Source organism: Magnolia sinica, chromosome 13 (genome assembly GCF_029962835.1).
Source record: "Magnolia sinica isolate HGM2019 chromosome 13, MsV1, whole genome shotgun sequence".
Classification (NCBI taxonomy): domain Eukaryota; kingdom Viridiplantae; phylum Streptophyta; class Magnoliopsida; order Magnoliales; family Magnoliaceae; genus Magnolia; species Magnolia sinica.
In genome coordinates this window covers 17,056,975-17,129,063 of record NC_080585.1, presented here as the reverse complement: position 1 = coordinate 17,129,063, position 72,089 = coordinate 17,056,975, and the positions used below count along the sequence as shown (strand labels likewise).

At 40.4% G+C, this 72,089-nt stretch overlaps 3 protein-coding genes and 1 long non-coding RNA gene across 5 annotated transcripts in view; 3 read left to right on the top strand and 1 right to left on the bottom strand.

Annotated features, from left to right (window-relative positions):
* Nucleotides 1–3,729, bottom strand: part of LOC131223009 (photosynthetic NDH subunit of subcomplex B 3, chloroplastic) — a 4,956-nt gene extending 1,227 nt beyond the window's left edge. The window contains exons 1-5 of one of the 2 annotated variants that reach the window (XM_058218286.1): nucleotides 3,442–3,729; nucleotides 3,233–3,343; nucleotides 3,078–3,134; nucleotides 362–424; nucleotides 203–265 (exon numbers count right to left, since the gene is read on the bottom strand). In XM_058218286.1, the coding sequence (XP_058074269.1) occupies nucleotides 203–265; nucleotides 362–424; nucleotides 3,078–3,134; nucleotides 3,233–3,343; nucleotides 3,442–3,651 (504 nt within the window). In that variant the 5' untranslated portion in view covers nucleotides 3,652–3,729. The remainder of the gene's footprint in view (nucleotides 1–202; nucleotides 266–361; nucleotides 425–3,077; nucleotides 3,135–3,232; nucleotides 3,344–3,441) is intronic. The other variant, XM_058218287.1, reaches the window with a different exon arrangement.
* Nucleotides 3,730–18,336: 14,607 nt separating this feature from the next.
* On the top strand, nucleotides 18,337–34,425 carry LOC131224138 (ankyrin repeat-containing protein NPR4-like). Its single transcript, XM_058219685.1, has 6 exons — nucleotides 18,337–18,925; nucleotides 25,650–26,065; nucleotides 27,546–28,422; nucleotides 32,825–33,196; nucleotides 33,287–33,403; nucleotides 34,259–34,425. Exons 1-6 carry the CDS (start codon nucleotides 18,382–18,384, stop codon nucleotides 34,423–34,425), a joined length of 2,493 nt encoding a protein of 830 aa, XP_058075668.1. The 5' UTR covers nucleotides 18,337–18,381.
* Nucleotides 22,717–24,951, top strand: LOC131223008 (uncharacterized). The gene is made up of 2 exons (XR_009160259.1): nucleotides 22,717–22,832; nucleotides 23,398–24,951. It is a non-coding gene; the product is annotated as an uncharacterized LOC131223008 (long non-coding RNA).
* Nucleotides 34,426–56,905: 22,480 nt separating the features above from the next.
* LOC131223007 (ankyrin repeat-containing protein At5g02620-like) overlaps nucleotides 56,906–72,089 on the top strand; it is a 23,880-nt gene continuing 8,696 nt past the window's right edge. The window contains exon 1 of the mRNA XM_058218285.1: nucleotides 56,906–57,543. Coding sequence (XP_058074268.1) covers nucleotides 57,090–57,543 — 454 coding nt within the window. The 5' untranslated portion in view covers nucleotides 56,906–57,089. The remainder of the gene's footprint in view (nucleotides 57,544–72,089) is intronic.

Genomic DNA, 72,089 nt, shown 5'->3' with positions numbered 1-72,089 from the left:
GTCCGCTTGACAAGAGGACTGGCCTGATTTCTGGGCCAGAGCACAGTCACACAGGTCCCACTTGAACATCCCAGTTCTTGCACAGGTGTGTCACTTCGACACGAACGGGGTGCTTGTGCTTGGCGCTTGCAGAGAAACATTGCTATTTTGTCTACTCAGGCAAACAATGGTTTGCAATCTCTTTTTGAGACAGAGTACAGACCTGGCCTCTAGAGTCCTCTTTCCCAACCATTGTTTGACAAGCGAGTCTCCATGTCTTGGGTTTCTGCATTTCGCACAGAGAAAAGTCCAAAGATACTTTAAGAAAGGAAAACTGGACTTTATATATAAAATAGAGTATAAAGAGACAGAAAATCAATACCTTTTTGAGGATTTCCTTCTCTTTATCTGTACGTGGGTTTAGCAGTTCCTTACCTGCAACAACCTGCAAATGTAGACCATATGAGCTCAAATTCAACATCTTTAAAACAAAATGGAAAACCCCCAATACAGAAGGGTTTTGGAAATGGACTGGAACAGAGCCTTTCCATGCCTAAATCATGATGAGAGTAGTCAGGCCCAGGACCCTCTGGAACATGAGCCTAAAACTCAAGCCTGATGTCATTTTGGGTCTTATTGCATGCTCAAGTGCAGGCATGGCAAGATTAGTTATCGGACCAGAAAACTACCACCTGGGGACTGTGGACCAGGCCCAAAGTAAGCTGATATGGTCAGCCTGGCATTAGTTCAGGGCAGCTCCGGAGCTGTCTAACTAGCCCAGCCCATTTCTTGAATGGTTTGGGCCACATTTAATGGGGCATTGACACGGGATGGGTGTGATGAGGTCGAGCACCGTCTTCCTTAGGGGGAATCCACGAAGAGAGATAGAAAATAGAAATAAATTTTAATAAAATCGGAAATAAATTGATTGATTATAAAAAATGGGTTTACAATCCCTTAAATAGTGATATAAACCCTGGGAAGAAGGTTTGGAATCAAACTACAACTCAAACTCCCTAAAATCGTGACTTACCATAAATAGTAAACTTACTATTTATAGAAACGGTCATGATTTCCACTAGAAATAGTAAGTGTCCTAATTGGCCTAACCACGCTGTTCTCCTGATTTTTCTAAGCACTTTTCTTGTTGGACAACTCCTAAAGCTCAATGGATCAAAAGTTATGATCAAACTAAAACTTACTATAAATAGTAAAAATGAAAATAAAATGGATTTTCGACCATTGATCTGATGGAATATTGCAAATTCAGTGTGGGCAACCCGGTATAGCGGGGTTGGGTGGCTAAAGTAGCTTCTCCTACCCAAAATCATATATGGTACGTCGAATAACTCATTCCAGTTTGCAAGATAGGCCTGTTTTAAAGTTCTGACGGTCCGGATCACTTCCACATCTGATCGGGCCTTCTCTGGTCCATCCTGGACATGAAAGTGTCCACGGCCCGCTCTACATCAGGAATGGATCAGGTTGAGGCCAGAAAGTTAGAGCTGTTATGTAAATGGGCTCAGAACCCTACCCACCGACACGACCTTCTTTTGACATCTTATGTGGTGATAATGGAGCTGAAGCCGTGTCCTGCTCAGTAAACAGGCGAAGTAGAGTGGGGCCTGGTCTTTGTTTTTTGGGTTGGGCAACAAGGCTAAAGTCTAAATCCATTTAGTAACTGCATCGGGTTTGGGTTGCAGTTCATGGGTAGTGGGTCAGGCACAGGCTCAAATTCTTGTACTGTTTAGCACGTGGCTAGTGCTCCGGATTGATTTTTGAGATTGCTTGGAACCAAAAAAATAAAATCCAAATCATGGTCGATGGAGCGTAGCTCAATAATTACTCTAATTAGATGGTCTAACAATTAAAGAAAAAGAAAATCCTCAGTGATCAAGAGTCGTTACAGAGTCCTAATGGTCACCATTCCCACTTACACCACCAAGTACTATGTCCCAAAACTAACTAAAAATGCAAGAGAACGTAAGAGAACAGTAATTAAGAGAGTGAATGGTAAAAACATGCATTAGACTACAAAGCAAAGATTATGACTCTGAACACTATGTCCGGAATGAGGGCATTCCTTGTTTAGGCACAAGAAATATATAAAAACTCACATAAACAGTTTGAATGGTACGATGTGGCATTCAACCAACACTCAAGAATTCTCCAGAAAGTTTTTGGATAATTTGTACAACTCTCATAGGAAATTCCTTTAAAAAATTCAGTCTTCTCTACACAACTCTAAGATTTTAAGCTATTTTAGATACTTACACGTACACACATGATGTGCAAGTTTCACATGTACAATGTAAGTCAAAAATGTCTGAGTCCTTATAATGCAAGGGCATTTTCACACTGGGCTTGAGTGGGATGACCTGTGGAATGCAGGGGTACACTCGAGGTGGGCAGCTCGTGTGAGGCGGGTGACTCATGTAAGGCGGTGTGGGGCGGGTGGCTTGTGTGAGGTGGAACCCATGTGAAGTGAGGCCCACGAGAGGGTTCGTCCAATGTCCTAACCCATGCAATGTGGGACTTGGACTATGAGATAAAGGGATTGATTTGCCTTGCTCTATCAATTCGAGCTTTTAGAGCAAGTGTTAATGGCCCAGCATCACCTTATTAAAGCCTCCACCTCCTGGTGTGCCATAACTATCATTACATAAAGATAACAGTGACAACTGTTATATGTTATGGGTCATAACAGTCATAATGCCCCTGTTGTGGCCCCTGTAAGTGGACAGATGATTCTCGATAACATGTATAAGAAAACTGGTCCAATCGTCAATCTTAAACCATCCATTCAGTGCGTCCTGTTTTGTATTGCTTATGCATCTTAAGAATCAGTTTGATCAAATGAACAATTGGAGTTGAACTCTAATCACTTGGGCTTTTCGAGCCGAGTTTTGTTGAGTCCGAGGTTCCAGAGTCTGATCGAGTTGAATCAACCCGATATCGACCGAGTCGAGTTGGGTCAACATACACATGGACATGGCCCCCCCACCAACACCAATCTGAAATAAATATGACCTAAGACATGATAATGTATTATTACTGAGCTAAGACATGATAATGTATTATTACTGAGAATGAACTACCTCAACTAGACATGTGCCACACGTGCCACCTCCTCCACAGTTTAGTAGAGCTCTTGCCTAAACAACAAACACCCCCACAGATAAATAAGTAGAGAAAAATCAAAGAAATTCGACTCGAAACAAACATATGGAGAGCATATAAAAAAGAGCCTTACATAGGGTCCGTACAGATCGATATCGCCATCCAGCATTATATCTCTCAGCTTCTGTCCACCACACGCAGAACGCGTGTGTATATCCGGTGATCCGTCCGGTAGTAATACAGACTGCAAAAAACCCATTTTATTACCAAAATGCCATTTACCTTGTGCAATGTTGTATACCTAAAAAGGAGGAAATAGAAAGAAAGAAAGAAAGAAATTACATGGACGAATGCAAAATCAATGGAAGGTGGTTCTTCTTGGGGGGTGGCTTCTGATTCAGTTCCTGAGATTGTGGTATCTATGGCTTTGATTCTTCCTCTAGAGTAGTTTAGATGGTTTGGGAATTTGAGGGGTTTCTGGGTTTTATTATAGATGTTAGAAGGAAGTGAAAGAGAAGAGAGACAAGGAGAGTTCAGCTGAAGAATCCCCATTTGAGAGAGAAGCTTGATTATATTGCTGTTTTGATGAATTGGGTTTTTTTTATATCTTGTCTTTCCATGTATGTGGTTCTTCTGTTTTCTCATCAGATATGACAGTAGGGGTATTTTGGTCTGTCTACAAAGAGAAGAAGGGTATGTTGGTCATTCCCCTCCACCGTGTCATTGCTGCGCACGTGGTGTATATGGACAGGGAACGGATTAGGCGTGGCTCTGCCATTAGGGCGCACCTCGATGTATTTATTGTATATCCACACCGTCCATCCGAATTTTCAGATCTTTTTAGTGCATTATACCAAAAATGAATTACATAAAAATCTCAGATGGACCACACCATAAGAATAAGTGGTAATTGAACGCTCACCATAAAAAATTATGGGGCTCACCATAATGTTTATTTTCCATCCAAACTGTTGATAAGGTCACACAGACATGGATGAAAGAAAAAAAATAAATATCAACTTGATCCAAAAGTTTCGTGGCTCACAAGAAGTTTTTATTAGTCGGTCACCACTGTTTTCCGTGGCGTGGTCCACCTGAGATTTCGATCTGCTTCACTTTTTAGCGTACGTCCCTAAAATGACGGGGAAACGGATGGACGGTGTAGATATACAACAAATTATATCAAAGTGAGCCCCACAGTGACGGCATTACCAAACTCGGTATTACCCCGAGGTGACCAAATCCGGTCCCTATTTTGGGCCACTGGGCTTAGTACCGACCCCTCCAATACTCATATCTCGGCACTGGTTGGTGCTACGGGCATCCACTCCCAACGTCCATTTTACCAGCTCATTTTAGGGCATGAGTCCAAAAGGTGATATAGATCTAAATCTCAAGTGGACCACACCACAAGAAACAGTAATGATTGAATACCCACCATTAAAAACTTCATAGGGCCCACCAACCTGTCGATTAGGTCACACGGACCAGGATGAAGGGAAAGCACAAGTCAGATTGGTTGAACAATCCTAGCCTCAACTCATCTTAACCCATCCTGACCCAACTTCACATGTACGTTTGTTATATCCTACAATGCCATTTCAATTCTAGGTTAAGAAACCCATGCATCTTGAATGTAGATGTGCAGCTCACTAGATCAATGGATATTAGATCAGGAACATTCAAGAGGGAGTTTGGAGTCTTAACGAATTTTTGGGTCAGGTTGGTCTGAGCCTGGCCCAGCCATTTTTTTTCAGGCTTGAGCCTTCTGTGCTAGACCCATTCCAGGTTTGAACTGGGCTCAGGCCTTGGGTCTTAAGTATCATTGCAGGCTCCTACTAGCCCCCTAAATCAATGCCATCTATTTATTGAATTTGGGCTGTTGATAACTTTGCCTCCATATGAAGCCACATATGTGATGGTTAGATTTATTATTTATTTATTTGTAAGTTTGATTATAGGGTAGCAATGCATCTTTAGATGAATCTGTTCTATCATTCTACTCTATTAAGGGACATCTCTTCAGCTAAATCATAGGCCATAGTGATGATATATATATATATATATATATATATATATATATATATATATATATATATAAAGAAATCCAAAATAAATAATAATAATGTAACAAACCAAAAATAAATTATTAATGCAAGTAAGAACTCATTGATTTCAATCAACCTATATAATCGACTATTGCATAATGCCCATGGGAGTTACTGTGCACTCACTGCCCATCCCAAGCTCAATAAAGAAGGATTGCAATATTATATTGGCGGCCAACATGCCTTTTACCAAAACATGTTCATCTTAAATCTTGACAATATAACATTCCAAACTTGTAGCATTCTAATTGAAATTATGACCCTTGATAGAATAGAATGGCAGAATAGGATTCATGTAGCTGATACCAATTAATTGGAATAAGGCTTAAGTGATGACGATGATAATACATATACAAAGCGGAACCTAACAATTGAAATGATAGAAAAAAACTATAGCTAGTTTTTCTTTTTCACATAGAAGTTTTGTAATCCAATCACCGACGTATGCATTGACATGGAAAATTTAGAAATTAATAGTGCCCTTATTAGATGCAAGGTGTTGTTCATGGTAACCAAGCATATGATATTCTGCATAGATTATGAATGCTCTCAGGAATCAGTTTTTAGAATTTAAATTGGAAGCCATTAATTTTGCAATAACAGACATCCAATGTTCCGTTACTATATACATCATAGAAAACAAATGTATACATCTGCTGCTAATAAATCATCTTACCAACTTTATGGATTATATATGTTGAACCATCGATCTGATGGCCCCTCCCCAACAGGGAATGGTGATGCCCTGGGAGTCTATCAGCTTGGAAGATCATATTCATCCAACTTTTTGGTCTTTTTTACTATCATTGGCATGCTTCTTTTTCTCAACCATCATCAATTAGCCGAGGGGCTAGATTTTTCCAAATAATGAGTTGTTTGGCAACCTGGAATGTACACAACTAGCTAGAATGAGTAATTCTCTCCAACCAAGATTTTAAAAGTTAATAAATAGATAAGTGCTTTGCTTGTTAAAATTTTGAAACTTCATATTTTGGAGATCAAGAATTCCAAGCCAAACAATGGAAATCGAAACGAGTTTTCTTTCGAGGTCATGAAAACGATATATTTTATTTAGCAATCATTACACTTTTTTTATAATTTGAACTCTTGATACAAAAGGATATGATTTTTCCATCGACTATCCAAACAAGATCTCAAAATTAGAATTTATATTTTTAATAATTATCATGAAAATCATCATTGGATTATTATTATTAATTTTCCTCTCTATTCCTTGAAGCTGGCACAACAATGAATGATCTAAGGGGATGATTTTTTAATAGGGATGAGAAATCAAATTTGAAACCCACACAGGGGATGATATAGATCAATGATCAAATCTTTCCTAATATAATAAACATGGACAATCCATTCTTAGACCGTTAAAATCTTTGAGAGATGCAGCAATCAAAGGTATATGAAGAAATTCTTTCTAGCATGATCAATGATAGAAAAATGGGCAATTAGAGGTCGAACCCACACAACGGAGGATATAGAGCAACGATGGGACCTTCTGTAGTATAATCAACAAAGACCTTCATTTCCGCAACAACAAAGGATTCTCCATGGGGCTTACTGCGAGGTATGTGTTTTATCATGCCATCCATCCATTTTTGTAGCTCACTTTAGCACATGAGCCCAAAATTGATGCATATCTAACGCTCAAGTGGACCACAACACAGAAAATAGTGGGACATTGATGTGTACCATTGAAATCTTCTTAAGGCTCGCCGTCAAGTTTTTTTTGTCATCCAACCTGTTCATAAGGTCACATAGACTTAGACGCAAATATTAGCTTCATCCAAAACTTTCATGCCCAAGTGAGTTTTCAATGGTAAGTGCTCTTTCAAATGTTGTACCATATATGCACGAGTGTAATTACAAGATTATGGTAAAACAATTGGGGCTTAGAAGTTTTTAGGGTCTAGAGAGGAGAAAATAAGAGTTTTCTAAATTGGAAGTTCATGCATCTTTTATATTTTTCATTTTCACAATGATCATAATGGTTTTGTAATATAATCTTCTTATTGTTTGAGTTTTTTTATGTAAAATTTATGTATATTTGTGTAGGCTTTGTTTGTGTTTAGTTATTATTATGTGATCTAAATTCAGAATTTGCTTCCATGGTCCCTTAACACATACATCATAATAAGGCCCGCGAAGAATTCCTGGCAGTCAATAACATAGCAAGGTCCTCACTACACAATCTATAGCCTCGACAGTATTGGTATCTAAGGTAGGACCCACGTAAATGATGGTCTAGGTGAATGATCAGTACTTTATTGTATTATCATGCAGCATGCCCTCTAGAACCAGTGGAATCTCTCATGTACAACATTCTTACCGCATGAAAGGGTTTCACATGAAGTCAACAAGTAATGGTGGGCCCACGGGAGAAGCATTGACGGACTTGGAATTAGAGGTGGGCATCGGTTCGGATCGGATCGAATTGTGGCTAACTCGATCCGATCCGTAATCTCAATGTCTTGAACCGAATTCGATCCGATTCATGACCGGATCTGGGTCACCTAACTCGGGCCGATCCGACGCATGGTTGGCCTGACCCGAACCTAATCCGACTTGGTCAGGAAAACCGAGTCGGATCGGGTTGGGTACGAATCGGATTGTATGATTTAATCCAATTGATTCATGTGGTGTGGTCCACTTCAACCTTTAATATACCTTATTTTTTTGTTCAAAGCCTAAAATGATATTTCAAAATCGATGAACGGCTTAGATAAAACATATACATCAAGGCGGGCCCCGCATGGCTTTGAAATAACATTCCATCTACTGTAACTATATTTTTATCGAGCCATTGACATGCAGTGGCAGTGACTTGCTCCTTACGCAACCAAAGTTTGCACAACATGACATTTGTATCGACGTCAGCGAGTTCTGTGGGTCTGATCATGGGGTATGTGTTATATCCAAACCGTCCATTCATTTCGCGAGCTCGTCTTAAGGCTTGAGACGAAAAATAAGATAGATCTAACTATCAAGTGGACCACACGAATTGTTTAACGGTGAAAATCATTCACTGTTGCTATTTGTGGTGTGGTCCAAATGATCTTTGGATTTTTTTTTTTATTTTTTTTATGGTGCTTTATAATAATTTCTAAAAATATATGAACGGTGTAGATATAATAAATACATCACTGTGGGGCCCAGATAAGTCTGATCTTCTTTGAATCGTTCGCACAACTCGGAGCGCCCGGAGCTTGAGGAGTGCCAGACGCCAGTACTGGAAAGTGGAAACTGGCTACTCCCCTTGCCACTAGTCAATGGCTGGTGGTTGGTGCTTTGTGGGCCCCACCATGATGTATGTGTTTCATCTATGCCCTCCATCTATTTTTATAGATCATTTTATTTTATGCAAAAAAAAAAAATGAGGTATATCAAAATCTCAAGTAGACCATATTTTTGGAAACAATGTTTAATGAATGTTGACCATTAAAAATGTTTTGGAGGCCATAAAAGTTTTTGATCGAGCTGATATTTATTTTTTCCCTTAATCTAGTTCCTTATGACCTAATCAACAGATTAGATGTCAAATAAACAGGACATTGGGCCTTAGGAGGATTATAATGGTGGATATCCAATCATTATTGTTTTCCTGTGGTGTGTTCCTCTTGAGATTTATATCCTTATCATTTTTTATTTTTTTCTAAAGCCCTAAAATGATCTGTAAAATGGATGAAACACATACATCATGGTGGGGCCCACAGAGCACCGACCAGGGGGAGTAGCGAATCCGTCTCCGCCAGTCTTCGCACACGACACATACTTATAGCAGCTATATAGCTGGTGTGTGGTACACCAGCAAATCCGCCTCTGCTTGGTACTGAGTAAACTCTGTTGGGCCCACCGTGAAAATGCATGTGTTTATCCGCTCTGGACCAGGTCGGATCGGATCGAATTCCGGATCGGATCAGTCCGGGTAAGCATGGATCCGAATCAACCTTCGGATCTGAACTATTCTACTTGATCCGCACCGATCCAGACCGACGGATCGGTTCGGATCGGGTCAGATCCGGTCGGATCCACCGGATCGGGTCAAGATTGCCCAACTCTACTTGGAATGCTAATGCATAACAATGAATAGGTGGCAAAACTTTGCGAGCCCCACAATGATGAATTTGTGTTTTATCCACACCGTCCATCCATTTTTTCCAGATGATTTTAGAGCATAAGCTCAAAGCTGAGAGATTCAAAGCTCAGCTGGACCCATCATAGGAAACGGTGGGAATGAACGCCTACCATCCAAAACTTCTTGGGATCACCAAAGTTCCGAATTAAGCTGATATTTGTATTCTCTTCTTCAATGTCGGTCTAGCTTTATGGTCAGGTTGGATACAAATAACGGAAGGTTTCCACGGTTAGCCGTCGTCTACCTCAGTCCAGGGACACGCAAAAATGTACGGATGGCGTGTGACACGTGCATCATGATGAGTCGTAAGGAATTCTGCCCCATATACACGGGAACGGATTGGCTACTCCCCCTGACACCAGCCAATGGCTGGTGGTCGGTGCTATGTGGACCACACAATGATGTATGTGTTTCATACATGCCATCCATCTGTTTTTGCAGATCATTTTAAGGTATAATTCGAAAAATGAGATATATCCAAATCTCAAGTGGCCACATTACAGGAAAAAGTGTTGAGTGAGGGTCGACCATTAAAAACATTTTGGGGGCCATAAAGTTTTAGATCAAGCTGATATTTGTTTTTTCTCTTCATCTGGCCCTGTATGACCTAATCAACAGATTGTATGTCAAATAAACAGTCTAGTGGGCCATAGGAGGATTTTAATGGTTAATATCCAATCTCTATTGTTTTCATGTGGTGTGGTCTACCTGAGATTTATATCCCTCTCATTTTTGGGAATATGTAGTGAAATGATCTTTAAAAATGTATGAACGGAATGGATGAAACACATACATCATGGTGGGGCTCACAGACCACCGAACACCAGCCCCGGAGCTGGTGTCGGGGGTGTAGCCAATCCGTTCCCCATATACACGTTACCGAGGTCAACGTTGTGTACTGCAGCTGCAATTCTAGTCCGACAGTGACTGGAAAGTCACCATGGAGGATAACCCGCTCAAGCTCTCGATGCTTAGCAACAGGGCCGAAAGTTGTTCGGGTTCAACCAGGCCGACGTGATATTGAGTCGGGCTTGGGCAGCATGTATGGGGTTATATTTCAAGTTTAGGTCATACAAACACCAACTCAATAAAACATAGGTGGCGTAAAACTCAACTCAAACCTGATCAATATACAAGTTTTTTATAAATTAATTATAATTGAGTGTAGATTATTTATGTTGAATGCACGTAAGATTCTAATGCCGTTAGGTTTCATTAGTCCACATCATTTCCGATGACTCAAACTAACAAGATACTTTGGATCTCTCCCTCGCAAATAGATTACTTGACATGCAGTACAACTTTTAGAGTAATTGTCTTATAGCTTGCTTGTCATGCAGTACAACTTTTAGAGTAATTGTCTTCGAGCTTGTTTGTTGAGAAAAAAAAAAAAAAACTTCTTTATACAATAACTACATATATGATAAATAAAATCATAAGTAAAAAAATTAAAATATAATAAATTAATGTAATAACGAAAATATTAGCATATATCTACTTGACCAACCTAGTTAACTTGACCGAAGAGGCTTGCATTGAACTTGGGTTGACAATTCCCAACCTGAGGCTGGGTTGAGTTGAGTTAGGGGTGAGGTAACCGTAGTCCAACCCAACCGACTCTCAGCCCTACTTAGCAACCAAAACGTCATTGTTCTCTCAGCCTGGCATTTGTCGTCTAAGTCAACCTCATGACTTTCTCTCCGGACGCAGATGGGTTACTAACCCCGTTAGGACCTGACAGATGGTCCTGTCAGGGGCTACCAATGGCTCTGTGGGCCCATTCTGATGTGTATGTTTTATCCAGGTCATCCATCAGGGCATGGGTCTACGTGGAAGGAAGATTAGTGGCTCAAGTGGACCACACTGAAGGAAGCAACTGGGATTGAAGATTTGGATCAATATGATATTTATGTTTTCCCTTTCATAAAGTTATACGTGACCTTATGAATAGGTTAGATGACAAATAAACATCATGGTGTATGAAGTTTTCAACAGTAGGAATTCAATCCCCACTGCTTCCTGTGGTGTGGTCCACTTGAGCTTTCAATTTACTTTCTTTCAGGATTATGCCTTAAATTGATCTGTCAAAATGGATGGACGGTGTGGATAAAACATATTCTTTATGGTGGCCCCACAGAATCACTCACTGGACCGTCCTCTCTAGCGGGTTCCCCGGTGGGGAGCGGATTAGGTGTTACCCGGATAACACCCTACTCGTTGTACTCTAACCATGTGGGGCCCACTTTGATGAATACTTTTCATATCCAGCCTGCCCATCCTTTTTTTAAGATTATTATAGAAAGTTATACTAAAATTAAAGGACATCAAAACCTCTAGTGGACCACAACGCTGGAAAATGTTGTGAATGACCGTGTGGCCCCCTCGATATATTAGATATCATCGCCGTCCATTTGTTTTTCCTTGCTCTTGCTCTGTTGGTAGACTATTAGTAGTTTCAACAACCAATCAAGGGTTCAAGTATCACAGGTGGTGAAGTTCCACTACAGCGTGAGTACGTTGGGTATGTGTGAAAAAAAAAAGAAAAAGAAAGGCATATGTTTCCAAAAATGAAGCAAATCCAAATAATAGGTAGACCACACCATATAAAATAATTGTGATTGGTCAATAAATACTTCCTATCAGCCATGAAAGTTTTGGATCAATCTAATTTTATTTTATTTTTCCCTTCATCTAGGTTCGTGTGACCTTATCAACAGATTGGATGAAAAAAAATATATTGTGGTGGACATTAAGGTAGGCCTTAAATAGGAAGTTTTTGATGGGGGCCTTCAATCACTGCTGTTTCCTATGGTGTGGTACAAGTGAGTTGGATCCGCTTCATTTCTGTAACATTGCCTTAGAATGAGATAGAAAAATAAATGGACAACATGGATATACAATCAATACATCAAGGTAGGTCACAGGGTCAGGGCCGCACCGTGTTGGGTGAGGCCGGGGCCGAACCTAATCAGCTTGCTTTCTACCATACATGGATAGCTGAGGAGGCTGTGGCTGGCCGTGTCGTTCGAGTCGGTGCCTTTGAAATGTCAAAGGTCTAAACATGAAGATGACCTGTCTAAGGAATCAGGTTCGTCTATTAATCAAGTGGTCCATTCCATTGGAATCAATGGACACATCTTCGTGGCAGGGACTACCTTAATTTGGATCCCAGAGATGAAGATGGTCAAGAACAAAGACATCATGAAAAAATAGATGGGTGAATTAAAAAGTCTTGGGCACGTGTCCCTCTCATATAAACTGATCAGAATCTGACGGCACCGTAGAAACTCTTGGGCCCACCAAGCCTGGCCGTCCTTGTTATTGTCAAAACAGACAGGTCCAACTAAGCCTGGCCAATTGATCCTTTTTTCTTTTTTTTTTGCACAATCTAGGCTGTTCATTTAAGTGAGGCCCAGCATCGTGTACAATGGCCCATAGTTATAAAACTCGGTGACTTGACGTGTAGCTTGGCCGAGACTTGATGAGATTCCACGCCAAGTCAGTGGGAAACTCACTTGTAACATTCACCATTCACCAAGTCCAGATTGGACAGACTCATCAAATCGAGTTACTGACTTGGTCAAATCAAACTGAGTCACTCACTTGCTGGCGCGGCCAGTAGGGAGGTGGCTAGTGGACAGTGCTTTGTAGGGCATGCATACCGACACTGTTAGTAGCCACTAACTACCCAGTAACTGATTGAGAGTGCACCCCTAAATACAATAACTACATCCACCACCCATTTTCCCTATAATAGCCTCATCTCAGCCTTTACTTCTCATGTCGCATCTTTCTCTGCCTTAGTGTGGTTGTCAAACAATCATTTACTCTAAAAGCTTAAGCTGTCCAAGTATGGTGTATCAATGTATATCAAGAGTGGTGTATCAATGCATATCAAGGGACTTCATGACTTCAACACCCTCTACGCACATGCGGGGTGGGAACTTCACACGTGAACATACTGACGAGGGTGAAAGGACACTCACACCATAAATAAATCGGGCTTGATTGCCTAGTCCTTAGGCTGGACTTGATTTATAGGTCCTTGGGCTGGTCCTTGGTTTTGAACTTCATAGAGCTTTTGGGGCACATCTTTTGTACATCTTTTCGACCTTCCTCTTTGATACCATGTTAAACTAACCATTTATGCCAAAAGCAAATGGTTAGTTGATAGTGGTAACACTCAATGTGGGTTGAAAAAGAATGGATGACGTACACTATAAGATCTTTTGGCTGAATTATGGCATGCTAGCAATGAATGGCGAAGCATGCTCACATGGACTGACATACACTATCCACCTAATAAAGAGTGGGTGCTAGAGATCATGTGAAAATAATTCTGAATTCAATCAAATAAGGCAAAATTAAATGTAAACCAAACATGTAAAGAATACATGAATTTTACATGAAAAAACTAAACATAAAGAGAATACATGAATTTTTCATGATAAAATCACCGAGGGCAAAAAAGAATATCAAAAAGTAATAAACAATTTACTATGAAACAATGTTACAAGAAATCATGTACTTGTAATGATGAAAACTCTATTCAAATTTCCCAAAGCTCTTGCCTTTTTTCTTTAGAACTTTTAAAAACGTGCCAGTAAACCTACTTTCATCCCCTAATCTCGATTACAACCTATATACATAGCATCATAATCGGAATATGAAGCAAATCATACACTTATATAATTCTGCATGCACCATTGACAGTGTGTTCAATCGCTGATCCAGCACCATTCGATGGATCAAATATACCAAAGCTCAAGCGACCGAACTAATCCAAAACTATCCAGAGAGTACAAAAGATTTATTCAAATTGCTATCGATCGATTGACTTAAATGTTCAATCAATCAGCATGGACCAGGACCGTCCAACCAATTTGTGTAATTCCAAAGAAATTTGAACGATGGAGCATGGAAACGATGGATGTCCCTTAATTCTACATAGATAAAAGACATCCATTCAACAATGCGCTCCATCATCCATCAATTATATCAAAACATTACATTAATTGGATGATTCTGATTGCTCATAAATGTATATTTGGCCGTTGAATGAAGACAATTGACAACTTCTCTAACCACCCATTTGATGGCTAATGGTTGAACTGTTAGGAGGCTAGCTCTTATCAGTGTGAATTTTGAGTTATATCCCATCCACAGTGGGGCCCCACAATTCCAGACAGTTCTGATTGATTGCGTTTTCGCCGTTTGCACATGAGAAGCAGTGCATGTGCATATATAATCCGCTGCAGTCCCTTCCCTCTCTGTGTCCTCGCCGCTACTTTTCTCTTCAGATGACATATTCCACGTAGACTCGGATTGCTTGATGACCCTAATACTACATAGCTTGGTGATGCTGGGAAGTGGTGGGATTTGATTGGTTTGTTGGACATGAGCCCATGCAAAGTATGATTAGAAATTGTAGACTTGATTGGATCATTTTTTACATCTTTCACGCATGACAGCATGCAATCCAGTCAAATCATATCCTATCTAGCATCAACCACCTACATGGCTGGAGTAGGGGTCATGTCTATTTCTATTCGAGTGTTATGCGTATTGAGGTTCACCTCCAAGACTAAGGCTGCACAGAAAGTGGCCCACCGTGGTGTTTATATGCAATACCATCCATTCATCTGATGTTACTTCTCACGATAAAAAATACCCAAAAAGTAAACTATTTCAAAACTGAAGTGGGCCATACAACACGAATTTAGCAGTTTTACATATAATCTTATGTCGTTCCCTGTGAGGTGGCCCACCTCGATTGTTAAATCAGCCCAAGATTTGCAATTATAATAAATCATGGGTTGGGGTATCAGATAGACGAGGCGGATCTCATGAAAGTTCACTCACATTGGCGATCGATTAGTAGTACTACGTACACACGCCCCGCATGCACACGCGCGGATTAGTTATGACAGGTTGAGTTGACGTCACCAAGTTCCGTAGGCCCCAACATGATGTATGTTTTGTATCCACGCCATCCATCCATTCATCCATTCTGAGAGATCATTTTAGGGCAAAATCCAAAAATTTGAGTTATATCCAAAGCTCCAGTGGATCCTAGCACATAAAGTAGTGGGGACAGTGACACCCACCATTAAAAACTAAGGTTTAGATCAAGCTGCTATTTATGTTTTTCCTTATTTCACGTCTTTTTTAACTTTTTAACAGGTTGGATTTCAAATAAACATTATGGTGGGCTTACGATAGTTTTAACGGTGGGAATCACTCTCCCCACTGTTTTCTGTGGTGGGTCCAGTACAGCTTTTTATTTCGCTCATTCTTTGGCTCATGCCCTAAAATGATATTTCAAAATGGATGGACAGTGTGGATACAACACATACATCATGGTGGGGCCCACATAACTCGGTGACGTCACTACAGTAGCCGATGGCTACTCAACCTGTCAGCATCTAATCCGCGTCCTCCTTTGCATAAAAAGGCTGAAAGGCAGGACGTGGTGTGTGACAATTAGCTGATGTGTGCGGAGAACTTCATGTGGACAAGATCCACCTCGTCCATCAGCTGCGTCGCCCTATATTTGGTTAGAATAACAAAAATCAAGCTCATTCAATGCTCAGATGGGCTGCACCATGGGGAACAGTTGAGATGGCTAGTCCCACCATTAAAACCGTCAAAAGTGTGTGTGGGGTGCATGCCGTGTGTATATAGCGGAAGCGGATTGGTTGATGTACCACACACCAGCTATATAGCTGGTGTATTGACGTCAGCAAGTTATGTGGGTCCCATCATGAGTTATGTATTATATCCAAACCGTCCATTCATTTGTTGAGCTCGTTATAAGGCTTGAGACGAAAAATAAGATCAATCTAAAGATAAAGTGGACCACACTGCAAAAAGCTGTAGGAGATTGAACTTCTACCATTGAAATGCTTTCGAGGGTCACAAAAGTTTTAGATCAACATGAAATTTGTTTTTCCTCTTCATAAAGGTATTTTTGACCTTGCGAACAGATTGAATGGAAAATAAACATTATGGTGGGCCCTGCGAATTTTTTAACAGTGAAAATCATTACCCATCTGCTATTTTTGGTGTGGTCCATTTTATCTTTGCATATGATTATTTTGGCTAATGCTCTAAAATGATCTAAAAAAATGGATGAACGGTGTGGATATAATAAATGCTTCATTGTGGTCCATGTGACTTTGATATCTTTGAACTGTTCGTATAACTTGGAGATCGAGGAGTGTCTTCGCACGACACGTACCTACACCAGCTATATAGCTGGTGTTCCAGCCCATCCGCTTCCGTATAAAACGGGAGTGGATTATCTGTTACCCCGGTCAAGGGGATGTTACCCTTACCGTTACCGTGAGGCCCACCTTAGTGATTGTGTTGTATGCCGACGGCGTCCATCCATTCCTCCATCCCAGTTTAAGGAATTTAAGAAGATTCAGATATTAGGTGGACCACACTGCATGAAATAGCGGTGATTGAACATCCACCATTAAAAACTTCCCTAGGGCCCATCGTAATGCCTACTGTAACGTTTTATTTCCATCCAATCCATTGATAAGGTCAAACAGACCTGGATTAAGTGAAAATAAAAAGATAAACGTGCTCCAAAATTTTTGTGGCTCCTAAAAAGCTTTTAATGGTCATGCACCACTGTTTCTAGTTTTGTGGTCTACTTAAGATTTGGATTTGCTTAATGTTTTGGATCACCCACTAACCCCACTAAAATAATGTGGACGGTGCAGATATACAAAAAAAAATACATCAAGTTGGGCTCCGCATGTTGTTACCCAGGTAATACCTAATCCGCGCCCCTATATAACATCCAACCCATTAACCTGACGTGCCGTATAAGATAGAATAAATTCCCTGAAAATCAAGACGTCGCCTGAAGGCCCACTGCCCAGTCTTTTCCAGTGATGTGGAGAGAAACAAAATGTACAGTGATCCATGGTCCACTTTCAACGTGCTTTAGTAGCAAACCGGATGAACAGTATTTTTGGGCATGAGGCATTTCAACCCATCGTCTGCCTGATGTAGGGCTTGGATCTTGCGCACGCATGCCACGTTGGCATATCTAAGCAAGGAGTCCGCTTCATGTGGAACTTTCCTATCTTCTCCGTAGAGATCTTTTTCCAAGTAACAGGAAGTAGCATGGAAACCACGTCTACGCGCTTTATGAGAAGCATAGAAACTTCTGGGCGGTTTTAAGGTGGAAATCCAGCCTCCGTACCATTGACCTTTTCGTGCTTCCCCACTGGGGAAAGTTTTCCATACGCCCTACACACCACCGACTTCGGTGGTGTGTTGATGTCAACAAGTTCTGTGGGCCTACCATGAAATATGTATTATCCACACCATCCATCCATTTTTAGGATCATCTTAAGGAATGGACCTAAAACTGAGGCAGATCAAAATCTCAAGTGGATCACAGGACGCAAAGCGACGGGGATTGAACGCTTACCATTGAAATCTTTCTTGGGAGCTACATAAATTTTGGGTCAAGCTGATATTTTTATATTCCTTTCATCCAGGTCTGAGTGGCCTTAGGATGACAAATAAACATCTTGGTGGGCCTTAGGAAGGTTTCAACGGTAGTTATCTTAGTCGCCACTACTTTCTTATGGTGTGGTGGACTTGACCTTTGGATGATTGGATCTACCTAATTTTTTGGCCCATACACTGAAATGATCTTGCAAAATGGATGTACAGTGTGGATATAAAACATGCATAATGGTGGGGCCCACAACGTCAACTCGCCGACAAGGTCGGTGGGGGTGTGGCACACCACGCAATCCGTTTCCAAGCAGCACACGTTCCAGCCTACCATCTGAGCCGTTTCAAGACGAACCAAAGAGAGATTATCTATCTGGCGCAGAAAATAGTTTGGTCCACTCATCATACGGTACCAGTGTGATAATAATGGATATTCAAAAGAAAACTTTTCTGCCATGTCGTTATCTTGAGCTGAGGCCCAAGTAATGCATGGTTCAGATCCTCGGTACACATGCGCGGCGAGAAAACATCTATATAAGAATGTCTAAAGCTCAATTTCCAACCATCCAACCATTTTCAAGGACGGACATGGACATGGTCATGCGCTCCTCTCAACCATTTCCAAGCATCGACATGGATCTCCGGCTCTACGAGGCATCTCTGCGTGGCGACGTTCCTGCCTTCATCAATCTCATCCATGAAAACATGACCATCCTCGAACAAACAACACCTCGATCATCAAACACCGGGTTGCACCTTGTATCGAGGTGTGGGCATATCAAATTAGCAGCAGAAATGATCAGATTACGGCCTCAGATGGTGGCAGCAAAGAACGACGCCGGAGAGACTCCACTGCATGTCGCATGTCGTGAAGGGCACGTTGAGATGTTGGTGCTATTGCTGGCTGCTGATCCTCAGGCAGCTTATAAGCTCAACCGTGAGAACCAGAGCATGCTCTATGTGGCTTGTAGTCGTGGGCACTTGGATGTGGTGAAGCACCTCTTGAGAAAGTCACAGCTGCTGCTGATGGAAGAAGACAGTCCGTCTACGTCCCTTCATGCTGCTGCAGCTGGGGGATATACAGGTATTTTTCGTTTTTTAACTCGATTTCTAAGGTCATGAAAACATCTGCACTCGAGCGCCTTGTGTTTGGATGTAACCTGAATCGTGATTTTATACTTGTTGGCAGACAAAAACTAAACCCCACATTTCTTGAAACAAACTCCTACAGAGGATGGATTGAAATTTTGGTGACTCGGCTCGCAACTCAGCTGAGTTAACGGACGCGGTTTGGCTAGTGGTCGGTGCTATGTGGGACCCACTATGATCTATTTGTTTTATCCACACTGTCCATCCATTTTTGGACATTATTTTAATAATTTATCACAGATAAAAATCTCAGTTGGACCACACCAGGGGAAACAGTAGTGATTGAACATCTACCATTAAAAACCTCCTAGGGCCCACTTTAATGTTTATTTCACATCCAGCCTATAGATTAGGTGATACATGCCTGGATGAAGGCAAAAAACAAATATCAGCTTGATCCAAAACTTTTATAGCCCTAAGAAGTTTTTAATGGTGAGAGTTCAATCAACACTGTGTGGCCCACTTGAGATTTTGATCTACCTCAGTTTTGATTTCATTTCATAAAATTATATGGAAAAATGGATGGAAGGTATGGATGAGAAACATACTTCATGTTGGGTTCCACATAGCACCCACCACTGGCCATTGAATCCGTTTCCTAAGTCAACCGGTCCTTTAAAATTGTAATTGAAAGTCTTCAAATGAACATAATTCTCCAATTTGATAACTCAGCTTGAAACTCGGCTGAGTTGACTCATTGGGATTTTGAACTGAGTCACTCGGAAACACGATCTTGCGTGTGACTCAAGCCCAGTTTCTAGCCAAGTTACCTCTGTGAGAGAGACGGAAACTGTAATAGGCACCACACAGATTATATTGCATGCATGACCCAAAAAATGAGGCAGATCTAAGGCTCAAGTGGGCTAGATAACAAAAATAGTGGAGATTGCATGCCCATCAGTTAAACATTTGTGGGCCCGAGAAGCTTTGGATCAGGATAATATTTTTATTTTTTCAGTTCATCCAATGGTAGTGACCTTATGAACGGTTGGTCTAGTTTATGAACGGTTTGGATTGATCATAAACATCATGGTGGAGCCCAGAAAGGTTTGAACGGTAAGTGACCTTTTGTTTCTGTTTCTAATGATGTGGCCCAGTTGAGTTTCAAATCCGTTTGAAATATTTATATCTCATGTCTTAATATAAGCTGCTAAAACAGATGGACGAAGTGGATTTCTCACAAACATAACGGTGGGCTCCATGTGCGGTGGGGTCATTTACATCATGGAAACATCACATGGATTAAGTGCAACCCCTACCTTACCCAATACGGTGTCTCCCTGAATGTGTGGTGATGCAGGATATGAAAATTAAATATGATATGCGAGATTTTAGGCTTAAGATCACTTTAGTTCAGAAACAATTACACAAATTCCATATCCCACATGAAAGTCTAAACATTCAATTAAGAGGAATCTATGCGGGTCCAGGCCTACACATGATAGGCTGGATCAATAAAAATTATGAACCAAACAGTACTCAAAGATAAGAAATAATCATCCACGCATGCATAGTAATCAGTCTTTAATCCAAGGGATTTAGAAATTTCAATTCGGAGAACCTTAGGGTAAGAAAATTGGCAAATAACTTAAGAAAAACGTAATCTAGGGCTAGGATTAATTAAAAACGGCTATGAGAGGATAAAAACCTAAGCCAAAAGACGATCCCGCGTGTGGACAGCAATAATGGCCAGACGGACATGCGTGTGATCCCGGCCGCATGTGTGTGGGGTCTACTATTCAGAAAAAGGCCACCTTGGTCCTAGTCGGCCAGGAATAGTCTCTAAAACCTCTAAATCTTAGCTCGATCCGATGTACGGTTTGTGCGTGGTGCTTCGCCGAAGTTTCAGCTCGCTTGCGTGCCGAAATCTGGAAACCTGTTGTAATAAAGAAATCTGATGCAACAAAAGAACGAATTCGAAGTACGGATGGTGGGGGAAGATGAAAAAAAGATGATGGAGGATGGGGGTGAATCGGGATCGATGTGGCTTCGCACCATGGTAGTTAGCCCTTCGAAAAGGGAGGGCTTCACACCCACTTTTGAATTCTTCCACAACTCACGAAGAGAGAAGAAAAATAAAACAAATTTTTTTTATTAATTTCAATGAATTAAAAGAACTACAAAGGCTGCCTATTTATAGGAAAAATCCTATACCCCAAAACTCGCATCATGTGCGCAACCTATTACTTGGCGATAAAGTAAACTAAAATAAAAACTAAACAGAAAAATCTAAAGCGTCTACAATGTTCTAAATAATAACAATAAACAAAACTTAAAATATGAAATTAATCCGACAAGTGGGCCACGATCATGAGATCCCATGATGGGCTTTTCTTGACTATCGAGCCCAATCTTTTGAACCAAACTTCGTCTTCTAGGTAAGAGACCCTCCCTGGACGTTGTCATCGAGCCAGATTAATGGTGGGGCCCTCCTACTCTGTGCGTACGTGCGTACGTGGGGCGACGTGTGCGTGTGTGTGCGCGAGATGTCCTCATCATGAGGCCAACCTTGATGTACATATTGTACATCCACATCGTCCATCCATTTTTTAAGATTACTTAATGGTAGGTGTTCAAGTGAACGTTAAGATAGAGGACTCGGATTCGGTAGTGACCCTGTGTTTATATATATATATATGTGGGAAAAGGTATTATGTGCTCAACCTCACGATAAGCTCCCGTGAGGTCGAGCTGTGTGGGCCCCACCGTGATGTGTGTCGACCATCAACACTGTGCATTTGATGGGTCCCCTCCAAATTATGGGATATCCCAAAAATCAGCCGTATACGGAACTCAGGTGGGTCATACCATCTAAAATCATGTGATAGATGGGACACACATAATGGATGGGTGGATTTGCAAGCCACATCTCAGTGGGCCCAAAAAATGATTATGAATGTTTTATTAGTGCACGGCCCCTCCCTACTTCTGTATGTGGTGTGGCCCACACAAGTCACAGATTGACTTGATTTTTGAGACCTAGGCCCACGATGGAATGGTGCATCTGACTGATGGGGTAGATGTTCGAAACGCATCACGGTAGGGCCCACGATGGAATGGTGCATCCGTACCCCCCACCCCCACACACACACACACACACACACTTTATCTGTGGTGTCCATCCATTTTCAGCTCATTTTAAACATTATCCTAAAAATGAGGCAGATCCAAATCTGAGATGGACCGTATCACAAGCAATAGTGGTGATTTAATTTCCACCATAAAAAACTTCTTGAGGGCCACATGAATTTTGAATCAGGCTGATATTTGTGTTTAGCCTTCATCCAAGTCTTTTTGATCTAATTAACAAGTTGGATGGCAAATAAAACTTACAGTAGGCCTTAGGAAGTTTTCAATGGTGAGTGTTCAATCCAAACTGTTTTCCTGTGGCGTGGCCCACCTGAGATCAGTATCTCAATAATTTTTGGATTCATATCCTAAAATAATAATCCAAAATGGATGGACCGCATGGATAAAACAAATACATCATTATTCATTATGGGTCCGCAGAGAACCGTCACGTACCCAATCTGCCTAGTGGATTAGGTGAGACCCTGGTCTCACCGAACATGGTGCTGCCCTGACCATGGGGCCCACCTTGATATACATACTCTAAATCCACAAAGTCAATCTATTTTTCCAAATCATTTTGGAACATGCATGGACCCAAAAATTAAGCAGATCCATACCAAAATAAAGGAAATAATGGTGTTTGACCATTAAAAACTTCTCGTCAGCCACAAATTTTTTGGATCAACCTGATAGTTTCTTTTCGACTCATCCACGTTTCCTTGACCTTATCAGAAGGTTGGACGGCATGGATATACAATACAAGCATGAACGTAGTCCCCACTGTTAGGGCCACGCCGTGTTTGCCCAGGGTGCCGCACCTAGGGGTGTACATCGGGCCAAACCGAGTCGAACTGGGCTCAACCCGGCCCGGCCTAGTCACCACCCAAACCAGCCCGGCCCGGTCATCGAGCCAACATGTCTAGCCCGAACCCGGCCCAGTCAGCAATCAAGCGAGTTCGGGCCAGTTTCGAACCCACGATTTGGACGGCCTTGATTTTTTGACTCTGCTCCATCTACTCCATGGGAAGAGCTTAGGCAGATAACTTGAATGGCCTTGATTTTTGGGAAGAGTTTTTGTCATAGATTTTTAGGACTTTGCTCCATCTACAAAGGGACCCACGATTTGGATGGCCTGGATTGTTGTAAATGGTTAGGGTAACTAGGTAAGAATTTAGAAAAAATATATAAAATATATATATTTTTATATATATATATATATATATATATATATATATATAGGCCAGGTATGGGCCATCCCTTCATGGTCTTTCAGTTTTAGATCCGGGCCATTGAGCACGATGTTGGACGGCATGGATATACAATACAAGCATGAAGGTAGCCCCCACTGTTAGGGCCACGCCGTGTTTGGCCAGGCCACAATCGCACCTAATCCGCTTCTCAGACTTGGGTCGGAAGCTAGATAGGGCCACCATGGTGTTTGTGAAAATTCTACGCCATTCATCTATTTATTCAGATCATTTTAGGGCATGACCCCAAAAATGAGGAGGATGCAATGCTTAAGTGGACCACGCATAGCAAATCCATTTTATGGTCCAAAGATTGCCACTCGTTGAAACCTTTCTAGGGCCCATCAGTGATTCAATTTGCCTCATTTATTGGGATCATGGCCTAAAATGAGCATACAAAACAGATGGACGGCGTCGATCAATTGTATATGCAAAGGTGGCCCATAGATTCTTTTGCATGCGCTCTCCCAAAGCAATGGGGTAGATTGACAAAAACGAACGACTTCAGTAGCAAAATAGCCTCTTCTAGGCCTTAAAGCCCTTTCTCATCTGTATTCGTTAGTTAAAGTAAATCGAGGTAAAATACGCAGTTTTCTCCCTGTATTATCAAAATATAGGTGAATTACTTTAAATATTTTAAAAGCAGATGTGTTTTTGAAAATTGACCAAAAGGGAGGTGGATATTTGTAATTAATCCAAAAATCAATTTGATTAGATGAAGCTAGGCATCTTATCAACCACTAGGAAAATGGACGTCCATATTAATTATAAGATTGAAGCCCTGATTAATGATCTCAATCACCCATCATGTGGGTCCACCTTTTTTACAATCGCATTGATCGGACCCCCAGCAGGTGCTAGGAAAATGAACTGTCTAGATTAATAATGATAAAGTTCTGATCATTGATTGCAGTCATCCATCATGTGGGGTCCACTTTGATTGTCTCACCCTCTTAAAGGTCCTTTTGATCAGCTGAATAGATTGGCTATGGTAAATACTCAATATTGATTATATTAGGGAAGCTCAAGTCATTGACCCGCTTGAATAATCTTTACCAATTCATTCAAAGGTTAGGAAAATAGACTATCTATATGGGTTTACTCGAAGAAGGTCCAATAATTGATCTGCACAGTTCATCCATGATGTGCACTTTGATTAGACAATCATAAATATCTCATCTATCACTAAGAAATTGGGTGGTCCAAAATGATTGTGCTATAAACATGTTGTCATCATCAATTTAGACAATCCATCAAGTGGGACTTACCTTTGATTGTCCATAACTCACGATAACCTTGATGAGATTAGACAACTTTATTCATTCGATCAAATTGATAATGGAAAAGGCGTGTAACTACAATTTAGTCTTTCATCAAGTGGCCATGTATTTGATTGCCCAAGCCTCTCAAGAATCACTTTGACCAGACAATTCTAACTATTCTAGTCATCTAATCAGTGGCTAAAAAAACCACAATGGGGAGAAAATGATAAGAAAGGAAGATAACTGATCTTAGATCAATAAACAAGAATACATGGAAGACAACACTTGAGAGTGATATCTTCTGTTCATTAAGGATTATAGAGAATGAGTACACCAAAAGGGGCACCTATTTACAATTACCTTCTCAAATAGATGAAAAAGCTAAAAAGAAAAAACTACTCTATTAAACCAAATAAAATCAATAGAGCTTTTTAAAAGACGACATAAAGATGGGATGTTCTGGTTAAATAGCACACTGACTTTGTAAAACCAAATCCTTTGTTGAAAATCCTTCTTGGGGAATAAAATTTCCCAGTCCTATTTCCTGCAAATGCAACACTGAACAGCAAAAACCAAAGAAGCTACCATGAAGCTTTTTAACTGATGAATGGTGATGAAGAATTTTCAAGATACATAATGTAGTAAAACAAGACATATTGGAACCACCGAAACAAACTTGATCAAGAAACTAATAGTCCATCGAGTTTAGATGGCTAAACCTGTTCTTTTTTAATTTCGACTAGATGCCAGGATTCTCTAATCAGTATGGTTTTCCCGATACGCTCCTTTTAGAATGGGGCTCGCAATTTGGGGGTTCTGGATTGACGTACACGTGCATGCTATGTGTTGGGTGGATGAGTAACGACCATCAACCATCTAAGAAATGGTTGAACAGGCACAAAGGTGTCTAGCCCAATATAGAAAAGGTGACTCTCAAATCTAAGCAACAGATTTACTGGATTTACTACGCTTTCACCCTATGTTTCTAGCACAAGTAAAAACACATGTGATATTTATTTTAATTTTTAATGATTTTGTAATTGATTGCTTAAATTATGGTTACATTGCATGGTTACAGACATTGTTCGAGAACTGTTACAAGAACGCCCGGATTTCGCACGGAAGTTTGATGGGAAAGGATTTACTCCATTACACTTAGCTTCAAACAAAGGGCATGCAGAAGCAACAAAAGAGTTTCTAATGGTTGATCCAGACCTCTGTTTCCTGAGAGATAATGAGGGAAGGATGCCTTCGCATTTGGCGGCAATAGGAGGGAGAGTTTCAGTCCTTAGTGCAATCATCTCAACAGACCTGAGGACAGCATGGATGCTAACTAATGAAAGAGAGACTGTCTTACATTTGAGTGTCAAGAACGACCAGTATGAAGCAGTGAGGTATTTGGTGGAGAAGCTAGATGTGACCAACCTTGTCAACTTCCCTGACAATGACGGGAATACCATCTTGCATCTTGCAACTGCTAGAAAACTAACCATGGTAAGATTCTTTTAGTGCTAGAATTGTTTTTGGTTCACAGAACAAGGGATGGAGTGATGAAGATCCACCAATGGATCTTAACTGATCAACCAATTTTCTCTCAATCCATTTGTTGGATTTCAATAATCACAAAACACCACAAAACAGAAGCCAAATAATAAGATATGGTGTTAATTCACTCACTAGGTAATAACTAGCAATTACACTGACACTAGAATCAAAACCACAAAATCAAAATTTCCAAAGATGACAACCATCACAAACCTCAACAATTCACAAAAATTGAGACCTTTTTTGGAGAGGGAAAAAAAAAACCAGATCTTTCATTATTTCTTATATATACAATATAATGTCATTCAGGAAAAGATATATTCATGAGTCTTTTTCTGATCAATAACAAAAATATTTTACTAGGAGTGAAAAATACAAAGACCTTAGATAGAACATGATAGAAGTGCTATACAAATAGACACCTTTGATAGAACATCAGAAATAGTATAAGCCTTTCTTGGAATATTACTAAAAATGACCCTTGAAGCAGAACATGTGAACATATGTAGAGGCTACAATTGCAAAAGACCCAAAACAACAAAGTTTTAATCTGAGCTCTTGATCTAATCTCAATCTAGCCCTTCCAATTATACACTATGGATTCATAACACCTAAAGAGTTGCCATTAACCTTTTGATAGCCAGCTATTTCCTTCTAAATGGTCAATCATACCCTTTATGCTTTAGTACTACATTTGTTTGAACATTAACCAATCCCTTCAACAAACAAATAAGTAAGACTCTTAACCTACTATAATTACCGTCATCAATATCTGATTTCCTACTAACCTCCACAGTTAACTTATTTATTGTTCGACTGATCTGACCGTTCGAATTTCTATAGCCAACAGGGATAAAGTGGAACCAATATCAAGATGTTTCTAGATCATCTAGCCAGTTTGCTCCATCAATGTCTTACACGAATCCCTTGTTATTCCTAAGTCTAGTATGCATCACACAGCAAGCTAAACTTCATCCTTCTAGTTTTGATCTTTAAAGGAAGCACTCCAAACAACACAAGAATACAAGAAATTTCTTTGTACGCCTATTGCCTAGGCTACTTGGGGTCCCTACTCATGGTCCAGAGGTAGACTCATAAGAGTTTCAACACAGAGGTCATGGGTTCAAGTATCCATTGTGGTGCGTGGGGGTGTGTATGTTAAAAGAAGAAAAAAAAAAAAGAAAGAAAGAAAAGAAAAGCTACTTTGGTCATCATATCTGTAGCTATTATGCCGATTACTAACAAAATATTCCCATGCATCCATGAGAAAAATTAATATAACCATTACCATTGCACCTAAAATTCTACATGAACTTTAATGATCTGTTCATTTGCCCATTTTATACCAATTTCCAATCATTTCTAATATATTTGGCAATTATACAGATTCTTAAGGTTAGTTTCTAATTTGATTTTGGTTTGTGCAAAGATGGTGAGGTACCTAGTCAACAATACCAATGTAGGGATCAATATCTTGAACCGCAACGGATTCACAGCTCTCGACATTGTCAAGGATGACGTTAGCAATTCGGGTGCACTCCTGCTTGCATCAACACTAGTGGGTGCCGGTGGCAAGAGAAGTGCTGAATTGCCACCTAGATCTCCTGAAATACTAAGAACAACCACAAGCTCCCCTTCAAGGCCCTTATCGTCGCCCAAAAAGGTTCCAAACTCCCCAGCCAGTTCGGTACAACGACGGCGTAAAATTCACAAGGAAAAGCAGCTAGAGCTCCACACTGAGGGGCTCCAAAATGCTCGAAACATAATTATAGTGGTTGCTGTTCTAATTGCCACTGTCACCTTCACCGCTGGTATCAGCCCACCTGGTGGCGTTTACCAAGGGGGGCAAGGGGACCAAGGGAAGCCATTAATCGGAAAGTCAACCATGGACAGGGTGACATCTTTCAAGGTCTTCATGGTCTGCAATAACATTGCATTGTTTCTATCACTAGGAATCGTCGTTGTTCTAGTCAGTGTAATACCTTTCCGGCGTAAATCAATGGAGAGACTACTAGCATGCACTCATAAGGTCATGTCAGTTGCTCTGTCTTTCATGGCAATGGCATACATAGCAGCCACATGGGCGATCACTGAACAGTGTAAGGGGACAAGATGGATCTTGGCTAGTCTAGTATCAATTGGAGGGGGGATTCTCATGTCCATTTTTCTGTTTTTGGGGGTTATGCTAGTGAGGCGTTGGCTGAGGGAGTCGGAATGGAGGAAAATGAAGGAGACGATGAAAAAAAATCCAACCAACAGTGACATCATAAAAAAGGAAGAGGGGCTGATTGTGAATGTGAATAAAGGTAACCATGGATTTAGTGATTCCGAAGTGGACAGCTCACTATATACTAGGGATATGAAAGTGTGCCTTGTGTGATGATCTTTTTGGACAAACATGGTGGGTCCCTTTGGTATCTGATATGGGAATAGGTGTGAAGATTGAGACTTTCTCAAATACTTGGTTTGTTAGGGGTAGGATCATGTGGGTTTTTTCAATTTATACTCTAAGAATATGCAATGTAGTTCTACATTCGAATTGATATTGTAATTATAAAGGAAATAATGAATATTATAATTATAGATCCTGAATGCATAGTACTATAATTCTATTCATGCTATTGCAAAAATCAAAATATAAATCTCTACATTTTGTATATAAAATTACATTACAACTTAATCAACACTTGAGAATATAAGATAATACTTTTGTATTGGAGTGATTAGATTGCAAATGACCCATAGTTCGGGTCACGTGATTCGGAACAGAAAATGTAGGGGGGTTGGCAATCTTGGTAACATGGGCACAAGTTTGAAAGAGTTCTCTGCTTTGTAAACTTATTACTTGACGATCAGTCTTTAACTAATAGCTTGTAATATGCTGTTATTGAATCCAGACTTTTGTCAACCCCAGATAGCTGGGACAAGGCTATGATGATGATGATGATGAGAATGATGGTAATGCTCAAACAAAGACATTTAAGAGTCAAGAACAACTACTACTCCCTAGGAAAAAAAGTTCCAATAGGTAAATTCAATATGTAATCAGAAAATAAGACTATTTGCATAAAATTTCTACCTAGCAGGCTATCCCCTAAAAGTAGAATAAATAAAGAAAGTTATTTGTTGTTTATGCAACTTAGATGTTGAATGCCATGATCACCTTTCTTAATCTGCACACACTCATAGGCAAGGTTTGCAAGCATTTCGTAAAGAAGACAAACCAAAAAAGAATCTTTAAGAAGAGCTCCTTTAGATCATCAGAACACAAGCAGAGATATCTAATACTTGAGGTGAGGATATGGTTAGCATTTTCACAAGCTGAATTCTACAAGTGGGTCTCTATGGTTCAGTAATCCAGACTATTAGTCGATTGACCTTCATCATAGATGGGTCTGGCCTCGTCTCAAAAGACTCCCAGATAAAAAGATCATAAGTATATCAAACTTGGGTCTTCTCTCTATTGAGTGGGGATGGTTGCTCTATTTCTCTTCTTGAGTCTATTTACATGCCATAACTGAAAGGTTAGGATTATCCTATATAAGATTTTTGAAGAACAGTCCATGGTATGATGGGATTCAACATGCTAGCAGTCTGGATCAATGAACCATGTGGCCCCACTTGCACACAAGGGAAACTTGGTGATGATCACATAATTCCTCAAAACACAAGAAAGTGGTTTAATAGCAGACCTTGCAAATATCCAACAAATTTTTGAAACAACAAAGAGAAAAAAAAAAAACATATGGCAAGCCAAAATGACATAATACAAGAAATCTACTATAGAATGCAGCATTTGAATTTGAAAGAACAATGTCAAGAACAAAGGACAGATTTAAAGCAAATGAAGATGGGTGTTAGATCTTGATCAAAAGAGATTCAAAATCTATTGCAGGTAAGCCAAACATGGGTTGGACCAGACGAAACACTACTGCTCATTTATATAAGATTAATCAAATTACAGGGGCATCGTCATAGATGGTGAAGGCAACCTCATTTCTCCTTTCAATTCAATAGCATAAAAACAACCTGCATTTATAGTTTGAGCTCAAAGCAATCAGTATATTACTATTCTGATTGATTTTAAATTTCGTTTAGATGATGCACCATACGATTGAAATGCAGCAATTATTTAAAATAAATGGAAACAATGTTTAAAACATTGCATATCATTGTATGAAGTTGTGACGATTTCTTCTTGATACCGATAGAATGTTATCAATGTCAGTATGATATTTAGTTGCATCCAAATTATCAATGTAAAATGTATCGGCTATGCATTTTGACAGAATCGACAATGAAAACCAACACAAATGGTACATATTAATATTGCATTGATATCATCATTTGAACATTTGTATAAGATCACTAGATGGATTTACCACATTAATTTATTTGATAATATAATATATTACGATATTTTTAACCATAAGTATGAGTGACAAAATTGCTTCTTCATCATTGAAGCAGGCTCCAATCAATGTAACAGATACAGTGATATTTCTGCAAGAAATTAATCAAAATTTTGGCATTTCAAATCATCAACTTTAATGAAAAATGATTCGAAATTTCAAATAATTCACTATATACATATATAATTAAGGGTTAATTACAAATACCCACTTGCCTTGTGGTTGATTTTCAAAAACACACCTACTTTTTAACCGTTGAGATTTTACGCCCATTCCTGACTGTGGGGCTTGATCACCTTGATGTACCTATTGTATATCTACACCGTCCATCCATTTTTCCAATCCATTTTGAAATTAAGCAGATTCAAATCTCATATGGACCACAACACATTAAACAATGGTGTTTGACCATTAAAAACTTATTGTGAGCCAATTTTTTTTTTGGATCAAGCTAATATTTGTTTTTCTCTTTATCCACCCTCAACAAAAATATGGATGGCGTGGATATACAATACATGCATTAAGGTGGGCCTCACTGTCAAGGCATCTAATACGCTCCCCAAACATGGTCGAAAGCTAAGTGGGGCCTACCATGGTGTTTACAAAAAATCTATGCCATCCATTTGTTTTTCCAGATCATTTTAGGACAGGACCCCAAGAATAAGGTAGATGCAATGCTCAGGTGGACAACACCAAGGAAATCCATTTGCAGTTCGAAGATTGCCTGTCATTGAAACCTTCTGAAGGCCTACCTGCTATTCAATTTGACTTATTTTTTAGGCTCATGACCTAAAATGAGGTACGAAATGGATGGACGGTGTTGATCAACTGTACATATAAAGGTAGGACTCATAAACTTTCGCACACCCCCAAGCAATGGGATAAATTAATGAAAACTAATGACTTTAGAGGCAAAATATACTTTTCTAATCCTCAAGGACTATTTTCCATCTTCCTTTGTTAGTCAAAGTTAAATAAGCAGTTTTCTCACCTTATTACTTTAAATATTTTAAAAGGAGGCATATTTTTTAAAATCGGCGAAAATGTAGGCGGGCATTTGTAATTAATCTTAAAATTATATATTTTAATTAATTTATAATAAATATTATAAAAATATCTTTGGATTTTCTTACAATAATATTCTGAAAAACCCACAAAATCTGAAGATCTACTGAGAAATTGCCCAACTAAGAAATTAAGGAGAAGGAGAATTGCCACTATGGCTCAAATTGCAACTCAAAAGTTGACCATCGATCCAGATTTAACGCAATGTTGAGGTCCACCTGAATAGCCAGAGGGGACTGGTTTTTTGACTCCAGGTATGGTCAGAGTACAATGTCCCACATGGATGGCCTGGATCAATCCCACGTGTAACACATAACACGCGTGGGGTAGCGGATAAATGGTATGGACTCTGACATATCAGCATTTTGTGTATGAGCGTGGAAGATGAATTACAGTCTGAGAGAGAGAGAGAGAGAGAGAGAGAGAGAGACTCACCAGATTGAAGTACATACTCGGCGTAGCTTTGATTAAGAGATATCGAGCAAAAATCATCCAAATTGCTTTCTCATAGAATTCCACGAGTTCATCCTAAGGGCGTGTTTGGGCGTTGGGATTGGAAGGGATTCGGTGGGATGGGATTCAAAAAACATAATTACCCTTGCCATGGGATAAGAATAATTCCATGCTTTGTTGGTAATCCGGTGGTACATTGAATGGATATACTAACCATCATTCGAAGTTATTGAGAATAACACACATGTGTTATATCTAGACCGTTCATTTGTTTTGGAACCTCATTTTATGGCATGGGCCTAAAAATGAGGTAGATCCAAAACTTGTATAGCTCCATTGAAGTTTTCAACGGTAAGTATTCAATCCCCGTTGCTTTCTATGGTGGGGTCCACTTGAGTTTTAGATTAACCTGATTTTTTGGCCCATGCTCTAAAATAATCTCAAAAAATGGGTGGACGGTGTGGATCTAACCTACACATCATAATGGGACCTACACAACTTGCTAACATGGAGTGAAATTGGCATGGGACCCAATGCAATTCCATCGACAGCTTTTCCATCCTCCCCAAACATGGAGTGGAATTGGCACGGGACCAGAGGCAGTTCCATCCCACCCATTCCCTTCTAATCCCAGTGCCCAAACACGCCCAAGGAAGCCACTTGAAACACCCAATCTCCAAAACCCACTCCGAAAGGATGATTCAACCATTGATTTAAGTCGTTGAATATGAGCCGTTAAATTTGTATTTTTTAATTTTTTTCAAATGTCGGCCACTAGAGCTCCACACTGAGGGGCTCCAAAATGCTCGAAACATAATTATAGTGGTTGCTGTTCTAATTGCCACTGTCACCTTCACTGCTGGTATCAACCCACCTGGTGGCGTTTACCAAGGGGGGCAAGGGGACCAAGGGAAGCCATTAATTGGAAAGTCAACCATGGACAGGGTGACATCTTTCAAGGTCTTCATGGTCTGCAATAACATTGCATTGTTTCTATCACTAGGAATCGTCGTTGTTCTAGTCAGTGTAATACCTTTCCGACGTAAATCAATGGAGAGACTACTAGCATGCACTCATAAGGTCATGTCAGTTGCTCTGTCTTTCATGGCAATGGCATACATAGCAGCCACATGGGCGATCACTGAACAGTGTAAGGATACAAGATGGATCTTGGCTAGTCTAGTATCAATTGGAGGGGGGATTCTCATGTCCATTTTTCTGTTTTTGGGGGTTATGCTAGTGAGGCGTTGGCTGAGGGAGTCGGAATGGAGGAAAATGAAGGAGACGATGAAAAAAAATCCAACCAACAGTGACATCATAAAAAAGGAAGAGGGGCTGATTGTGAATGTGAATAGAGGTAACCATGGATTTAGTGATTCCGAAGTGGACAGCTCACTATATACTAGGGATATGAAAGTGTGCCTTGTGTGATGATCTTTTTGCACAAACATGGTGGGTCCCTTTGGTATCTGATATGGGAATACGTGTGAAGAATGAGACTTTCTCAAATACTTGGTTGTTAGGGGTAGGATCATGTGGGTTTTTTCAATTTATACTCTAAGAATATGCAATGTAGTTCTACATTCGAATTGATATTGTAACTATAAAGGAAATAATGAATATTATAATTATAGATCCTGAATGCATAGTACTATAATTCTATTCATGCTATTGCAAAAATCAAAATATAAATCTCTACATTTTGTATATAAAATTACATTACAACTTAATCAACACTTGAGTGTATTGGAGTGATTAGATTGCAAATGACCCATAGTTCGGGTCGCGTGATTCGGAACAGAAAATGTTGGGGGGTTGGCAATCTTGGTAACAAGTGTGAAAGAGTTCTCTGCTTTGTAAACTTATAACTTGACGATCAGTCTTTAACTAATAGCTTGTAATATGCTGTTATTGAATCCAGACTTTTGTCAACCCCAGATAGCTGGGACAAGGCTATGATGATGATGATGATGAGAATGATGGTAATGCTCAAACAAAGACATTTAGACTCAAGAGCAACAACTACTCCCTAGGAAAAAAAGTTCCAATAGGTAAATTCAATATGTAATCAGAAAATAAGACTATTTGCATAACAATTCTACCTAGCAGGCTATCCCCTAAAAGTAGAATAAATAAAGAAAGTTATGTGTTGTTTATGCAACTTAGATGTTGAATGCCATGATCACCTTTCTTAATCTGCACGCACTCATAGGCAAGGTTTGCAAGCATTTCGTCAAGAAGACAAACCAAAAAAGAATCTTTAAGAAGAGCTCCTTTAGATCATCAGAACACAAGCAGAGATATCTGATACTTGAGGTGAGGATATGGTTAGCATTCCCACAAGCTGAATTCAACAAGTGGGTCTCTATGGTTCAGTAACCCAGACTATTAGTCGATTGGCCTTCATCATAGATGGATCTGGCCTCCTCTCAAAAGACTCCCAGATAAAAAGATCATAAGTATATCTAACTTGGGTCTTCTCTCTATTGAGTGGGGATGGTTGCTCTATTTCTCTTCTTGAGTTTATTTACATGCCATAACTGAAAGGTTAGGATTATCCTATATAAGATTTTTGAAGAACAGTCCATGGTATGATGGGATTCAACATACTAGCAGTCTGGATCAATGAACTATGTGGCCCCACTTGCACACAAGGGAAACTTGGTGAGGATCACATAATTCCTCAAAACACAAGAAAGTGGTTTAATAGCAGACCTTGCAAATATCCAACAAATTTTTGTAACAACAAAGAGAAAAAAAAAAAAAAACATATGGCAAGCCAAAATGACATAATACAAGAAATCTACTATAGAATGCAGCATTTGAATTTGAAAGAACAATGTCAAGAACAAAGGACAGATTTAAAGCAAATGAAGATGGGTGTTAGATCTTGATCAAAAGAGATTCAAAATCAATTGCAGGTAAGCCAAACATGGGTTGGACCAGACGAAACACTACCGCTCATTTATATAAGATTAATCAAACTACAGGGGAATCGTCATAGATGGTGAAGGCAACCTCATTTCTCCTTTCAATTCAATAGCATAAAAACAACCTGCATTTATAGTTTGAGCTCAAAGCAATCAGAATATTACTATTCTGATTGATTTTAAATTTCGTTTAGATGATGCACCATACGATTGAAATGCAGCAATTATTTAAAATAAATGGAAACAAAGTTTAAAACATTGCATATCATTGTATGAAGTTGTGACGATTTCTTCTTGATACCGATAGAATGTTATCAATGTCAGTATGATATTTAACTGCATCCAAATTATCAATGTAAAACGCATCGGCTATGCATTTTGACACAATCGACAATGAAAACCAACGCAAATGGTACATATTAATATTGCATTGATATCATCATTTGAACATTTGTATAAGATCACTAGATGGATTTACCACATTAATTTATTCGATAATATAATATATTACGATATTTTGAACCATAAGTATGAGTGACAAAATTGCTTCTTTATCATTGAAGCAGGCTCCAATCAATGTAACAGATATAGTGATATTTCAGCAAGAAATTAATCAAAATTTTGGCATTTCAAATCATCAACTTTAATGAAAAATGATTTGAAATTTCAAATAATTCACTATATACATATATAATTAATGGACAATCACCAATGTTATATGTGGTGTTGTCCACGTAAGATTTGTATTTACTTAAATTTTTATATAATGCCCTAAAATGAGGTGAAAGAGCAGATGGACACATACAATACCTCCATTAAGGTGGGCCTCATTGTTAGGGGGCGTACCGGGTTTAGTGAAGCCGGAGACTGCACCTAATTAGACCCAGAAAATATTTGTGGTCGATGCGTGATCGGATTAGGTGTTAAATGGAAAACATGTGTTAACCTTAACATATAGGGCCCACCTTGACAAATATGTTTCATACCAAGGTCGTCCATCCATTTATCAAGCTCATGTTTGGCCACTTAAGCATATTGATCAAATCTCATGTGTAAAACATCATTTGAAATGGTAGTGAATGACTATTTAAAATTTTTTTATGGGCTAGGTTTTTTTGGAATCAAGCTGATACGTGGATTTTCCCATCTTCTAGTAAATTGGATGGAAAATAAATATAACAGTGGGCGTTAGAAAGTTTTTAATGATGGGTGTCCAAAATGAGATGGTATTGTCCACCTGATATTTATGTCTACTTAATTTTTGGCACCATGTCCTAAAATGAGATGGAAAAATGAATGAACAACGAGGACATACAATACATCAAGATAGGCCCTATGGTATGTAATACCACTGAGGTGTTACCGGTGTAACACCTAATCCGCGCTCCATCCATGCAGAAATGCAGCCTTTCAAACGGACGCGTAGTTCGTCTCAACGGGGGTTCAGTGGGGCCTTTCAAATGGACGCGGATTGCGTCCTACCCCTCCCACGACGGATGCAGTCCCAACAGGTGCTCTGTGGGACCAACCGTGATGTATGTGTTTTATCCCAGCTGTTTATCCATTTTAACTCATCATCTTAAGGGGGCGTTTTGCACATGTTATTAGATGGGATTAAGTGGGATGGAATTACATTTCGTCCAGTGCAAATTTCACTTAATGTTTGGGAGAATGGAAAAGCCTGGAATTAGATTAGATGGAATTGCATTTGGTCCCTTGCCAATTCCACTCAATGTTAGCAAGTTGTGCAGGTCCCACCATGATGTGTGGGCTATATCTACATTGTCCACCCATTTTTCGAGTTCATTTTGGAGCATGGACCAAAAAATCAGGTAGATCTAAAGGTCAAGTAGACCCCACCACAGAAAGCAGTGGGGATTGAACACCTACCGTTGGGCCACATAAGTTTTGGATCTGCCTCATTTTTAGGCCCATGCCATAAAGTGAGGTTACAAAACAGATGAATGGTTCTCAATAATTTTAAATGATGGTGGGTATATTCATTCAATGTATAACAAACCAAAGAATGAATCCCGTCGTATTACGAACATATCAGGGAAGTAGGCTTATTCCATGATAATAGGGGACAATCCCAGTCATATGTAATAATTATGTTTTTCGAATCCCATTCCACCTAATCCTTCCCAATACCATGTGCCAAACATCTACATGGAAAAAAGTCATATCCAAGGCTTAAGGAGTCCACACCATACGAAACAGTGGGGATTCAATGATATGGCCCAATATTTCTTTGGGGCTTTAGGAATACGTTGGATGGCAAATAAATACTACCTTTGGCATTACAGGAGCTTTAGGAAAATTTTAATGGTGGGCATTTAATCACTATTATATATTTCCTATAGTGTGGTCAGCCTAAGATTTGAATTTGTGCTTCATTTTTGAGCTCATGCCAAAAGTGATTTGAAAAAACCGATGGACAGCATGGATGTAGGATACATACGTTAAAGTTACAGGAAGTTCCCTGCTTTCACATGCTAGGTGGGCCAATGTTTATGACAAATTCATCACATCCATCCATTTTGCGGGATCATATTAAGACACATGTCCAAAAATAATAGAGACCTAAAATTCAAGTGGGACAACTCTTAACAGTTGCCTGTAGGTAGGTGAGAGAGGTCACGTTGCACTCATGTGAAGCTTTGTACAGGCAGGGATAGTATCGTGTACTGAATTACTCAGTGTACTAGTCCACTGTGATGCATGTGTCTTATTTATGCAGTCTGTGCATTTTTTCAACTCATTTTAAGGAAGCTTGGAATTGAAACATATGAAAAGCTATAGCAGGCAACATCACATGAAACTGTGGGGATTGTTAGCGTTGAAGGCACAGGAAATTCTAGGGCGGTGACGCAACATTTAATGTGTGTAACTTTTTTGACTATCATCATGACGTTTGTGTTAGATCTACACCGTTCATCAATTGTTACATATCATTTTAAAGCATGAGCTCAAAAATGGGTGACATTGAAGCTAAAGAACCACACCACATAGTATAATGGAGATTGAACAACTATTATTGAAACCTTCCTAGAGTCTACATAAGTTTATTTGCCATCTAACCTTTTCATAAAGTCATATACATATAAATGAAGCAAAAATGCAAATATCAGCTTAATTAGATCCTTCTGTGGTCCCAAGAAGTTTTTAACAGTAGGAGCCATTTTATAATTGTTTCTGTAGTGTGGCCCACTTAAGACTTGGATCTGCCTCGTTTTTTGTCTCATTCCATACAATGGTATGGAAAAATTGGATGGACAGTATGGATTTTATATATATATATATATATATATATATATGGGAAATGGTACTATCCGGTCGAGACCTCACAATTAGCTCCCATGAGGTTGAACTGTGTGGGCCCCACCGTGATGCATGGCGACCATCAACACCGGGCATTTGATGGGTACCCTCTAAATTATGGGATATCCCAAAAATCAGCCGTATACGGAACTCAGGTGGGCCATACCATTTAAAATCATGTGAAACACCGTTAAAACATATAAAAGCACTTGGTGGGGCCCACCTGAGTTTTGAATGCTGCTGAAACTTGGTCTAAACGCTCATGCAAGTGGGACACACATAATAGATGGGCTGGATTTGCAAACCACATCTCGGTGGGCCCAAAACACTGATTATGAATGTTTTAATGGTGCACGGCCCCTCCCCACTTCTGTATGTGGTGTGGTGCACACAAGTCATGGATTGACTTGATTTTTGAGACCTAGGCACATGATGGAATGGTGCATCTGACTGATGGGTTAGATGTTCGAAACGCATCACGGTGGGGCCCACACAGGACTCGTGAGGTCGAGCGCATAGTACCATTTCCCATATATATATATATATATGGGAAATGGTACTATCCGGTGGAGCGCATGCAAGGCTATCGTGAGGTCGAGTCATGTCTCCCCGTCAGCCGTAGAATAACATATTTGAAAATATGCGGGGAAGATATTTGTGCTATAACATAGGTGAGTAGAGGAAAACCAGGGAAACCGGCTCTAAGCAATTGAAATTTGTTAATTAAGTACCCCACTCGTAGTAGGTGTTACCTTATCACGTGGGGGCTCACTTTTATGATTTTTTTTTTTATATATCCATGTCGATCATCCATTTTTTCAGCTCGCTTTAGAAAGTTATGCCAAAACTTAAGCACATACAAATCTCTTATGTACCACACCACAGGAATAGGTGACGAATGACTATTAATTTTTTTTTAGGCCATGAAAGTATGGGATTAATCTGATATTTGTATTTTCCCTTCATCCAGGTTTGGTTGACCTATATCAATAGGTGGATGGTAAATAAACATTATGGATATGCTTTCGGTGGGTCTTGGTAAGCTTTCAATGGTGGGTGTTCAATCACCACTTTTCCTATGGTGTATTCTAATTGACATTTGGATCTATTTAAATTTTGGTACAACATTCTAAAATAGATTGAAAAAAAGATAGACAATGTGGATATACAACATATAATCAAGGTGAGCCCCATGGTAAGAGTAACATGTGTAATCCGCTAACACATAATAGGGTGTCCTACGGCTCATGCGGATTGCGTGGTGTGCACAAGACCTTAGTGGTGCTTGGATGTTATCAGGTTTTGTGAACCCACTATGATGCATGTGTTATATTCATACCATTCATCCATTTCACAAGATCATTTTAGCGCATAAGTGAAAAAATTGAGGTAGATCGAAATCTAAGTGAACCAACCCCAAAGAAAGGGTCAGGGACAATGATGCCCACCTTGAAACCTTTAAAGATATCAGCAAATAATGTTTATTTGCCATATAACATGTTCCTAGGGTCACAAAGACTTGCGACTCCCAAGAAGTCCTCAATATTAAGCGTTCAATCCCCTGCTTTCTATGTTGTGGTTCGCTTGAGCCCTGGATCGCCCTCATTATTGGGCTTATGCCCTCAAATGATCTCGCAAAATGAATTTACCATGTGGATATAACACTTATCATCGTGAGGCACGCATAACATTAGGCAATTCGTTTTTTTCGCCCACATCTTGTCGTCCATATTGCCTACGGTAAGTTAAGTGGTCCACCGTGATATTTGTGAGAAATTCACTCCGTCCAACTTTTTTGTCAGGTCATGTTAAGCCATGGGCCCAAATATAATCAGATCTAAAACTCAAGTGGGATGTGTGACAAGAAAAAGTAGGTAGGAAAATGCTTATCGTTGAAACTATTCTAGTGTCCACCGAGATGCTTATATGCCATCCATACCATTCACAGGTTCATTCCTAATGGGATGAACTGAAAACTCAAAAATATCAACCTCATCCAAAGCTTCCGTAGCCCCATGAACTGTTGAGCAATGGAGGTTCAATCCTCACTTATTCTGTCATGTGGTCAATTTGATTTCCATTAATTAGACAACTAAGAATGATAGGTCAGTGTTATTTTTGTATATGATAAATTAAAAATGAGACCCACAATTTGGTTGGTCTGGATAAATGTAAATCAGTGTAACATATGCAGAGAGGAAGACTGAACATTGAAAGTCTACTCGGTGGGGAACTAACATTGTAAGTCTACAGGAGTTTACAGTACATGTGCAAACGGCAACCTCATTGGAGTTCTTCAAGTGGGACCCACATATTATTTATGTAAAATCCACCCCAACTATCAGGTGAATTACCTTAACTTAAACCTCTCGCTTAAAAATCAACTTCATCTGTGATTCAGATGGAATACACGGTTGGAAAGTGTATATGACTATGCTTACCCTCTAAAATGTTTCTATGCCTTCAGCCCACCTAAATCATAGATGTACACGAGTTTTGGATCTAGGCATAAGATGAATGTCGAATCTAATGGTTGGAGTAAATTTCATATAATTATTATGTTGGGCCCGTAAAAATCAAGCGTGGATGTTTATGCCAACATTTTTCTGCTTGTGTGACCCATTTGAATCAAAACATATCCTGATCATTTGGAAAAGGGCCTAACATGGGATTATGCATATAATGGTTAGATTAGATCTCACACACAAAACTTCAAGAAAATATAATATAAAAAATTATACATCCTGTAATTTTTGTAACTTCTTCTTGGAAGCCAATTGTTACGATGTTCTGTTAATCCACAATTGTACTACAAGCTTTGGATTTGCTTCATTTTTGGGCTCCTAGCCTAGGAACTTAGATGCTGGCAATGGTAAAGAGGATGATAGAGTTGTACACGACTCTTTTCTATTGGTTACAGCCGGTTTAGCAACTTAATTACACCGCGGGTATTTACATCGTATATTTTGAAATATGTTATCCGACGGTGCCTGATGAGGAGACACGACTCGACCTCACAATAGCCTTGCATATGCTCGACCATATAGTTGATAGGCCTAAGAAAGTTTCACATGTCAACACTTCAAATTGTCTTTGCCCCTTGATGTGTGTATTGTGTATCCACCCCCCAATTTGTTTTTCCAAATCATTTTAGGACATTATCCAAAAAAATAAAGCAGATCCAATTATAAGGTAGACTATACCATAAGAAACAATGGTGAGTGACCATTAATGGGCCACAAAAGTTTTAGATCAAGCTGATAAAATGAAGCAGATGCAATTATAAAGTGGACCATACCATAAGAAACAGTGGTGAGTGACCATTAATGGGCCACAAAAGTTTTAGATCAAGCTGATATTTGGTTTTTCTCTTCTTCCAAGCTCATTTGAACTTATTAGCCGATTCGATGGTAAGAAAATAATAAAGTGGTCCTTGGAAGTTTTTAATGGTAGAGTGTTCAATCATCACTGTTTCCTGAGTATGGTCCACCTGATAATTGAATTTTCTTAATTTTTGTACCATGCTTTAAAATGATCTGAAAAAAATAAAACCAAATGAATGGAGTGGATACAAATTACAAACATTAAGGTGGGCCCCATGATAAGGGCTGCATCCTCATGTGAGGCCGGGTTCTCACCTGATCCACTACGTGCGCCCACACAGCAAGCAAGAGATTTTATTGAGGTATAAAATTTATGTGGGCCCATATATAGTAATGTATTTCTTAGACCGACCGTCCATTTTTTTTTTTTTTCCAAATCATTCTAGAATGGGAACTAGAAAACAATGCATATCAAAAGCTAAAGTGAACCGTACTACTGAAGACAATAGAAATTGATGCCATCATTGAGTTCAAAAAAGCTCTAATAAAGCTGATATTTGTATTTTAACTTCACATATGCATATGTAATCTTTTGAACATGTCATATGGAAAATAACCCCATGGTTGGCTCTAGAAATGTTTCAACGGTAGTTTGTTTAATCCCCACTGCTTTCTATAGTGTGATCCCCTTGACCTTTGGATGCAGCTCAATTTTGGATACATGCACTAGAATTATTTTTAAAAATTGATGGATGGTGTAGATCTAACATAAAAGTTACAGTGAGACTTAGAAAGTTCCACACTTTAAGAGTTGTATTGTATAGCTAGCAATCTAGTTGGGAGAGAAATCCCTAGTATCTTTTAACTGGAGTCGTCATCTATGACGTAGTTTTAGATAGGCGTGTTAATGGAAAGAGGGATTTTGAACTGTTTCGGGGAAGGTCATCAGGCTGCCCTCATTTAAAGTAATGATTTTTTAGGCCTGAGCTCGGCTCATTAACACCACTAATTTTAGATTAATCCGATATTTGTGTATCCGTTTGGATGACTAAACATCACTGATGGCCCTGCAAAGGTTTTAACGGTCAGCTTTGAATATGATTCAATCCAAGGTTCATACCTAAAATGAGCTGGCAAATGGATGAACGGCTTGGATGAGACATATACATCACATTGGACCCACAGAGGCGTTATACCGTACACGGTACGCGTCCCCCTCTAAATATCTTTGGGCTCTGTCGGCGTTTCCATGCATTCACCACGCAATTCATGTGCTCGATCCCATGGGTTGACCAATGGGGTGAGACGCGCTGTTTCTCTTCAATAACGACGTTGAAAAACGAACACAGGACAAAACAGAGTATTATAACAATTCATACGCACATGCACAACAACGCTGTATACGTGGCATCGTAGTATTACAATCCAAACCGTTCACATCGTGGGATCCACTGTAGATAGGTCATATACCAATTGGACGGTTATAAAAAATTTCTTATGAAAGTTTTCTTGTAAAATATAGACGCTTTTCTTTTCATTTTTAACCATTCACTTGTTGGCTGCCAGTGGTATGGTTACTCAGCGCCCCACACCTACCAAAATGATACGCATGTTCATCAGACAAGACCCATGATGGATTTACCTTAGCCAAAAAAATCTGGACCGTTCACTGATCTTCAAGTGGATAAGGCATATCATCATCGTGGTAAAATTGATGAAAAATGAATGGTACAAAAAGTCCAACCAACTGCTCCCCATTAATTAAGACACATTTATGAGCCACCTAATGGCTGGGCTGGCCTGATTCTGGTAAAAAAGAAAGGAACTGGGCTAGCACGCCTAGGTATAAAGGGTGTGCCTATTTCTAACCGAGTAGCAGAAGGGCAAGACATGAGATCTAGCCCACCCATTTGTCACTAATATATTCACCCTTTAATACATTCACCTAGTCTTAGTTTTGGAAAAGAGTTGAAATGGAGTGTCCACCTTCAATTGAGTCTGAAGTGTACTGTGACTTGTATATATCATCCATTCCTAACGTGAAAATCACTAGAAAATGATGTTGCAAAAATCATGGTGTTGTGAAACCTAGGTGGGCCACACTAGATTTTATGAAGAATTTTAGCCTCTTTTTTTTTCAATAATGATACCTACCTTTGCATTGGATCGCATGATGTTCAGGTTCAAGGGCTGCTATTTCTAGACAAGTTGGGGCTGAGAAAAATCGAGTGTTAATTTTTCTTTGGTTTTTCTTTTCTTTTCGGTTCTCAAGATAGGCGGACCTCCCCCTTTTTGTTCTCGTGTATAGCTACTCCTTCATTTAAGATTTAAAAAAAAAAAAGAAAAAGGTTCAAAGCCAAACATTAGGTAGGACGTGGATTTCATGCACATGAAATCATTTGGTATACAAAAGTTCTGCGCACGGTCTGTATGCCTACAGACACTCTCATGCCATGGTTTTCAAAAATGACGATCTTATCAGCTCAAGTGAACCAAATGGATGATTCCCCGTAATGGTTTCAATAGGATATGGCGCCTACCATACTGCAACTAACATAATGAGTGAGTTCTCAGCCCATGATGAGTGAGTTCTCACCCCAGATCGTAGCTTAGGCGATGATCTTAACCATTCATATTCTGAATTTTATGTTAGGGGGCCATTTAAAAGGGCAAAAATAAAAAAAAAAACATTTGTTGAACTGATCATGGCCTATGAAGATGAATTTGGAATATTGAAAAGTAAAGTTTTAATTGATCATACTCCAGTCCAAAATTCGAAAGGTTAAGACCAACAATATAGCATCTTAATTATAAGATCATAATTTCTATTATGTGGTAATCATGAGAACGTTAATGGTTTAAATCATCATTCAAGATGCAATTAATCTGGGGGTGAAAACTAACCCCGCTAGGTGTACGAAGTTGTAGTGTACTATCAAAACTCATTTACAATCGTAGTTACAAATAATGGCCCCCACTCCATATATATATATATATATATATATATATATATATATATATATATATATATATATATAAGGATAGATCTTTACCTTGAAAATGACTCAAATAATAATTCTGACTAATATCAAAGTGTCAGTCCAAAAGCGTGCTTTTTTTTTTTGTTGGGAAGAAGTGGAGTTTGATAGTGCCGGCCACCATGGAGTGTGTATGATATCCAACCTGTCCAATAAGCATACACCATCATGGAGTAACAAAAAATTAAACCTATCCAATCATCAGGTGGGTCAGCCATGAATTGGACCGTCTATGCACGGAGTACTTCATTTTTTATGGTGTGGCGTATTTGATGATTGGATCAGCTTGCTTTTTTGTTCATCTAATCATCATCATGATAGGCTACATCTGCTGGAAGGGTACTTGCATGTCATCCACACACACCATGTGGTTCTAAGAAAGCCATATCACCATCAGATCTGAATCCTCCATAGTGCATATGGCACTCACGCAAATCATCAAGGACCATCCCATTTAGTAGACCCTCCAAATCAACTATAATTTTTTTTACACGCACACACACACCCCACACACACATGCTTACACATGCACACACCCCACACATGCACACCGTGGGATTTCACCACTGGTGGGTACTCGAACCCTTGACCCGGTGTTGAAACTCCTGGGAGTCTACCACCCGGGTAAGAGTAAGGACCCAAATCAACTATAATTGAGTCGCATGAGATTAGTTTAATCTTATTTAATAGTGAATTATTATTTTAATAAGATAGTTGTCTTAAATTTGGTAGAGATTAGTTAAACTAAGATTCATTAAGGTGAGTTCTTTAAGGATTTTAGATTCAAACCCTAAAAAATCAACCTAGAACTTGTCCATGAATGGCATGAATAGTACTATCAAGTGATATGGATGATCTTGTCCATATATATATGTCATGGTGACCATAGTTCTAGGATAGACATGTTGTAATGCCATAGCTGATATCTAGGAATGCCGTACGTGAACATAAATGTTCATGAATTAAAAGTAGGAATTTCTCTCATTGCTCTTTAAAACTTCAGAACGGACACAACTATTTACCAACGAAGAGTTGTGATTTCTTCGGTATCACGGAGAAAGGATCGTGCCTATCTCCAGAGCCTTCGTCCGATCCCGTGAGCTTCGGCGTCGGCGATCTTGTCCTAAGATATTCGGGATGAGGCTTTATCTCGCGCTGGCCAATCCGATAAGAAGATCGGCCCGATTCATGCCCGGATTGCTGATGTGTCGTCCGAGCCGACTCAACTTCTGTCTCGGTTCAGTGAACCATGCCTCGGATCTGATACATTCTTTGGCGACCCGAGGCATAAAGTCCGAGTCTCCAAACTCCGTATCTTTTGTCCCCAACACTATGCATAAATGTCCGGCAGTTGGAACCAATAACCCTACTTGTATGTTAGGGGCCTTAACGTGGATGGTCAAGATGATAATGGATTGTAATGGTTAGGATTGTCTTTCGTCTGATTTTCAATCATGGCCATGTAACCTATAGATGGACAAATGGGAGCGACACGTAGCAAGGGCATTATTGTTGTCAGTAGACGTGCGCCACGTGTCGAGTGGGGGAGTCGATGCAGGCGTCGAATCATTTCCCCATTAATTGCTTTCGCTACATGACAATCTTATAAAATGGTAGGGGTCCCGCATTTCGAACTTCTACTGCCATTCCCGCTTTGCTTTTTCTTTGGAGCTTTTTCGGTCTTTCGTCTTCTTCCTTTCCTCTTTCTTAACTGTCAGCGGCTCCTTTCGCCATTTCCGTTTTTCTTCCTCCCTCCGGTGAGTCTCCCCTTCCTCTTTATTTAGTGATAATGGCGGCTAGAGGTTCTCGAAGTCCCCAGGAGGGAGTTTCCGGAGATGAAGGCGAAGCGCAACGTTTTTGAAATGTTGCGGAATCGCCTTCCTTACTGACAGAGATAGCAGTTGATGCGAACGCTGCTTTTCTTTCTGAGAGGGTCACTGAAGCTCCGGCGGAGCGCCCTGCTTCCGTTGATCCTTCTCGTGGTGGGTCGTCTTTAATAACCCGCCCGGGAAGGCCTAATCTTCCAAGGGGTATGGAGGAAGAAGAGGAGGAGGAAGAGGAAATGTTGATTGCCGAGGGAACCTCTGGGCCGGTTCCTGTTGATGAGTCGGCACACGCCGAGTCCGAAGGAGAAGGATCGGGGGATGATCTAAGCGGCCCGGTTCCTTCAGTTTTAACTGAGGCGGATTTAGACAGAATCCGAATCGGGTATCACATCCCCGAATCGGTTATCACTTATCTCCCCCGTCCGAATGACTTGCCGGATCATCCTCCTGCTGGGGCGGTCGCGATCTACCAAGTCTCGATGCAATGCGGCTTGCGTCTGCCCCTTCAGGCCATTGTCCGGGGAGTTTTATCTCGTATTCAGATTGCCCCGGGGCAAATAGTTCCGAATGGGTGGAGGAACTTATTCGGGTGTGCGGTGTTGTGGGCTGAGATGGAACAGCCACCGCTAACAGTCGATGAATTTCTCCACTTATACCAAGTGCGCGTGAACCCGAACTACCCCGGCTTTTATGTCTTCGCTGCTTGGCGGGGCGGAGGCGGCTCCCTAATAACTGACCCTCCCACTTCCAACAAACATTGGAGAGAACGTTGGTTTTGGGCCTGCGGTCGCTGGGAGACGGCTGAGTCCGGGTCCTGCGAGGCTCGTGTTCCTCGGGCGTTCCAGAGAGCAGGTGACTTGGGTCTTCTCTCTTGCCCTTCTTTATTTTTGTAATATTCTGAGTCTGACGGGCTTGTGTCTGGCAGATATTCCGAAGAAGCGGCAAAAGCTCGGCTCCAGTGCTTCAGCTCGGATCAAAGAGTTGAGGACGTTGGATCCGGCAGATAGGTCCTGAAAGGTGCTCTTACAGCCGGAGCGTCTTCATCTCGCAGGTCTAGACTCGGCCGTCACAGGTAATTGAAAATGTATCTTCATGTATCTTCTGAATTTTTCCTGACTTACTTCGTTTTTTTTTTATTATTATTTTTAGATTTGCCCGAAGCTCGACCCCATCTCAGGATTGTTCCCGAATCGGCCCCCTCGGAAATGACTGGAGCTCGTCCTCCTCTTAGGGCGGTTTCGAAGTTAAAGGCTCCTCCGCGATCAGTTCTTCTGTCGGAGCCTCGGCCGCCGAAGAGACAAAGAGTGGTGCGGAAGGAGGAGCCTGCGAGTTTTTCTGCCCCTACTGTCGTCGTAATTTCTGACCCGGAAGAAAAGGTAGAAGCGACGGTGGCCGTAGCCTCGGAACCTCAGGCGGCGCCCGACTCGGGACACGTTGCGACGGATGTTCCGAGACAGGAGGAAGAGACTAGGGCTGCGTCTTCCAGAGGGGAAGAAGAGACGAGGACTGCATCCTCCAGAGGGGAGGAAACGAACCAAGTAGGGCTGTCCGTCCTGCAGAAGGTGGTGTCGGGGATGGTTCCCTGGGCCTTAGCCCATGGGAGCGAAAAAGAGTTCATCAGTCTCTACAACGCTCCTTCATCGCAAACCATCGGCCATGCAGCAAGGGTGCTTTTTGAACTCGCTCCCTGCTTGGTTAAGGCCAGCAAAGAGTTATCTTCGACTCATCGGCTGCAGACTCTTCTGTCGGAAGCCGAAGGGCGACGCGAGGATGCCGAAACTCGGGTCGGCGTTCTGATAGGCGAGGCGGCCCTTGCCCGGAAAGCTGCCGAAGACGCAAAAGCAGAGGCGGCTTTCTCCAGGAGAGCCCTTGATGAAGCGCAAGCCGAGGTTACTCGGGTATCGGCTCTCCTTTCCAGAGCTGAAGAAGAGAACCGACGAGTTCTCGCAGTCCATGCTTCTTGTGCAGATGACTTGGCTCGGGTCAAGCTTGAGGCGGCGGAGCATATTCGGCAACGAGAAGATTCGGGAGGCCGAGAAGGCTAGGGACCAAGCCGTCCCAAGCTTTCCTTGAGTCGGCGGAGTTCGAGGATGAGAGGGATCGCTTGTTCCAAAGCGGATTTCGGAATGTATCAAAGACATAAAGAAATCTTTTCCTGACCTTGATCTCTCAGAAATCGAGGGTGGAGGAGCCTCAGAATCCGAGAATCCGGACGCCACTGCTGAAGTCACTTCTGGGGATGAGGCCGTACATGCGAGAATGCTTCGGGTACCGTTCCTACCGGAGGACAGTAACCAGGGCCCCTTGTTTTTTTTTTTTTTTTTTTTTTTAAAACGATGTATTCAAATGTTGTACTCGCATGGGGTTGATGAATGAAAGAAAACGATAAGTTTTATTAACTTGACTTGGGTTTAATATTTGTTATAGAGGGTTCCGTTGAGTATGGAGCTAAGGATAGTAAATCTTGAGGTGCTCAGCGTTCCAAGGATGAGGCAATGACTGTCCGTTTAGATCTTCTAGCCGATACGTTCCTGGTCGGATGGTGCCCGAGACGATATAGGGTCCTTCCCAATTGGGTCCCAACGTACCCGATCCAAATTCCTTGGTATTGGAAAATACTTTTCGGAGAACCATATCTCCCATTCGAAACCTCCTGATCTTAACTCGGGTATTGTAGAACCGAGCCACTTGTCGTTGCCGTGCCTCCGTGCGCAGCCGCGCCACTTCCCTTTGTTCGTCCAGAAGGTCGAGCCCGAGTGTAAGGAGTTCTTCATTTTCTTCCGCATTGAACGAAGTGACTCGAGCCGAAGGTAATCCGATTTCAACGGGAGTGACGGCTTCCGAGCCATAAGCTAGTGAAAACGGGGTCTCTCCTGTGGCTGTTCGAGCTGTAGTTCGGTAAGCCCAAAGAATTTTCGGGAGCTCTTCGGCCCATGCCCCTTTGGCCCGGCCAAGCTTGGTCCGAAGATGTTGCTTGATAATCTTGTTAATCGCTTCAACTTGTCCGTTGGTTTGAGGATGATGAAGTGAAGAATAAACGTTTCTAATTCCGAGGTTGTCGCACATCTCGCGAAAGCTCCTATTATCAAATTGCCTTCCGTTGTCTGTAACAATGGTACGGGGTACTCCGAATCGGCAGATGATGTTTTTCCATACAAACTCGGTGATCTTCTGCTCGGTTATTTTAGCTAATGGTTCTGCCTCGGCCCACTTCGTGAAATAATCCACTGCTACTACAGTAAACTTGGTCTGACCTTTTCCCATAGGGAGCGGTCCTATGATGTCGATACCCCACTGTGTGAAGGGCCAGGGACCGGTCATCGGCGTCAGTGCCTCGGGGGCTTGCCTCGGAATTGCCGCGAACCGTTGACATTTGTCGCATTTTTGGGTATATCTTGCGGGCGTCGTGTTGGATAGTGGGCGAGTATTCCTGTCGTAGGACCTTGTGGGCGAGAGATCGCCCTCCGAGTGGTTTCCGCAGATTCCTTCATGGATTTCACGTAATACATAGTTCGCCTCACCGGGTTTGAGGCACCGCAGACAACGGAGCGTAGTAACCTTTCTTATAGAGGGTTCCGTTGAGTATGGTGTAACAGGGAGGCTCGGATCTTAACTCGTCGAGCCTCGGCACGATCAGGCAGCTTTTCCTTGTCAAGGTATTGGCGGATTAGATCGATCCAGGATTGTTCCGAGTCGATCGTATTGACGGCCTCGCTAATTGGTTCATTTATACTCGGCTTATCGACGTATTCGACAGGGACGGACCTGGGTATATCATCTTCATCGGCGGAGGCGAGCTTTGCTAATAAATCGGCTTTGCCGTTTTCTGTACGAGGGATCCGAGTGACACGACGAGTTGAAATCCATTGATAAGTTCTTTCGCTTTCTCCATGTATGCTCTTAGTTGGTCTTTCCGTGTCTGGTATACACCGGTAACTTGATTAACAACCAACTGATCGTTGAAAACACTTAGGTGCGTGACTCCCATGCTAGCGGCGAGTCGGAGGCCGAGTAACAATGCTTCATATTCTGCTGTATTGTTCGACGCTTGGAATCCAAGTCGTAAGGCATACTGTATATAGGTATGATCGGGGGTTTCCAGCACAACCCCAGCCCCACTTGCCTTCGAGTTGGAAGAACCGTCGACAAACAGTTTCCAGGAAATAGGGCAGGGTAGGGTCGGGGGAGCGGTTGTTGTTGGAACTGCAACATCCTTTGGCATATCGTTGACCGGGAGTTCGGTTGGTGGTGTTCCCTCGCCAATAAAATCAGCTACGGCTTGCCCTTTGATTGCTACCTTCGATCTGTATTGAATGTCAAACTCACTCAGTTCGATAGCCCACTTCATGAGTCGGCCGGAAGCTTCTGGTTTCTGCAATACCTGGCGAAGCGGAAGATCGGTCATCACGATGATGGTATGGGCATGGAAATACGGCCTGAGTCGGCGAGAGGAAGTTATTAAAGCCAAGGCCACTTTTTTCAAGCTTGGGTATCTCGTTTCTGCTGGCAATAACGCTTTGCTGACGTAATAAACCGGCAGTTGCTTTCCTTCGGATTCTCGTATCAAAGCCGAGCTAACCGCTGCCTCGGATACTGCTAGGTAAAGGAGCAGGGACTCCCCTGATTCGGGTTTTGATAAGAGAGGTGGAGAACCGAGATATGATTTTAATTGTTGGAATGCCGCTTCACATTCTTCCGTCCAACCCATTGTTTGTCTTCCTTTCAACTGTTTGAAGAAAGGGAGACATTTATCCGTGGCTCTGGACAGGAACCGATTAAGTGCTGCGACTCGTCCAGTCAACCTTTGGATGTCCTTAATGGTTTTAGGGGATTCCATATCAATCAAAGCCTTTATCTTCTCAGGGTTTGCCTCTATTCCTCGCTGACTAACCAAGAAACCGAGGAACTTTCCAGAGCCCACCCTAAAAGCACATTTATTTGGATTCAGCTTCATCCGAAACTTCCGTAGGATTAGAAACATTTCTTCCAAATCATTCACATGATCTGCCGCGTGTATGCTTTTGACAAGCATGTCGTCGATGTATACTTCCATGGTTCGGCCTATAAGCCGAGCAAAGATTTTGTTAACTAATCTTTGATAAGTTGCGCCGGCATTCTTCAGACCAAATGGCATCATTCGGTAACAATAAAGGCCTTTGTCGGTGACAAAGGTAGTTTTTATTTATCTGTTTGATGCATTACAATTTGATTATACCGAATATGCATCCATGAAGCTAAGGAGCTCATGTCCGTCTGTACTACTACTAACCGGTCTATCCTCGGAAGCGGAAAGCTATCCTTGGGCAGGCTTTATTTAAGTCGGTGTAGTCAATACAGACTCGCCACTTCCCATTGGATTTCTTTACGAGCACGATATTCGCGACCCATTCTGGATAGTGTATTTCTTCTATAAAATTAGCCTAGAGGAGTTTGTTGACTTCTTCTTCAATGATGGCGTATCGTTCAGGGCCGAGCGGTCGTCGCTTCTGTCGGATCGGTCGATATGACGGATCGATGTTGAGTCGGTGAGTCATCACAGAGGGGTCGATCTTGGGCATATCTTCATGACACCAGGCAAATACGTCGGCGTACCTACGGAGCAGGGCTATCAGCTTTTCTTTCAAGGGGGACTGTAAAGACGAGCCAATTCGTACCGTCTTGGATCCATCTGTTTCGACCAAGGGGACTGAGATAAGATCTTCGACCGGCTGCCCTCGTTCATGACTCTCGCCCCGAGGGTCCAATGATTCGATCGTTGATATGTTGATCGGACTTTTGTCGGCGGCTTCCTTTACAGCTATCATGTAACAACGCCTCGCATCTTGCTGGTCTCCTTTGACTATTCCTACTCCCGACTCAGTCGGGAATTTCAGTGAAAGATGGTATGTGAATACCACGGCCTGGAGGAGACTCAATGAAGGTCGGCCGAGTATTGCGTTGTATACTGAGGGTTGATCGACGACCAAGAATTCAACCATCATCGTCGTCTGATGTGGAGCAGTACCAGCAGTGAGTGATAACGAGACAATCCCTTCGGGCAGTACTTGTCCTCCGGAAAAACCGATTAACATGGTCCGAACTGGGCGTAGCATGGATCGTTCGATCCCCATTTTGTCGAACGCCTGAGTAAACAACACGTCTGCAGATGACCCTGTATCGACGAGTATCCGGAACACTTTTCGGTTAGCGATAGTCAGGGTGACAATTAATGCGTCATCGTGGGGGTGATAGATACCTCGAACATCTTCCTCTGTGAACGAAATGCAATATCTTTCCCTTTTCTTCTCCTTTGGTGGCCGATCTATAATCATAAGCTCGGACTTAGGCTGACTAAGTTTTCTCGCATGATTCCTTCGGGCATTGTTTGAGTCGCCCCCACCTCGCGGACCGCCAACAATTGTCCGGATTTCTTCCATAGGTTGACTCTCGGTCGGACGTCCCTCAGCTACCCCAGCTTTAACCACATGTTCTTTGAGTCGGCCGTCCTTTATGAGTCGTTCGATATCTTCCTTTAGGTGACGGCAATCACTTGTGTTATGCCCGTGATCACGGTGATAATGGCAGTATTTATCCTTGTCCCGCCGATTAGGATTACTCCTAAGCTTACTGGGCGGACGAATCCTTCGCTTTTGATCTCCATCAATACCTGTTCCTGAGTCTTGTTCAGGGGGGTATATGTGGAAAATCTTCGATCTGGTCGTTTGCCTGACCTTCGCTCATTATGCGCTTGATCATCCTTGCGTTTCCTTCCTCCGGCCGAGTCGGCTTCCTTTTTGGCCGACTCTTTGACCAAAGTTTTGGTTTCACGTAGAATTCGCGTTTCTTCGGCGTTTGCATACTTATCCGACCGTGCCATAAATTCTGCCGGAGTATCGGGCGGAGTTTTGTCTAGAGATGCCAGGAATGGCTTATCTCTGACTCCTTGCATGATCGCGTTGAGAGCCGTTTCTTCTGAATGTTTTCGAACCTGAAGGGATTCGAAATTGAAACGCTTGATATAATCTTTTAATAGCTCTCCCTGCTTTTGAACTATGTTGTTTAGATGTGCATGGGGCTTCAATTTCTTTTTTCCGCCGATGAAGTTGGTGAGGAAGGCGTCGCTCAGCTCAACAAATGAGCTGATGGACTTTGGTTTCAACTGTTTGAACCACAGTCGAGCTACATCGGTCAATGTAAGAGAAAAGGCCCGACACATTCTGCATCCGAGGCATCGTGGAGCTCCATATAGGTTCTGAAGCATTCGATATGCTCCGTCGGGTCGGTTTTGCCGGTGAAAGGAGTGATTTGAGGTAATCGAAACCTCTCGGGCAACCGAGCCTTCATTACCGAATCCACAAAGGGGGAGGCCTTTGCTTCGGATCTGGTCGAATACATATTCCGGCCATGCTTCATGTCCGCCATCTCTTTCGCCATTTCTTCTCGCACTTCTCTTTTAAAATTTTGAATATCGGCTTTACAAGGTTCACTGCTCTCTGCCGTGCCTTCCATGGAAGGGCGGTTGCGCCTTCTTCGCTCTATCTCGTGTCGAAGATCGGTCGGGGGCAGGGAAGCGTTGGCCGACTGCGCTAGAGATGGTTCTGATTCGCCTTGGGGTTGACTCGGCCGGAAAGACCGCGACACGGAAGGTTGAGGATCAACCGCCGCAGTCGGTAAGTGCGCTGTCTCCCCTTGAGGATGCGGGAGTGGCTGCATTTGCTGCTGATACATTCATTCCAGCATCTGCTTTATCATATTCATATCAGACCGGATTTCTTGAACCTCCTGGTCCAACCGCCCATCGTTGCGACCCCGCTGATTGTTGCTTGTTCTGATCGCTCCTCGTTGGCGGTTGTTAGGTGGGTTCTGGGCTGCGGGGACCGCGACTGGACCCGCTGGCCCTGTAATTGCAATCTCGTTCAAATCTTCTTCGGGGACCGTCCTTCTAGTCATCACCATGGAATTCAATATAGGAATATGAGATGGCTTTTTTGTACGGTTCCCACAGACGGCGCCAAACTGTTGGTGCAAAAATCTGGTTCGTCCTCTTAGACCTTCGTATACCTGCACGGAAAGAGGACAAAGGAGACCCTGGCTTGAGCAGGGGACCCTCCGATGCCAAAGTCAGGCCTGGATTCTGGGTCTAAATGTATTGAGGGGTTTTGAGAAAGAATTTTTGCCTTACCTCACAAGACGATGGAGGTTCTTCTTTTATAGCTGCTGGAGCATTTAATCGTACGAGGATTCTTCTCCTGATATCGTGTGCGGGATCCTCTCCTGGTATCACGGAGAAAGGATCGTGCCTATCTCCAGTCTTCGTCCGATCCCGTGAGCTTGGGTCGGAGATCTTATCCCAAGATATTCGGGATGAGGCTTTATCTTGAGCCTGGCCGATCCGATAAGAAGATCGGCCCGATGCATGCTCGGATTGCTGATGTGTCGTCCAGCCGACTTAACTTCTGTCTCGGTTCAGTGAACCATGCCTCGGATCCGACACATCCTTTGGCGACCCGAGGCATAAAGTCCGAGTCTCCGAACTCCGTATCTTTTGTCCCCAACAAGATTTATCAAGTGATATGGATGATCTTGTCCATATATATATATATATATATATATATATATATATATATATATATATATATGTCATGGTGACCATAGTTCTAGGATAGACATGTTGTAATGCCATAGCTGATATCTAGGAATGCCGTACGTGAACATAAATGTACATGAATTAGAAGTAGGAATTTCTCTCATTGCTCTTTAAAACTTAAGAACGGACACAACTATTTACCAACGAAGATTTGTGATTTCTTTGCTTTGACTGCTTTACCAAATCGTCATATAGCCAACAAAAGTATGTGTAGTTGAGAGCATACATGAAGGTACAATTGAGACCCACAAGAGTCAACGTTGGGTCCATTTTTATCTAGTAACTTAATATATTTTTGAGATTAAATATTTATAAAGTGATTTTTCCACTAGGCTTAACAATTCGAAAATGTTTTATAAACATTTTCAACTGTTAAAATTTTATTTTAACTATTAAAAAGATTTTGATTGCACTTTTTGATACTTTTGTTTCAGCTTATGAGTTCATTACTTGCCATGCATGATATTGAATCAATGGTGGATGGTTACGACTATAAATGGATTAATCAAATATAAAGTATATAATTGAGATAGGATCTTGGACTTCTAATATAGCTGGCACATTAAAGGGTCCTCGCTCTAACTCCAGTGGTAGACTCTCAGGAGTTTCAACACCTTGGTCAAGGGTTTGAGTACCCATAGGTGGCGAAATCCCACTATGGCGTGAGTGTGTGGTGGTGTGTGCGCGTGTGAAAAAAAAAAGCCGGCACATGAAAAACTATAAAATAATTGAGTACCGTAACTGTGTCTCTCTAGGATCTAATTCCTTGCATATAAATCATATCCCAATGACAAAGGGCGCGCAATAGAAGAGAGTCTTAGACGTCCTAACTCTAAGGGTATCATCTATAGAGAGAGAAGAAAAAAAGAAAAGAAAAGAAGAGAGACCTCTTTCCTTCCCTCTCTCCTATCACACGGTCCACATGTGTGGAGTCCACGTCAGATGGCTCTATACGTCTTTCTTGGTCCTGTGATCTGGTTTAACGTGTCAGCATCCACAAATTAATGGGTTTTAGGTGGCATTGTTATGGGAATTCTAGTTCTTATAATTACGCTTTTCAATCTAAAAAAACTTGAGAATATCAAATGGTAATCCTCAGGGCTAAAAGTCTAAAATCTAGATTTTTTGAAAACTATTATATTTTACTGTATTTCAAAAAAATCCCAATAGAACTGATATTTTATTTGTGAGTATAACTCCGTATTCCTGCAGTTATGCTGAGGGAAATCATGGCATACAAGCCTACGCAGCACACATGTGCAAGATCAGAGCCATCTATGGGCAAGCCATATCGGCACGTGTGCTCTCATTGACCTCGTCAGTCTCTCCTCACACGGTATATATACAAGCTCACGTGAAGACCGATCATGACATAGTCAAGCCCACGTAAGTCGTGTGGGTCCTTGTACCTTAAAATCTAGCTTGCGAAATATTTAGATACTCTATAGCAGAGAGAGAGAGAGAGAGAGAGAATTACAGGAAAACTACAGGAGAGAGAAATGACAGGAAAATTACACACGTGGATTCCACAATCCTAACCTTTGACAAAGATACGTTGAACAATCCTAACTTCTGAGAAATTACATACGTGGATTATTCAACCAATCGTATTTTTAGATGGTAATTTAGAAACAGTGAATTCCATAATGTAGTCAGTTTAATTTGAGTTAATATATGCCACGTGTACTATTTTTATGTGCCTGCGTATCAAGAGTCATACACAGCCAGAGTATCAAATACCTCCCCCGTCTGGATTACCAGTGATCAAGTTAAAACCATGGTTCGTTGACCTTAATGCCTTTGGGGACAAAACAAGCTACCATTACGCGTTTCATATGTACTAACAAAGAACTTTCATGGCGGCTACCTGTGTGGAAAATAAGGCCATCCCAACGCTTGATTTTCTTCCTTTTAAGGAGCTCACATGCAACCCCATTTTTCCTCCTCATTTCTCCACACCATATTCCTGAGCTCGGAAAATGGATTGGCGTCTCCACGAGGCGGCTCTAAGAGGCGACGTGCTGGCTTTCACCACTCTCATTCAGGAAAACAAAGATGTTCTTGGACAAACAACTGACGAGTCATCAAACACCGCGCTACACATCGCATCGCGGTTCGGACGCACCGAACTGGTGGCGGAGATCATTAAGCTGCGGCCGGACATGGTGGCAGCAGAGAATCAGAAGAAGGAGACACCATTTCATGAAGCGTGTCGTGAAGGGCACATTGAGGTGTTGATGCTTTTGATGGAAACTAATCCATGGGTTGTTTATAAGCTTAATAAAAATGGCGAAAGCATGCTTCTCTTGGCATGTGGTCATGGGCGCATCGATGTCGTGAAACATCTCTTGAGCAAGTCGCCGTTGTTGCTGTCGTCCGATGTGGATGGGAGGTCGACTTCTCTTCATGCAGCAGTTTCAGGGGGACATACAGGTAATTAACAACATCATTATGTACAAATCAACATGTTTTGGTGACTTGGTCGTAAGAGGCCAAATGATCATACTTTCTTTTAACCCATCACCAAAACATACCTTTTCTTCTCTTTGTTTTGTTAACTATATTGTTCTCAGCTGGCTTAGGGTCCGTTTGGATGTAGTTGCTAGTCCAATAAAGTCTGAAATAGTTGAATTGTCCATCCGCAAAAGGGTTGTCCGGGGCATGAGGATTTAAATCCTGGGAAGCATTTGTATGTGTAGATGGGGGGTTTTTGTTGGGAGATCCGTGGAAGCACACAGAGATGAATCAAGGATAGCAATCCAATAGCACCAAGCAAACACAAAGAGAATACAACAATTTAACGTGAAAAACTTTGTCGGGAAAAAACCACAACACAAAGCGACAAATGATCACTATGAAAGCATAAATTACAAAGAGAGAAGGTTTACTTAATTCGAACAACCTCAAATCTCACTTTTGCTACACCCCTTTGAAACCCTAGAACCATTTAGAAACCCTTAGAATACCTCCCAATCTCGTTTATACCAATATATATAGCCTTGGAAAGAATCCCAAACGAAATTGGAAACAAATCCCGCAAATTTGCAGTTTTGCATAAAATCTGTGCAGAATCTGTCGATGTTATCGAAGACCTGCCGGTAGCATCGAAACTAATCTATCAATCCTATCGAACACTCATAGATGACATCGAACTAACACCTTAACTGTCTAAAGACAAAACATGATTTTTCAAAAATTCTCGATAGCATCAAACATTTATTAATGGTATCGAAAAAGTGCCTAGTTAGTCTAGCAACCAACTGAAGAAAATTCAGAAGACAACGATGGGATCGAGAACTGTTTGATATCATCAAAAGTGACATCAAACAGGGTGTCAATGGCATCGACAAACCTTGTATTTAACTCGATTTAAGACATTTATTACAATAATCTCCACTATGTCTTCAATCATCAAATGTGTAGCTTCTTATCCTCTTTTCTTATATCCGCGTTGCATCATAGCTCTATCAACGCTTCTCGTGCACATTCCGTCTTCCTTTTACGCCATCGCCAAGCCTAGAGAAGTTGCATATAATTTAAACTTCTCTATAGGAACGACCTTGGTAAGCAAGTCTGCTGGATTCATACTGGTGTGAATCTTCTCCAGAGTCACGCTTCCTTCTTCAAGCACCTGTTGGATAAAGTGGTGACAAATATCAACGTATTTAGTACGAGAGATAAACAAATTTTTTAGCCAAATTTATAGTACTTTCATTGTCACAATTAACCGGCACGGCCTCATGCCGAAGCCCCAACTAATTTATCATGCCTCTTAACCAAACATCTTCCTTAAATGCTTCCGTCATTGTCATATACTCTGTTCGATCATGGAAAGAGTCACTACAGACTGAAGATTCGACATCCAACTAATTGCTCCACCTGCTAATACAAATGAGTAATCTGAAGTCAACTTTCTAGAATCCACACTGCCTGCATAGTTTAAATCCACATACCGAACCAACTTTGCTCCCATTTTCTCAAAAGTTAAGATGTAATCTTTTGTACCTTAAATGTATCGAAGTAACCATTTCACCACTTCCCAATGTTGTTTGTCAGAGTTTGATATATATATCTGCTCATAACACCGACTGCCTGTGAAATATCCAGTTTTGTATAAATCATGGCATACATTAAACTGCCAACCGTATTTGAATAAAGTAAATGAGACATATCCTGTTTTTCCTCATCTATTTTGGGACATTGTTTTGAGGAAAGCTTGAAGTGAGTCGCGTGAGGAACGATCACTAGCTTCACCAGGTTCATTCTATACTTGATCAACACATTTTTAAGGTATTCTGCCTGTGATAATTAAAGCCTGCTTCTTTTTCACTCTCTATGAATATCTATGCTAAGAACCCTCTTTGCAGCCCCCAGATCTTTCATATCAAATGTCCCTGATAACTGAGTCTTTAGTACGTCGATTTCAGACATATCATGACTGGTGATCAACATATCATCAACATACAATATAGGATGATAAATTTTTCATCACTTAGTATCGTGTAATAGACGCAGTGATCGTATTCACTTCGAGTAAATTTTTAACTCAATATGTAAGAATCAATTTTTTTATATCACTGCTTAAACGATTATTTCAGGCCGTGGAACGACCTCATTAACCTACAAATCTTGTTCTCTACCCTTTTAACTTCGTAGCCCTCTGGTTGCTTTATGTAGATATTCTTTTCATACTCTCCCTATATGAATCCAGTCTTGACATCCATCTGTTCCTGCTCAAGATCGTATTGGGCAACCAGTGACAACATGAATCTGATAGATACTTGCTTAACCACCGGCACGAATATCTCCGTGAAGTCGATTCCTTCTCTCCAAACATAACCCTTCGTTACTAACCTTGCTTTGTATCTATCTTGTTTCCTTTTAAACAACTACTTGCATCCGATCGCTTTTTGGTCCACTAGAAGCTCCACCAGCTCCCATGTGTTATTTTTGTGGAACAAGTCCATCTCATCGTCCATAGCTGCCTTCCACTTTTTTGCATCAGGCTCATCAAGAGCCTCCTGATTAGTAGATGGGCCCCCCCTCATATGTAATGAGGGTATAGGAGATATTAGAGTCATCCATGTATCTTGTCGGTAACCTACGATCTCACGGTGAGTTTCTTCTCATAGGTGGCTGCTCCACTTACTCATGTACCTTTGTCCGCCCATCTATCTTTACTTGAGTACCATCTATGTCAATCTGAACATCTACAATCAACCTCTCTGGTTCATCTTGCTCCTCTTGATCATTCTTGCGGAATAGGGAGCTTTCATCGAATCTAACGTCACGGCTAGTGATGACCTTGCGTGTGACCTTGTCGAATAACCTGTAACCTTTCACCAACCCCGTAGCCAACAAAGATATACTTTTTGGCTCTATGGTCTAGCTTATCTCTCTCAATTGATGGTACATGAGAGTAAGCCTTACAACTAAATATACGCAAATCTGAGCAGTCAATTTTATGACCACTCCATACTTCATTTGGGATCTTGCATTCAATTGTCATAGAAAGAGACCAGTTCACTAAATAGTAAGCCATGTTAATGGCCTCAGTCCATAAGTCCTTGCTCAACCCAACATTACTTAACATGCATCGGGCCCTTTCCAAGAGGGTCCGATTAATCTGTTCAGTCACACCATTTTGTTCAGGTGTGGGCGCACCTCGATGTGCCTAATGATCCATTTATCTTTGTAATATTCATTAAACTCAGTAGAAGTAAATTATCCACAATTATTAGTCCTTAAAACCTTTATTTTTCGTCTTGATTGTTTTTCCACCATTACCTTTCATTGTCTGAATATAGTGAAACCTTTGGCGATGACCCCCATACGTCAGAGTGCACATAATCAAGTACTCCCTTACATACATGTTTTTTATATTTAAAAGATAATTTAGATTGTTTACCATATACATAATGCTCGCATATATCTAAATTAGAATTCTTAAAAGCTTCAATCAAACATCGATCAGAGAGTACCTTTATGCCCTGCTTGCTCGTGTGGCCTAGACGAGCATACCACATACGTGCAGACGTGAAATCCGCAACAGTTTCTGTCACTCCACCTACTAAAGTACTTTCGATCAACCTGTAAAGGTTTTCGTGCCTCTACGCTCTCATAACCATGAGTGCCCCTTTTAATACTTTAAGGACACTATTAACGCCAGTGAACTTACACCATATAGCCTCGAGTGCACCGAGAGAAATCAAACTTTTCTTCATATCAGGAACGTGTCTTACATCAGTCATGGTATGCTTTATCCCATCAAACATCTTGATGTGCACCATACCAATAGCTACAACATTACAGACATTTTCATTGCTCATAAAGACTTGTCCACCATCGCACTCTCTGTAATTGACGAACTAACTCCAATGAGAAGTCATGTGATATGAAGCACCTGTGTCAAGGATCCACTCCTCTCTATGATTGTCGTGCAAGTGTCCGATCATAGACACAAATAACACCTCACATGTATTTGTCTCTTCATCAGATGCGACAATATTGGTTTGTCTGGAAGAAGCCTCTAAGTTTTTTTTTCTTCGTTTTAGGATTTATACAATCCTTCTTCATGTGTCCAATCATCCCACAGTTCTAGCACTTTAATTTTTCTTTGCCCTTTCCCTTGGATTTTGATATAGGTCTTAAAGATCATATATCTCGCTCAGTATCCCTGCCTCTCGTAAGCAGGCATCAGAAGATGTTCTTATGCCGCCGTTTATCTTTCTCATGGCCTTCCCTTGAAAGGATGAGATAACAGTTTCCACACTCAGGGACTTATTATTGGTGTACAATGAGTCCCTTAATAACTCATACGATGCAGGAAGAGAATTTAACAACATACATGCCTGATCATCTTTATCTTTGACCACTTCCTTCATATGTAATAACTTGCAAATCAATTTATTAAAACTACTGATTTGGGCCTCCACATCTCCACCTTCTGCCATCCTGAAGTTGAACAACTACAGTTTCAAGTGTAGGCGATTCTCAGTGGACTTTTTAGCATAAAAGTCCTTTAAATTTGCCCACAAACTCGCTGTGGTTTTCTCTCTTAGAACATTGTAGAGAACCTCATCCGTGAAACATAATCGGATAGGAGATATATAAAGTGTTTCTATCAAGAGTATTCCAGTCTTTGTCACTCATAGACGGTGGTCGCTCCTCGAGAGCCTTATCTTTGCTTTGCTTAGTTAATAGGCTAATCCCATTAACCTTCGATAAGTCAAAATTATTTTTCCCTGAGTACTTCTCAATATCATACTTAATATTTCCCATTATGACTAATCCTTTAGATTCAAGCTTGCACCCAAACTTGTCTTTGATACCACTTATTGGGGGATCCACGGAAGCACACATAGATGAATCAAGGATAACAATCCAATAGCATAAAACAAATACAAATAGAACACAACAATTTAACGTGGAAAACCCTTTCGGAAAAAAACTACCGCACAAAGCAACAAATGATCACTATGGAAGTAGAAATTACGAAGAGAAAAGGCTTAGCCGATTTTAACAATCTCGAATTTCACCCTTGCTATACCCCTTTGAAACCCTAGAACTATTTAGAAACCCTTAGAATACTTTCCAATCCCGTTTACACCCATATATATAGCCTTAGAAAGAATCCCAAACGAAATCAGAAACAAATCCCACAAATTGGCAGTTTTGCGTAAAATCTGTGCAGAATTTGTCGATGCCATTGAAGACCTGCCTGTAACATTAAAATAATCTATCGATCCTATTGAATACTCATAGATGACATCGAACTAACACCTTAACTGTCCAGAGACAAAACATGATTTTCCAAAAATTCTCAATGGAAATTGAACACTTATCGATGACATCGAAAAAAGTGCCCAGTTAGTCTAGCAACCAACTGAAGAAAATCCAGAAGACATCGATGGGATCGAGAACTGTTTGATGTCATCGAACAGGATGTTGATGACATCGATAGACCACGTATCTGACGTGATTTAAGATATCTATTACAATAGTTTTGTCCTAATGTTGCTATTTTATTTAGATGACACCTCTTTCTGAAAAGTGAAATCTCTCACTAGGAAGTGGGTGTTTTACTCCAAGTCATTTTGAGTCAAATCGAGTCAGGCCTAGTATTGAGTTTACCAGTGACTCCCCTAAGAATATGATTGAATCGAATTGATTAGGCTGAGTTTTAAGTAAAGTAGATAGTTGGCACATAAAGTAGCTATGAGGATAGAAATAAGAATTAGCTTGGAGCAGAGAGATAACATATAAAATAGTAGTTATTGGACAAGAATGAGAGAAAAAAGGAGAGCGGAGGTAGCCGCAAAGACAAATTTACCCTCACAAAAGATTTGATCCCTAATGCAATGGGTAGAGCCGGTTTGCCTCGGGATACAACAACTCTCCACAGTGATGGATGACTCAAATTAAGTTCACATTAGATGACTCAGATTAAGTGCACGTTAGATTAAAGCTTATGAACTAAGTGTTAGTGCACTGATTTGTACATCTTGTTTGTCAATCACGTAAGTCCTTGTATTAGGTACTCAGTTGAGCCTCTAGAAACTGAAGACGAAAGATATAAGAATGCAAGAGCATTAAAGAGCAAATAACATGTAAATGAGTGCCTTAGTGACCTTGATCCAAGACAATCCTTGAACCTCTAGATGATCTTAGCTTAATAAGTAAACTTTATCGATAATTCATTAGCTTTAGGATTCCAATTGGAACATGATAAGTAAGGATAGAAGTAGTGCAAAGCTGTTGTGAAAATATACGCCCAAAAGAACAAATTTTGAGTGGTGCTTAATCTCATCGAGTAGACTTTGATGGGTCTTCGATGTCATTGGATCCCCTCGATTGCATCGAGCATAGAATTTAGATATGTCAAGTAAGAATTCAATATTTTATCTGATTTTTTTATGGCATCGAGGTCTCATTCATTAGGACATAGCTTTCATTCATTAGTTCCACTAAGCTTCTGCACGTGCAACCATGTTAATTCTATTATATCACAAGTGAATTTTCACTTAGATTTGCCTTAACTAATTTGCCCACACAAAAAGTTGAGAAGAAAGATGAAGAAAAGTCCAGGAGAGGAAGAATAATGAGTTTTTCTGTATATGCTTTTTAAGTGCCTATTTAATTTATCATAATTATAGGTAGCCAATTGTAAATAAGCAATTATTTTTTACTAGTGCATTTCTTGAATAGGTATAACTTCTTAGAAGTCAAGTTTTAGATCGTGTGACATCGGGTACCACATTAAGGTCATGAACTCGTTCATAGCTAAGATGGACCGAAGAAAAGAAGGCAAGAAGGATTGAACAAACTTATCATAGTTCGATCGGTCTACAAAGATGGTCGACAGGTCAAAACTTCGCCTGAAATTCCACATTGCTTGCTAGCTGATTTCTGCTAGTTTAGACATGTCAACAGATCTTGTCGACAGGTCAAAATCCAGTTCAATAGGTATATGGGTTGAAAATCACATAATTTCCACTTTAAATCTCTGACACTTTTTTTGTTGTTTCGACTTGTCAACTTGACCGGTTGATGATAGGTCAATGGATGCGAAAAATTTGCATGATTTTCTAAATTTAATTCATAGTAACTGTTTAATTACATTTTTATGAGATTTATTCAATAGATCAAATCCTTATAAATTTTCTTCTTTTTTCTTATGAATTTGAAAAGCTCTCGTGGATTCAAGGTAGTCATTGATCGATAAAGATGGTGATCAACCTCATCACGTCATCCCCTATGTCATGTTTTTAATCTAGAGAGCATGCATCAAGTGGACTATGGTTGCAACTAGGAACGTAGAGTAGAGAATATTTTTAATAGATGCCACTATCATGGATAGCTATATTCCAGCGCTTGTCTTTTAGTAGCATAACATTCAATTTTAAGATAGCCTTATCGGATAAGACATTGCAGATAGCCTTATTGGATAAGACATGCACGATTTCTTGCTACCACATGGGTTTTCCTCCTTTCCGTCTTTCCTGGGAAAGAAAAGAAGAGATCGATTGTACATATTTTAGAGCTTTTGGTGGACAATGTGCCATTCCAAATGGATCTTGCATCAGTGCTGCGCATGGGCTTGCCTGGCGACCTGGTCACCAAGGATATCCCAGATGACCTAGCTCCGTGGGGTAGACCCAAAGCTTCACCATAGAAATAATGGGTATTGAATGCCTACTGTTGAAATTTTCTAGGTGGCCATAAATTATTATTATTATTTTCAACCAAGCTGATATTTGTGTTTTCTCTCCATCATGGTCATTATAACCTAATAAATGGGTTGGATGGAAAATAAGCATTATGGTGAGACCTATGAAGATTAGGGTCATTTGAATCATATCTAATGGCCATTGAAAAAAATAAAATAAAATGGCCATTGGAATTTCTTATATTATGCTATTTTGCATGATAATTCTGATTTATTAGTGGATAGGTAAATAAATGGATTAGGGTTTAGGATTGGTGGCAGGTGTTGTGGGGTCATCAAGATGTATGCATTTCTGTCAGCACCGTCCATTTGTTTGGCCCACTCATTTTAGGGCATGGCTAAAAAATGAAGCAAATCTAAAGCTCAAGTGGAAATAGTGATGATTGAACACCCACCATTAATACTTGGCGCCCACAAATATTTGGATCAAGCTGATATTTGTGTTTTCCCTTCATTCATGTTTGTGTAGGAGGCAGATCATGTGTGTTGCCAACACCAGCCCCAACAGTGGTGCCTTGATGGGTTGGGTGTTGTTAGGTCCAACGTGATGTATGTGTTTTATATCTACACCATTCATCCATTTTGCCAGCTCATTTTAGGGCATAAACTAAAAAACAAAGCAGATCTGAAGCTCAGGTAGACCACACCACTGGAAGTGGCAGTGATTGAAAGCTCGACATTAAAACCTTATTAGGGGCACAAAAGGTTTGGATCAAGTTGATATTCATGTTTTCCCTTCGTCAATGTCTGTTTCAGTTCTGTGCCACCTTATCAACAAGTTGGATGGCAAATAAACATTATGGTGGGCCTTATGAAGATTTTAATGGTGGTGTCATTATCCCATTGTTTCATATAGTGTGGTCCACTTGAGCTTTATATCTGCTTCATTGTTGGTTTCATGCCCTAAAATAAGCTAGGAAAACAGATGGACAACATGGAAATAGAGCAGATACATCACAGTGGGCCCCATGGAACCCAACACATCACCACATCAGCTAATCCACGCAACAGGTATGAAAACAAAAATCATAGTGGGCCCAGGAAGGTTCCAACAGTGAGTGTCATTATCCCCCCTGTTTTATGTGTTGTGGTCCACTTGACCTTTGGATTAATTTACTTCATTTTTGGGTTCATGCACTAAAATGAGCTGATAAAGCAGATGGATGGCACAGATATAAAACATATAAATCACAGTGGGCCTACAGTACTTGCCACCAGGGACATCCTTGGTGGCAGGGTCACCCAGGAATCCACTTCCTTAACCCATTCGGTCATGGCTTATCAAAGTGGATGAGTTATTTGATAATCCACCGTAGTGTGCAGGCCAATACACAGGCATTAATTTCCTTGGTGTATACAGTAGGATCCCACATTGGTAGCTGGTATCCCTGAAATCAAACTGGTCTAGCAAGTATAAAATTTGATTAATGAAACCTTATTTGCTGAGTCAGGATCATTCCCAAATTTAATTTCATTGCACCATCCATTAAATGTCACCAGATCAATTAGTTAAGTAATATAATTAGAGTATATTTTCATATTTTGGAAGGTTTAATTTGAGATATTTGTGTACCATGTTTACGTTTGAACGTGTTGTTTTCTCAAGCAGCATGCTCATCAAGAGTATGAAAGTTCTCTCCACCAATACAGTAGTTTGAACGGATTGGACTGGATCGCCCACCGGAACAGGTGGGCTTCTAGTCAAAGTTTTTAATCATTGATTCATGCTCTTTGGACACACACACACACACATGGGGTATCTGATTAGTGGGAAAAGAAAAGAAAAAAGAAGAAAATAAAATAAATATTTTACAATGATTTCCATAAGTAGTATTGAAACATACATGCTTATAGAATTTATTTTTCAAGGTTTTGCCTGAATAATAAGTTTCATGTTTTGAGATACCTTTCTGTTATAAATTATATATAAGATTTTGACGATGAAAATGATAATAATTATTATATAAAATTCTTTATTTTCTTTCGCAAGAAAAACATAATGAAATATTCAATTATAGTAAAAGTACTTCATTAATTTTCTTTTCACTCCTTATTCCCCCTCCTGATGTGAGGCCTTAAAGCAAGTCATCGATGAATCTAAAACATTCTTGCTATTCTCAATGAGAATCAAGAGCCCCAAATTACAATTATGTTGCTCTAAGCTCCACTTTAATTTTAATTTAATTTTTTATTTTTTAAAAGAGCTCTGTTTTATAAAATACAAAGAAACATATTGATTAAAATTTGTAATTTTCTCCTTCATTAAACTACTGAAAGGTTTCACACATCGATCCATCTGGCATCGTGTACTATCTTGTGGACGGCCATGGCCTGACAATCACATCAAGTACTGGACAATGCTAGCTGTTTTTAATGGATGGCTTTGAAAGGAAATTTCACAAGAGAAAAAAGGCAATGGTCTCCAGTATGTGAGGTATCAGAGCCATGGACAATCGAGCAAACGTGGCCTTCCCGTGTGGCTTCGGCATAATTTGTGACACGTGTAGGGATCGCAAATGGTGAGGAGGAAAAGCGTGCTTCGCACAATTGACTTTGGTAGACTTCACACGCAGACATCCCTATAAAGGAAAAAATAAATAAAAATAAAAATTCTACGGTGCAGTTTCTTTGAAACTTCTCCGAAAAATAGGATACTGGGAAACAACTCCCTTTGGGTTGAATTGTTACACGTACGTCCCCTATGCTTGGAGACGTTGGATGAATCCAAGTCCGTTTTGCCTGCTTTTGGCGCCCACACCTAAAAATCAGGTTTGTTTAGAAACACCCAAAACAAGATAGCCCCCACGGATTTTGGGTATTCTCAGTATTTCATACAAACAGGTGTTGTAGAGGATTCCTGTACTGCAAAGGACTTTAGCCCATTTTTAGTCAATTGGGTCAGGCTTTGCTCAAGTAATGCTTCAACGAGGACCTGGATCTGGCCCTATTTTCAAGGGTCTAGGTCCAATTTTTCAGGCTTGTTATAGGTAGGTCTCTTCATTATGGGTACAAGTATTGCTCATCGGCATGCCAGTTCTCATGGGCTCCTGTGAGAACTTTTTGAGAACTCATCACACATTATGTGAATCCAAAATTTCAACGGTTCATGTGATACAACCATGAAATCCTTGGGGCCCAACTTTTACTTTAATTCAAAACTTTGGTAGGCCATGGAAAAAGACTTAACTTTTACTTTGATTCAAAACTTTGGTAGTGTTTGAAAATAATCTATTGGATACACCAAAAATAGAAAAATAAAATAAAATAAAATATGAAATTTGTTTCACTAGGCTGAATCACGTAAAATGATATGTTGTCTTTAAAGCGTGATTCGCCCCCTTATCAATCGCTGATAGGTTATAGGCGAATTGCTTCCAGGATACGATAAGTCTGTCTGCATCTGGCATGTAGCAATCACGATGGGTCCATTATGGAACAGTTTAACGCAGTAGATCCGTTCTGGCAGAATCAGATAGTGGAAATGTTCACATTATTCTAAAAAGGAGATTTGGAGTATCTCATGGGAGAGATGGTGTTAAAATGATTGATTTTGGACAGGAATGGTCCAGTTTATATAGGCACCAGGTAGTGGACTGTTGCTGGGTGGCTATCAATGATTTAGAACATTTGAAAAATGTTTTTGACCGTTGACCATTAATTTCAGCCGTTTTTGGTCATCAGATCACAAGATCTAACCGTTGGATCATCATGGCTCGTCTGTTTTCGGACCGTCGTGGCTTTCCATTAGCTAGTCATTTTTAGAAACTGCTAAACATTTCGGATTTATAATCCGACCGTTCTCAGTCGCCGATAAAGCCTTGACTCATTTCAAGTGCAAAGTACGTCAACTAGCGCCACACTGCCCACACCGTAACCCACACCCACGCCTGTGCTTGAGCCTGAGCGCGCGCACGCATGCGTGCGTGTGTTCCAATACTATGCATTGAAATATGCAGCTCGATCATCTCCATCTCTAAAACATCCAAGTAAGAATACTACCCACACATCCACATATAAACCCCAAAAAATTTCTACCATTTCCGATGTGGGACTAAAACTACACGCCGTATTTTTTAATTTGAAATTCTCGAAAACAGTTTTGGCGCCAAAATCCTGAAATTTTAAAATTTTGAATATTTTCAAAAAATCAGAAATTTCAACAATCCCCCACTGGTTTTTTTTTTTTTTGTTAACAATAGAAAAATCTTTGTCAGAGATAGAATAATAGTTATTATGAATAAAAAAAGATATCTTGTGATTTGAATATTTTCTTAGTGTAAGTATTTTAAAGTTATTTCAAAATTTCTGATTGCCGCAACATTGAACCAGTTATTCTTATATGACATAACCGAAAATACTAGACATATAATAACTTCTGCGTTATGTGTTCCTCCATATTACTCACTTAGGGCGTGTTTAATTTTTCAATTCCCTGGGAAATGCCCCCGTAAATGGTAATAATTATTTCCCTCCCTAATTGCCGCACTCTTCTCCATAATTGATTTGACGGCCTACTTTTTCGGTGTAAAAATGACAAATACTGTAAAATATTTATGGGTCCCACCATGATGCATATCATATATCCACACTGTTCATCCATTATATCAGATGAATTTATGATATAAGCCAAAAAATGAGGCATATCTAACACTCAAGTGTACCACGCCATAGAAAAATATGAATCAAATACTTACCGTTAAAAACTTCCTGGGGCCACTGTTTCTTTTGGTATAGGCCAGTTGAGTGTTGGATCTACCTCATTTTTTATCTCATATATCAAAATGTTGTGGTAAAATGGATGGACGGAACAGATATGTCCTATACATTAAGATGGGGTCCAAAAATTTAAACTACTTCTTTTGAATTGGTTTCCAAGACCAAAATTCCCACGAATATTCAAACAGGTGGAACGGTAATAATCATCCATTTCCAAGGTATTTACCATTTCCAGGTGAAACGGTAAAAATCAAACAGGCCCTTAACACTTTTAATGGCTATGTGCTTATCTTGTTTCATGAACGATCCCAAGATAACTCTAACTCTCATGAGAAGCGGCACCACTTCTACGTTCACATAGGTGAAAATCCTTCCAGTGTTTTTGTTACTTAAAACACTTGTTCTATTTGACTAAATTTCATTAAGAGTTTTAATACTCAACCCTCTTTTATAACAGCCAGCACTTTATCCTGGATGAGGATATTTAGATTTAGTGCTGAAACTTTTTACTTATCAATGAATTGTTGTTACCCATTGAACCTAATTTTTAGAGATTTTCTAATTTTGGATTAAATTTCTTTCACTGGTGGAACTTTGATTAAAGAGTTTCAACCCTATCCCTCTAGATGTTGTTCTTACTAACTCTCTCGTAAGAGGTTTAGTAAAAAGATTAGCCAAGTTATTACTTGACTTCACAAATGAGATCGCAATGATTTCATCTTGAATCAATTGCTTTACATAATCATATTTCAAATTTATGTGTTTAGACTTTCCATTGTAGGTATTGTTGTATGCTTTTACTAAAGTGGCTTCACTATCACAATGAAGTGAAACTACCGGTATAGGCTTCGTATAGAATGAGATTTCTAATGGAAGATCCCTTAACCACTCAACCTCTTTTCCACAGCAGCCAAAGCTATGAACTCAGATTCCATAGTTGAGTACGTTATGTAAGTTTGTTTCTTGGATTCCCAAGATACAGCTGCACCGGTGATTATCCACCCTGTAGTTGACTTGTTGTCTCTTACACTCGATATCTAACTTGCATCGGTATATCCTTGTAACACTGCTAGAAATTCTGAGTAAAATAACCCTAGTTCTTTGGTTTCTTTTAGATAACCTAGAACTTTGCTTATAGTTTCCCAATGTTTAACACTTGGATCACTCGTAAACCTGCTTAGTCTACTCACAACATATGTTATATCTGGTCTTGTGCATTGCATCATATACATAAGACTGCCTATAGTACTAGCATGCTCTAGTTGTGCAACTGCTCTTCCACTATTTTATTTTAACTTGATACTTGAATCAAATGGGGTTTTTGCCTCTTTGATTTTTAAGTGATTAAACTTGTTTAGTATTTTCTCAACATAATGAGATTGACACGATGCAAAACCCCCACTATATTTTTTAACTTTGATACATAATATAATATCCACTTGTCCAAGATCCTTTATTTTGAAAACTGAAGAGAGAACTTCTTTGTTATAGTTGTACCTTCCATTTTGTTACTAATTATTAACATATCATCTACTTATAAGCATATGATTACAATATAATCATTACACACTTTTAAGTATATGCATTTATCAGCAATATTATGTGCAAAACCATAAGACAGAACTTTAGAATTAAATTTACTATGCCACTGTTTCGGTGCTTGCTTTAATCCATATAAAGACTTAATAAGTCTACACACTTTTCTTTCATCATCTGGTAGAACAAACTCTTCTGGTTGCTCCATGTATACCTCCTCATCAAGATCACCATTTATGAATGCTGTCTTTACATCCATTTGATGAATATGAAGATGGTGTATGGATGCTAAAGCGAATATGATCATAATCGATGTTATTCTAGCTACTGGTGTCAAAATAATCGATTTTTTCTTTCTATCGGAAACCTTTAGCAACTAATCTTGCCTTAAAGATTTGATTTATACCATCAGTGTGATATTTTTTCTTAAATATCTACTTACAACTTAATTGTTTAGAACCTTGAGATAGATCTACCAATTCCCATGTTTGGTTAGATA

Coding starts and splice junctions, on each gene's coding strand:
- LOC131224138 (XM_058219685.1), top strand. CDS start 18,382: ATGTCTAAAGCTCAATTTCCAACCATCCAACCATTTTCAAGGACGGAC. Junction 28,423..32,824: donor GATTGTGAATGTGAATAAAG/GTAACCATGGAT, acceptor GTCGGCCACTAG/AGCTCCACACTGAGGGGCTC. Junction 33,197..33,286: donor ATGGGCGATCACTGAACAGT/GTAAGGATACAA, acceptor GGGTTATGCTAG/TGAGGCGTTGGCTGAGGGAG.